Source organism: Salmo salar, chromosome 27, assembly GCF_965601325.2.
Source record: "Salmo salar chromosome 27, fSalSal1, whole genome shotgun sequence".
Classification (NCBI taxonomy): domain Eukaryota; kingdom Metazoa; phylum Chordata; class Actinopteri; order Salmoniformes; family Salmonidae; genus Salmo; species Salmo salar.
The window spans coordinates 9,652,045-9,708,868 of record NC_138317.1 but is presented as its reverse complement, the minus strand read 5'-3'; the positions used below and the strand labels follow the sequence as shown (position 1 = coordinate 9,708,868).

General features: G+C 44.0%; 1 protein-coding gene across 2 annotated transcripts; it reads right to left on the bottom strand.

The window, feature by feature from the left end:
- Window positions 1–21,985: 21,985 nt before the first annotated feature.
- On the bottom strand, window positions 21,986–55,631 carry sfpq (splicing factor proline/glutamine rich (polypyrimidine tract binding protein associated)). 2 transcript variants are annotated; one of them, XR_006762322.2, is made up of 12 exons: window positions 54,822–55,631; window positions 47,721–47,909; window positions 47,306–47,607; window positions 47,101–47,196; window positions 40,101–40,297; window positions 39,923–40,007; window positions 39,730–39,844; window positions 39,607–39,649; window positions 39,325–39,419; window positions 23,113–23,164; window positions 22,719–22,823; window positions 21,986–22,108 (listed from the first exon to the last, which is right to left on the bottom strand). XR_006762322.2 is itself a non-coding variant. In NM_001139868.1 (10 exon segments), coding segments are annotated over 10 exon segments (1,923 nt in total). In that variant the 5' UTR covers window positions 55,509–55,558; the 3' UTR covers window positions 32,520–32,860.
- Between the last annotated feature and the right edge of the window lie 1,193 nt (window positions 55,632–56,824).

The following is a 56,824-nucleotide window of genomic DNA, read 5'->3' as shown; positions in this document are numbered from 1 at the left end:
TGACACTCTTTTCAGAGTGTGGAGAGGTACTCCCCTGTCTTTCTTTCTTTTCCATGATCTAGGCATGCTGAAAGTAAAAGAAAACATGTACTAAAAACAGTTTTACTCAGTTTTACTCAGGGTTAGTAGTAACAGTTTCTCACAAGTTGTTACAACTAACCCCGACCCTTGCAACCATTGCTAGCTTCCATTTTAGCTAGATGTTAAAACTTGCATCAAATATCTCTACCTCAAAATCCGATTTCTTACTTCAAAATCCGATTTCTGTCAATAGAATCTGCAGAGTTAATCACAGGGACTTGCTTTTTCACATGAGGGTTCAGGACTAAACTGAGCATGTGCACAGTGAATCACATAATTCTACCTCACTCCTGATTGGAGGAATTGCAAGTGTTACAACTATCTCGTGTTACAACCATCCCCAGTCTCCCCTGTTGATTATTTGGCCCTGGGGAGAGCATATGCATGGAAGAAAAATAATGTTACATGTGTAACCATGGTTATGTGAGCTATATGGATCACTCCAATATATTGGTATCACTCCGCGGCGGAGGGATACATCCGAGGTGAGGATTTACAGATTTACTCCCGTGTACACCTGTGTCACGGCTGGGGTCCACTATATTGGATCACTCCAATATATTGGTATACCCGTACCAGATTAGTCGGGGCTAGAGGGACCTGGCCAGCCAGCGGCAAAGTCCCAGCGCGGGACCGAGACGTAGGGGCCGTCAATGTGGAAGGGGGGTCCCTGCACAGTCCCGGGAAGGGGAGGCGCCACCCATGACCGCTGAACCAACCGCAGAGGGAGGTGCCACATTTACCCGATAGTACCTAGCAAAGTTGCAAGAGGAAGCCCAGCTGGCCGCAGCACAGATATCAGTGAGGGGCACTCCTCTCAGTAGAGCTCAGGACGCAGCCACACCTCGTGTTGAATGTGCCACCACAGATCCCAGCACTGGTCTGCCAGCCAGGCGGTATGCTGTTGTAATCGTGTCTATGATCCAGTGAGACAAAGAGCTGGTCTGTTGTTCTCACTGATCGTGACTGCTCCCCTCACAGGGCACAGCATGCCGGAGGGAGGCCTAGACTCCCCCGCCACTGCCAGGGGGGGTTGTAAGCAGACAGGATAAAAAGGGATGTTCACATGGCTGTCTGACAGAACCTTCGGGAGGAATGAAGGGTTGGGGCGGAGAGATATACTCCTCCCCCCAGGGTTCATCCAGTAGCACTCAGAACTTACCGAAAGAGAATGGAGCTCACCCACCCTCTTCATGGAAATAATCGCTACCAAGAAAACCACCTTCATAGAGAGGTGTTTCAGGGAGGCAGACTCCGACTGTTCGAAAGGTGGCTTTGCCAAGCTGCCAAGACCACATCCAGATCCCAGCTTGCCATTGAGTGGGTCCTAGCTGGACGCAGGCGACGAACCCCCTTCATAAACCTGGAGACCAAGGGATGGCGCCCCACTGGCCTGTCCATCCACCCCGCATGGCAGGCAGATATATACTCTCACAGTGTAGAGGCTGCCAAGCCCTCATCCAAGCGAGACTGCAGGTATTGGAGGACATACTGCACCCCGCATGACTCGGGCACAACCTCAATACCAGTGCACCAAGAGCAGAACAACCGCCAGCGCAACTGGTGTGCCGCGGTTGTAACCAGCGCCCTTGCGCTCTGCATGGTGTTCATTACACCCTCCTGTAGTCCTAATGTGGACCATTGGTGCTGTTCAGAGGCCAAGCCCACAGAGTGAGGCGGTGGGCCTCGGATGACAAAGAGTTCCTCCAACCGGAGATAGCAGGTCCGGTCTCAGGGGAAATTTCCAAGGTGTCCCAGACAACAGGGACAGGAGAAGGCTGAACCAGGTTCGTCTGGGCCAGTATGGGGCCACCAGAAGCAGACGATGCTCTGCCATCCTGGTCCTGTCCAGCACAGCCCGGATCAGGGGAAAAGGGGGTAATGCTAAAGCTCCAGCCCTGGCCAATCGTGAGCCAGAGCATCCAAGCCCTGAGGCCCTGGTGGCTCTGAAATGGAGTACCACAGGGGGCAGTGTGCATTGTCCAGGGAGGCAAACAGGTCCACCTGCACCCTCCCGAACTGGTCCCACAGGTGCTGCACCACCAGGGGATGTAGGCTCCAGTCCCAAGGTGGCGGGCCCTCCTTCGAGAGCATATCCGCTGCCACATTTAGGATTCCAGGTACGTGCGCTGCGAGCAGAGACGCTAAACGTCCCTGAGCCCAGAGAAGGAGCTCCCGTGCCATAATATGGAGGCGGTGGGACCTCAGTCCACCCCGATGGTTGATGTAAGCCACCACTGTGGTGTTGTCCGTTTTCACCAGGACATGTCTTCCCTTCAGATGTGGAAGGAAAGACTGCAGGGCCAGCAGTACAGCTCGGAGCTCTAGTGTATTGATGTGCCTACCACTCCAAGGGGGTAGCCAACAGCCGCTGGCCGACCTGCCCTTGGTCACACCCCCCAGCCGATCTGGGAGCCATCTGTGCTGACCAGCTCCCGGCAGCACATCCTCAGCATCTCCACCCCATCTGAGAGAAAGGAGTGACAGCGCCACCTCAACAACACCCTGAGGCACTGTGCAGTCACCTGCAGCTGGCGGTGATGGTGGCGCTTTGGGTGCAGCTGGTGGAAGTTGAACCACCGTTGAAGAGGCCGGGGATGGAGCAGGCCCAGGGGAATCAACAACGAGGCCGCTGTCAGCAAGCCCAACAGACGTTGATAAGTTAGGGCGGATACCACCCACCCCTGCCGAAAGTGGTCGAGGCAAGATAAGTCTCTGTCTGACAGGACCTGGGTCCTGGTCGCGGCACAATCAGCCAACCGTCCAGGTAACTGAGGATCAACAATCCTTGGGATGTGAGAAGCACCAGGACAGTGTCCATGAACTTTGTGAAAGTGCAGGGTGCCAAGGAAAGGCCGAAGGGAAGAACCATGAATTCGTAAGCCCTCCCTTTGAAAGTGAATCGGAGGTACTGTCAATGAGCTGGGTGAACAGGAACATGGAAGTACGCATCCATCAGGTCCAGCATTACAAACCACTGGTCCCTGGACACGGCCTGCAACACGCCGACTTGGGATAGCATGTGGAACCTCAGTACCTTCAAGTACCTATTGAGGTTGCGGAGGTCCAGAATCGGTCGAAACCCTCCATCTCCTTTTGGGACCACAATATAAGTGGAGTAGAACCCACCTAGCCGTTCTGATTTCTCAATCCTGCGGACAACACCCTTGTCCAGGAGTGAGGAAATCTCCAGCCGCAGGGTCTTCAGGGGGTCGTCCACCGTGGTGACACGAAGGCCCTGAAGAACTGAGGCCGGCACCGGAATTGGAGTCAATACCCCTCGAGCATTGAGGACAATACCATTGAGGACTCCACACACTCCTCCCACTTTGCCCTTTGAGACCGGGAGAATATGGACAAGGAAGGGTGTGTCTTCCTCTGGCACCCCGAGCACATGGGTCCCTCAGGCACGTCCCTACGGCAGTGACGGTTGACACCATCACACCTGTCACAAAGGGAAGCCATAAGCTCAGCCAAGCCAACACGGCCACGGAGCAGGGGTGCGAAGCCCTGGGAGAGCTTATGTCATGACCTGCTCGGAGGTAAGGGATAAATTACCCAGTTCTTCTGCAAACACAATGGAAGACCCCTGTGGGAAAAACAGGCAGACAAAAAAAAAGCAACCAGGTAATGGATGTTTTTTTGTTTTTGTTGAAACGCCAACTGTGATTTTACCTAGCAGGTTTAATATCCAAACAGAAAACAAAAAACAGCACCAAATGATGGAGTAACTCCGTTAAGGAACTCCAAAGTTAATGTCTCAATGTAGAGGCAGGCAACCACAATACTCGTACATTCTGCAGGAGAAAGAACAAGAAAACCCTGTAGGGGAATTAGCAGAGAACCCGTGTAGGGGAATTAGCAGAGAACCCGCGCCTATAGCGCGGGGACAGAATATTAAAGCAATTCACAACACACACAAAACAAGGCAGTCGGCAAGTTGTGTAAGGTAATTACAGTTTGTGGCAGCAAGAGCCACCAATATATTAATAGATGCACACAGAGTCGTAGTGTAACGCTAACGAAACACAAGCACGACAAACCACGGGCAGAAGATACAGATCAACCGCACACAGTGAGTGGAGCAATGTGGCCAGCTGCTCCAGGCTGCAAACAGCAAGTTAGTATACTTCCAAGCAAGATATTACACTTACCAGTGACTTACCAAGCGAACTTCAGAAAGTTTGTACCTCAAACCATACGGACGTCCGCCGATAAAATGAAAGAGAATGTGTGTCGCGGCCATGGGGTCTATATTCAGAAAAATTGTGGTAGTGCCCAGTCCTATCAGGTCGTTGGAACAGATAGGGTTAAAGTAGTGGAATAAGGTGATGGGTTTTAATGAGTATTGGTAGGGTAATTAAAATATATGTATTGTGGCGTACAGCAGGTCAGCCACCAGGGAGAGACTCGTCGAGGCCTGATAACAGATGGAGTATACATCACGAGGCGATGGCTCCATCTGCTGGACGTGCCAGGTCTCAACAGGCTCTCCAGCCAGGACGCCCATGCTGATAACGTGGTCAGATCAGGGTTGACGTTTACACAGTATCAGCATGGACTAGTTGATAGCTCAGTTTGTCCAGGCCCAACAAGCACAACAGGCGGTTCAGGAACGAACGCTGGAGGAACAGCAACTACAAAGCGTCCGCCTCGTTGAGGAAGTCAGGAAGCTGCAAGGAGGAGCGTCTCCTGGGTCACATCCCAACCAGTTTTTAATCAAGCTAACGGAAGACGATGACGTCGAAACATACCTCTGCACATTTGAACGGACAGCTCTACGGGAAGGATGGCCAAGGCCGAAGTGGGCCAGTCCCCGTTCCTCTCGGGGAATGCCCAAAAGGCGTATTGGGACCTGAACAACGAACAGGCAGCTAATTACGACGGACTCAAACGGGAGATACTCAGCCGCTTCGGGTACAGCCTGGCCCATCGGGCTCAACGGTTCCACGACTGGAGGTTCGTAGCCGACGCATCCCCCCGAGCACAGATGAGCAACCTACTGCGCGTCACCAGGGCATGGCTCCTAACTGACGTATCCACCCTCTCCATCCTCGACAAAGTGGTCTTGGATCGCTTCTTACGGGCGCTACCCTACGACATGAAGAGGGCAGCGAGTCTATGCGCGCCCCAGACCTTGGAGGGCCTCCTGGAAGCAGTGGAGACGCATCATAACACACAGGCCCTGCTGAGTGGGAGCCGGGACGAATCGGCGACCCGTCCGAGGGGACGGAAGGACAGCCCCACCGCGGTGTACCCCAAACTGACAGTCGGCAGGACCAAAGGACCGCAAACCAGTGGAGAAACAGCTGGGGTAGGGCCGACCCGTCCCCGACGACCCCAGGTAGATGGAGACCAAAGGAGGTGTTTTCAGTGTGGCGCCCGGGGGCACATTGCCTGGAATTACCCGGCTCGAGAAGAGTCGATGCCATCAGCTAGCCCCTGCGGCGAGGTGGGTCACGCCGTGAACTATGTCACCTCCTGTTGGGCGCACCCCGAGTCAACTGCACCCATGGTCCCGGTGAAGGTGGATGGACACGACACAGAAGCGCTGTTGGACTCTGGAAGTATGGTTACGCTCGTAACCACGAGCCTGCTGAACCAGGAGACCGAAAGGGGTAGCGAGATGTCCATTTCCTGTGTCCACGGCGACACAAAGCAGTAACCCACCGTCTGGATCAACATCATGACGACACAAGGGAGCTGCCAGATGACGGTGGGTGCAGTGCCAGAGTTTCCGGTACATCTCCTAGTAGGACGGGATTGTCCGCTGTTCGCGGCCCTATGGGGACACGAGTTGAGGAAGAAGGTACGAGCCGGCCAAAGAAGAGAGCGGGGACCAATAGCCTGTGCGGCCCGGAAGCAACGGTTAACCAGCAGGTGTCTATGGCTCTGGAGTCAGAGGGGGCGCCGGAACCCGAACCCCATGGGGAACCCCTGGAGGAGGAGTCCAGCCTCCCCCTCCTCGATTTCGAGGGGCCAGTCGAGACCCCCGCTGGGGGCCAACTGAGGGGACAATTTGGGACGGCCCAGTGGGAGGATCCGAATTTGAAAGCTGCCACCGCCCAAGTGATAGCGGTGGATGGACAGCTACTTCCGGGTGTGAGTGACTGGCGATACCCCCATTTTCAAATTAAGAATAATCTTTTGTATCAGGTGTTGCGCCAACAGGAGGAACTCCGAGAGGTATTGTAGCTTCCCCGACAGTACGTAGGAACCGTTCTTCAGCTGGCCCACACCCACCTGTTGGGGGCACACCTGGGAATGGAGAAGACCCGGGAACGGATCACCACCCAGTTCCACTGGCCCGGGATGAGGAGGGCCGTGGAAAACTGTTGTCGCAGCTGCCTGGAGTGTCAACTCACTGCCCCGAAAGCACACTTCCGAAACCCTCTGGTCCCCCTGCCGATCATCGGGGTGCCCTTTGAACGCATCACCATGGATATAGTTGGACCCCTGGTAAAGACTGCACGAGGACACAGGTAGGTCTTGGTAATAGTAGACTATGCCACCCGGTATCCCGAGGCCATTCCCCTACGGCGGTATCCAAGGGAATCGCCCGGGACTTGGTCCACCTCTTTAGCCGGGTGGGCATCCCGAACGAGATCCTGACAGACCAAGGTACAGAATTTATGTCCCGCCTCATGAAAGAGTTGTGTGCCCTCCTGCAGATCAAGCAGATCCGGACCTCTGTTTTTCACCCGCAGACGGATGGGCTCGTCGAGCGCTTTAATAAAACTCTCAAACAGCTGCTGCGGAAGGTCATCGAGCAGGACAGGAAGAACTGGGACCAGCTACTACCCCACCTAATGTTCTCAATCCGAGAAGTACCCCAATCCTCCACTGGGTTTTCCCCGTTCAAACTCCTCTATGGGAGGAGGCCACGCGGCCTACTGGAGCTCGCCAAGGAGGTGTGGGAAGCCCAACCGACCCCCTTACGCAGCGTGGTAGAGCACGTGGAGACGATGCGGGAGCGGATGACAGCCATATGGCCAGTAGTGAGGGAACATATGGAGAAGGCCCAACGCGCCCAAGCCCAGGTCTACAATCGGGGAGCCCAGCCCCGAGAATTCCAGGTGGGAGACAGGGTGTTGGTATTGATCCCCACGGCCGAAAGTAAGTTCCTGGCAACATGGCACGGACCATACGAGGTGGTCGAGAAGCTGGGACCTGTCAATTACCGCGTACGACAACCGGGGAGACGGAAACCTCAACAGATTTACTACGTGAACCTGTTGAAGAAGTGGCACGAGCGGACAGCCTTGGCCGTGTTATGGTCGGGACCCAGGACGCCAACGGTACCAGTGGTGATCCCGAGCAATGATGACCTCGACCCGGCCCAGAAGCAAGAGCTCAGGGAGCTTGTCGATTGGAACACGGTGGTGTTCTCCGAGAAGCCGGGCCGCACGACCCTCATTGAACACCACATCCATACCCAGCCCGGGGAAACGGTAAGAAAGAGACCGTATCGGATTCCGGAGGCCCGACGGAAGGCCGTGAAACAAGAAGTGGAGGCTATGCTGAGGATGGGGGTCATTGAAGAGTCCCACAGCGCATGGTGCAGCCCCATCATGTTGGTGCCCAAACCGGACGGTAGCCTCCGTTTCTGTAATGATTTCCGGGGTGTGAACGACATAAGCATATTCGACGCCTACCCCATGCCGAGGGTGGACGAGCTCATCGACCAAGTACCTGGGGTATTTGATCGGACGGGGGAACGTCAAGCCCCAGGAGAGGAAGGTTCACGCGGTGCGTGACTGGCCCGTTCCACGTACCAAGACACAGGTCAAGTCCTTCCTGGGACTGGCAGGATACTATAGCCGGTTTATCCCCAACTTTGCAGCTATAGCTTCCCCCCTCACCGATCTAACCAGGGCCCGCCTCCCGAAAACAGTGAAATGGATGGATGAGAGAAGCGGCATTCAACAGTCTGAAGGAAGCGCTATGCTCCCATCCGATTCTCGTAATGCCGATTTCCAGGTGCCGATGGTGGTCCAGACGGATGCATGTGATACGGGACTAGGGGCCGTTCTGTCCCAGGTACACGAGGGGGAGGAGCACCCCATCATGTACATCAGCCGAAAGCTGATGCCGAGGGAAAATAAATATTCTATCGTTGAGAAAGAGTGTCTAGCGGTGAAGTGGGTGCTAGACACTCTCAAGTATTACCTGCTAGCTACCCACTTCACCCTGGTCACGGACCATGCTCCCCTGGTCTGGATGGCCAGGGGAAAGGACACGAACGATCGGGTCACCAAGTGGTTCTTGTCCCTTCAATGCTTCTCTTTTTCTGTTTCGCACAGGTCAGGGGCGAAGCCCTATCAGTCCCCTCCCCGACAGAGCTGGGGGGGGGGAGGGGGGTACGGCAGGTCAGCCATCGGGGGAGACTCGTCGAGGCCTGGTAACAGATGGAGTATACATCACGAGGCGATGGCTCCATCTGCTGGACGTGGCAGGTCTCGACGGGCTCTCTAGCCAGGACTAATTGGGGCTGATTGGGAGCTGGTGAGTAATCAAGGGCGGATTGCTCACCAGATGTGCAAGGCCCATAAAGCTGCCAGAAAGGCAGCACACAGTGAGAGTGGGAGAAGAAAGGACTCCCGTGTTGTTGTTAACAATTGCAGAGGAAAGAAGAGGGAGTTTTGTGCCCGACAGGACACAGACAGACCCGGAACCCAGAAGACGGTGTCCCGGAGAGGGTCCCATGGAGGAGACCTATTCTTTTCTATTTGATCTATTATTTAAATAAACACCCTTGAAACTGAGCTAATCCTTCTCTGTCCATGTCTGATATGGGTAAACGTCTTGACCAAACCCCCTGGTCTGCCACAGTATATTTTTATTTCATTTATTTTTTATTTTTTATTTTTCCCGGTTCCCCTTTCGTTTATTATATTGGATGCAGTCACTGAGCAAATTTCAGGTCTGCTGAGCGCAAACTTGAACATTGTGAAAATTCTGTGAAACTTCCAGGGGGTGTTTACTGTGAACACTGTGAACACCCACTTTAAGTTACAGTTTTAACCGTGGCCAAGTAAACTACTATGGCTACTTGATCATAATGTAGGCCTACCAGAGTGGCCTACCATCACAAACAATGGAGAAAATGCATCCCATAACATTTCAACATGGAAATAACTGTTATATCATTCAGTCTACAGTAGCCGCCAATGTGTGGTGTTCAATGTAGGCCTCAATGTAGACTTTTGAAAAAACATGCAGGGCTTGACAAGGAGGTGACTGAAAATGTTGTTTGATGCAAGAAACCACGTCACAAAATAAAATGCATCATTATAGCCATACCATTATTACAGAGAATCAGACAAATTATGCTACCCTTTGCCTTTTGGCTACTTAGCTTATTCAAGCCTGTCTCAAAATACAACACTGCCCCTTTTAAGACAAAAAAAAAGCTCTTTACCTGATTAGCTTTTCAAAGATGTCTAGAAAGGTAAACATTTTGTACTCCTGTAGGAAGCAATCACTCCCCTATTTCCAGTGCTTGACTTGGACTGAAATAGGTTCCGGTACTCATTTTGGGAGTCGGTACTGTTTATATTTAGGTGCAGGAGCTCCACATTACTTTTGGGCTAATATTCTATAAGAAGAACAGGAGTTCAAGCAGTAGAAAATTTGAGGTGCTGGTACTCCGCTCCAGGTCAAGCACTGCCTATTGCTAACTACAAATTACCTATAACTGGGCTAATAACTCAATAATTAGCAAAGAACAATGCTCCTGTGGGTCGCTCTGGATGGGAGTGTTTGCTTAATGACTGAATGTAATGTAAATGTTGAGCAGCTTCACTGGAGGTAGATTCTATGCTTTTAAAATGAAAAGCAAAGGATATTAACTGAATGTGCACACATGGCTACATGCAGCTCTCGATTTGATCTCAAAACAAGTGCATCTACTCAAGATCGCTCATGATGCAAACACAGTCCAGTTCAAAGTAAATGGGACAGATCCATATATGGCAATGGCCTATTTGCATATAGGCACATTGAAACTGATTGATTATGCCGCACCGGTCTGTGAAGAGTACGGCTGAGTCGTGCATTAAATAAAGGTGAAATAAATAAAATAAAATAAATAAAAATGTGAATGCAATAGAATCCTACTCCGATGCGTTCTGCCTACAACAAAATCTCTTGCATAGTTCATTTTGTTTTGGTATATTGCATTGAAAGTGGTTAATATTGAGTTGATTCGATCATAATTGCCACAGTAAAGGGAAACGTTGATAGTGTTAACAGGGAAAGTTGAGTGAAGTTCAATCTCGTGCTTCTCTCCGCTAATATTTATTCTACGGTGCCAGTGCAGCTTAGAGGGAACATTATTGAGCGGTAAGCACCGAATAACTTGGGAAAACCAGCAGCTTGATAACAAAATGATAGGCTTACTCAGGGGCGCAACTTTGGTTGAAGAAGTGGGGGGGACATAATTCCTTTTTTATAAAAAAATTCTGTCAGATAAACACTCCAAACAGCCTACCCGACCGCTCAGAGGCATCCACATGGTCCTAAAGCACACCGTTGCCTCGTTTTGTATCACATTCCAATGATAAAACTCGGAGGAACATATGCAATTTCAGAATGTCCCCCTCCTTGTCCCCGTCCCCAGTGAAAGTTGCACCCCTGGGTATATTATACCTTGTGTTGAGTGGAATCTTCTAGCGAAACTTAGCTAGCTTATTACTTTTTAGCCAGCTAAACGAAAAGCAGACAGTCATCTGTAGCAAACACCATAACACGAGTCCACTAATTGCAGGCAGGAGGCAATATTTAGGGTATTAAGCCTAAGGAAGGACACACACACACACACACACACACACACACACACACACACACACACACACACACACACACACACACACACACACACACACACACACACACACACACACACACAGCACATGGGGGATTTGGAATTCTATGAAGACACAAAGGAGAAATCATAGGTTTGTTTGACATACATTTTAAAGTGAAAAATCTGAGTCAGCATCACTCCTTTAACATGGAATTGTCCTGTACCAAACCACGCCACTTGTCAGTAAGCATGGCTCAGTATTCATCAGCATGCTGTCAGTTCATGCCCAACCCACCTCGTGGAGAGCTATCCTCTTATAGGTTTACTTAATACCTTACTTACACTACCCATATTGTTCATCAATGACTATCACATACATTCAGTATAGAACCAACTTTCTAACCAATAATAAACAGCTTGCTTTGGTTAAACCGCATAGCTAAACGTTAACTAGTTAGCTTCCTAGCTAGCTGACGTTCACCTAGCTTGCCTAATCAATAGCCTGCTTTAATAACAGAAGTCCAAATAACTACCTACTTCAATTTCAACATTGAAATCCTAGTTGATTAACTTGCTAATTTCTCCACTGAAAAGAGATCAAAGTTCTTTATTTTTGTCAGCCATCATTCACCTTTCACCGTCAATGTTGCCAGGTCAAGCTAAAATTTCTAGGCAAATGACCACACAAAACCCACCCAACAAGGCCTAAAAACTAACCCCAATTTTTTTGAGGCAGCAAGAGAGGAGTTCGTACATTTATTCAATAGGTGTCTCCATAATGACAATCGAAATACTTATGGTCAAAGTGCTTCTCTGCATTTCTCCCCTTTGGTATTGGTTCATCACACCAAATGATTTAATCTGAACTATACAACTGATTGATAGTGAATGGTTAAGAGTTTTCTTTTCAGATAACATTTTTGTGAAATTTATTTCACCTTTAGTTAATGGTGAAATTGTGTTAACACAAGTCACATTGCTAAAAATATAATCGTATTCCTTTAAACTGGAGTATAAAATCTAAAAGCTCCAACAGTTTGCTTTTTGGCTGAAGGAAGTGTGTGTGTGTGTGTGTGTGTGTGTGTGTGTGTGTGTGTGTGTGTGTGTGTGTGTGTGTGTGTGTGTGTGTTCTGCTCACCCCCAAAATGTTGCATTGAAGCCATTTCTTGGACTTTGGGGCCACTGCAACAGGGTTCCAGCCAGTGGGGGGCCAAAGGAAGTACATGCCGGTGATCCCCATACAAGTTGGTGCTGCTGCCATTTCCCATCACCACATAACAGAAACAGAGAACAGACAGATATAATAAGGGATGAGTTAGAGAAACAGGAGAATGACACTTTACAGACAGATGACTGAAGAAAGTGTCTGTGTGTGTAAAGACAAAAAAAATAATGCTTGTAAAAGTTACTCGCCTTGCTTTTTTCTTGTGATTTGAGTTTTTGCTGTGGTATCTTATCACCACTCACAACTGACCAAAAACCCGCAACAAATACATTTTAACCCGGCAACATCGTTTTCAAAGTAGCCCAATTTTATGAAGGATCGCGAACTTGGCAACTCTGTTCACCATCCCCTTTCATCTCCATGATCAAGAATCCGGTTAGAGAGCAGTCAAGCCGTGATTGGTCCAAAAACCTGACCAATTACGTTTCAGTAGACTGCTTCAGGCTATGCTCATTGGCTAGACGTTCCCCCTGTTCTAAAATTATAGTAAGCAGTTGCGAGAGCAAAATTTTTATTTTGGAGAGCAAATTGGAATATTGGTGTGAGGGGGAGAAAAGACACCCATGTGGGGAAGGGGTGTATTTGTGATAGTGCAGTAATTTCTGAGTCTTAACATGTAGGAAATATTTTATGGAGCCAGATACCTGCCAAAAGGTTGAAGGTACGTATCGTTAATATCGTAAGAAAATCCATACGTAAATGGTTAGGATCGTAAGAAAAGCCACGCGTGAAACATGAACGTAAGCATGAAATTTCCTCTGTGAACATACAAACACCATGTTACGATTACAGACTAACATTTTAGACTTGAGCAAATCTAGTGTTGTAATTCTGACGTCCAATAATACCGTTCAGAGTTTGAGCAGGTTCATCTCACAAGCCCCAAAAAACTTTGACCAAACGGCCTGTGAGGAGTCCTACTCGAACAAGCATAACACACTATAAAAAAAACAGAAGCCTGGGACCCAGGAAAGAGATATCCTGCACATTTTCAAGTTAAAAGTCTCCATTCTCTATTACTCCTGTTGAGTTTACCTCACATTTAGGTAGCTAATATTATGGATTTGTTTGCCAGCGCAAGTCTACATAGCACTAGCTGTATTTTATAACAGTAAAGAGGCGACTCCGGGATGCTGGACTTCTAGGCAGAGTTCCTCTGTCCAGTGTCTGTGTTATTTTGCCCATTTTAATATATATATTTTTTTGGGTGAGTCTGAGATATGGCTGTTTCTTTGCAACTCTGCCTAGAAGGCATGCATTCCGGAGTCACCTCTTCACTGTTGACGTTGAGACTGGTGTTTTTTGCGGGTACTATTTAATGAAGCCAGTTGAGGACTTGCAGGCGTCTGTTTCTCAAACTAGACACTACAATGTACTTGTCCTCTTGCTAAGTTGTGCATCGAGGCCTCCCACTCCTCTTTCTATTCTGGTTAGAGCCAGTTTGCGCTGTTCTTTGAAGGGAGTAGTACACAGCGTTGTACAAGATCGTCAGTTTCTTGGCAATTTCTCACATGGTATAGCCTTAATTTCTCAGAACAATAATAGACTGATGAGTTTCAGAAGAAATGTCTTTGTTTCTGGAATTTTGAGCCTGTAATCTAACCCATAAATGCTGATGCTCCAGATACTCAACTAGTCTAAAGAAGGCCAGTTTTATTGCTTCTTTAAATCAGCACAACCATTTTCAGCTGTGCTAACATAATTGCAAAAGTGTTTTCTAATGATCAATTAGCCTTTTAAAATGATAAACTTGGATTAGCTAACACAACGTGCCATTGGAACATAGGAGTGATGGTTGCTGATAATAGCCCTCTACGCCTATGTAGATATATCATAAAAAATCTGCCGTTTCCAGCTACATTTAAGTCATTTAGCAGACGCTCTTATCCAGAGCGACTTACAGTAGTGAACGCATACATTCATGCATTTTTTTGTATTTTTTATTTAGTCTTTTTTTTTTTTTTGTACTGGCCCCTTGTGGGAATCGAACCCACAACCCTGGCGTTGCACACACCATGCTCTACCAACTGAGCCACATTGTCATTTACAACATTAAAAATTTGTATACAGTTATTCTGATCAATTTGATGCTATTTTAATGGACAAAAAATTAGCTTTTCTTTCAAAAACAAGGATATTTCTAAGTGACCCCAAAATTTTGAACGGTAGTGTACGTGCAACCTTTTGGCAGCTATCTGGCTCCACACGTTCTTCACGTGTGTTAATGAATGCGTGCATTTTGGGATCATGGAATGCACACGTGACAATTTATTTTAATAGCAGCAGGAGGAAAAGGGTGATTCAACACATGTGAATGAAGGTGGTTAATTGAATGGGTTTGATTCTACAATCTCAGCAACTTGGATTGTTGCATTGGACAATCTTGGCAATTTGAATGGATGCTTGTGACACATTTTTGTCACTCATGCACATGCACACACACATATACACCGGTCTACCTCGTCCTCTCTAAGCTCAACATGAGACATTCACAGTGCCTATAGAAAGTCTACACCCCCTTGAACTTTTTTCACATTTTGCTGCATTAAAATTAAATCTACAGTGCATTCGGAAAGTATTCCCCCCCCCCCCCCCACATCTACACACAAAACCCCATAATCACAAAGAGAACAGGTTTTTGGAAATGTTTGTACATTTACATAAGTATTCAGACCCTTTGCTGTGAGACTCGAAATTGAGCCACCTGTGGTAAATTCAATTGAGTGGACATGATTTGGAAAGGCACACAGCTGTCTATATAAGGTCCCACAGTTAACAGTGCATGTCAGAGCAAAAACCAAGCCATGAGGTCGGAAGAATTGTCCATAGAGCTCCAAGACAGGATTGTGTCGAGGCACAGATCTGGGGAAGGGTACCAAAACATTTCTACAGTACTTAAGGTCCCCAAGAACACAGTGGCCTCCATCTTTCTTAAATGGATGAAGTTTGGAACCACCAAGACTCTTCCTAGAACTGGCCACCCGGCCAAAGTGAGCAATCGGGTTAGAAGTGCCTTGGTCAGGGAGGTGACCAAAAACCGGATGGTCACTCTGACAGAGTTCCAGAGTTCCTCTGTGGGAATGGGAGAACCTTCCAGAAGGACAACCATCTCTGCAGAATTCCACCAATCAGGCCTTTATGGTAAGGTGGCCAGACGGAAACCACTCCTCAGTAAAAGGCACATGACAGCACGCTTAGAGTATGCCAAATAATTATTTGGCCTGAATGTCAAGCGTCACGTCTGGAGGAAACCTGGCACCATCCCTACGGCGAAGCATGGTGGTGGCAGCATCATGTTGTGGGATTTTTTCTTCGGCAGGGACTGGGAGACTAGTCAGGTTTGAGGAAAAGATGAACGGCGCAAAGTACAGAAAGATCCTTGATGAAAACCTGCTCCAGAGCATTCAGGACCTCAGACTGAGGGCGAAGGTTCACCTTCCAACAGGACAATGACCCTAAGCACACAGCCAAGACAACACAGGAGTGGCTTTGGGACAAGTCTCTGAATGTCATTGAGTGGCCCAGCCAGAGCCTGGACTTGAACCCAATCGAAGTGTGTGTGTGGTGTCATACCCAAGAAGACTCAAGGCTGTAATCACTGCCAAAGGTGCTTCAACAAAGTACTGAGTAAAATTTTGTCAAAATTGCTCAAGTTCATTCAATTTAGTTGGGAATCATTGATGGACAACAACATTCAAACCTTGTCTCTGATTATCAAGCAAATTTAAGTCAGGACTGAGACTAGACCACTCAACACCTCTGGGAAAGCCATTCTGGTGTGTGTTTGGCATTGAAATTTTGCAATTGTCTCGCTGAAAAATAAAACTCTATCCCAGGGTTAGGTTTTCAGAAGACTGAGGCAGGTTTTCCTCTAACTTATTTCCTTTTCTTTTAATATTTATTTTGATCTTTAGTTTTTTTTCTACAACTTGCTTTCACTTTGAAAATGTGGAGTATGTTCAAATCAAATCTTATTTGTCACATACACATGGTTAGCAGATGTTAATGTGAGTGTAGCGAAATGCTTGTGCTTCTAGTTCTGACAATGCAGTAATATCCAACGAGTAATCTAACCTAACAATTTCACAACAACTACCTTATACACACAAGTGTAAAGGAATGAACAATATGTACATAAAAATATATGAATGAGTGATGGTATAGAACGGCATAGGCAAGATGCAGTGGATGGTATTGAGTACAGTATATACATATGAGATGAGTAATGTAGGGTATGTAAACATATAAAAGTGACATTGTTTAAAGTTGTTAGTTACACATGTATTACATCAAGATGGCAAGATGCAGTGGATGGTATTGAGTACAGTATATACATATGAGATGAGTAATGTAGGGTATGTAAACATATAAAAGTGGCATTGTTTAAAGTGGCTAGTGATACATAAATCAAGATGACAAGATGCAGTAGATGGTATAGAGTACAGTGTATACATATGAGATGAGTAATGTAGGGTATGTAAACATTATATGAAGTGGCATTGTTTAAAGTGGCTAGTGATACATTTATTACATACATTTTTCCATTATTAAAGTGGCTGGAGTTGAGTCAGTATGTTGGCAGCAGCTACTCAATGTTAGTGATGGCTGTTTAACAGTCTGATGGCCTTGAGATAGAAGCTGTTTTTCAGTCTCTCGGTCCCTGCTTTGATGCACCTGTACTGACCTCGCCTTCTGGATGATAGTGGGGTGAACAGGCAGTGGCTCGGGTGGTTGTTGTCCTTAATGATCTTTTTGGCCTTCCTGTGACATCGGGTGGTGTAGGTGTCCTGGAAGACAGGTAGTTTGCACCCGGTGATGCGTTGTGCAGACCTCACTACCCTCTGGAGAGCCTTGCGGTTATGGGCAGAGTAGCTGCCGTACCAGGCGGTGATGCAGCCCGACCGGATGCTCTCGATTGTGCATCTGTAGAAGTTTGTGAGTGTTTTTGGTGACAAGCCGAATTTCTTCAGCCTCCTGAGGTTGAAGAGGCACTGCTGCGCCTTCTTCCCCAAGCTGTCTGTGTGGGTGGACCAATTCAGTTTGTCCGTGATGTGTACGCCGAGGAACTTAAAACTCTCCACCTTCTCCACTACTGTCCCGTCGATGTGGATAGGGGGGTGCTCCCTCTGCTGTTTCCTGAAGTCCACGATCATCTCCTTTGTTTTGTTGACGTTGAGTGTGAGGTTATTTTCCTGACACCACACTCCGAGGGCCCTCACCTCCTCCCTGTAGGCCGTCTCGTCGTTGTTGGTAATCAAGCCTACCACTGTAGTGTCGTCTGCAAACTTGATGACTGAGTTGGATGCGTGCATGGCCACGCAGTCATGGGTGAACAGGGAGTACAGGAGAGGGCTGAGAAGGCACCCTTGTGGGGCCCCAGTGTTGAGGATCAGCGGGGTGGAGATGTTGCTACCTACACTCACCACCTGGGGGCGGCCCGTCAGGAAGTCCAGGACCCAGTTGCACAGGGCGGGGTCGAGACCCAGGATCTCGAGCTTGATGACGAGTTTGGAGGGTACTATGGTGTTAAATGCTGAGCCGTAGTCGATGAACAGCATTCTCACATAGGTATTCCTCTTGTCCAGATGGGTTAGGGCAGTGTGCAGTGTGCAGTGTGATTGCGTCGTCTGTGGACCTATTGAGGCGGTAAGCAAATTGGAGTGAGTCTAGGATGTCAGGTAGGGTGGAGGTGATATGGTCCTTGACTAGTCTCTCAAAGCACTTCATGATGACGGAAGTGAGTGCTATGGGGCGGTAGTCATTTAGCTCAGTTACCTTAGCTTTCATTCCTTGTTTTGCTCTGTGGGAAAAACATTGAATTAAATCCCCTTTTAGATTTAATTTTAATGCAGCAAAATGTGAAAACAAGTTCAATGGAGTGTAGACTTTATGTTATATTCTCCAAGGACAAATGCGTATATCATTTATTGAAACGGCCATTGAACAGCAGGAAATCTTACATATTGTACCTTTTAATATTCTTATAAAATAGATTCATTGAAGGAATATGCATAACTAACAAGTATTTACAGGTACTGCACATAAAAAAACGTAGAAGTGGTTGGATTTATTTATTCTTCTGTGACAAAATACCAGTGGAGGGCTTCATGCACTTTTAGAATCCCTCTATTCTGAGCCTACACATTTCACAAAAAAAGGACTAGTGTTCCCGTCACACTCATTTGGAGCCTTTTAAACCTACAGAATTTTCAGGGTAAGATTTGCAACACACCATACAAAGTGGATTGCATAACTGAGCAGTCGTCAATTAAGATCTGTTGTTCCTGAAACATGAAACCCAGTTAACTTGCTTAGTGGGTTGTGGGAAGTCACTTTATTTTTCCAGGGGCCTTATCAGGATGTGTGTGAATCTTGGACTCCCCCTGCTGGAGTTTTAGGGAAGTGATCTTACTATCCAGCTCGTCCATAAACCCTTCATCCACAGATTCACTGTCCCCCTCCTCCCTCCCTCCAATTCCTTCCATGGGCAAGAATATGTGAAGCTGTGTACGTGCTGGCATAGAAGCGGCTGGAGGCAAAGATTGGCTGGGGAGGCTCAGGCAGGGCTTTCCTCTCACTGTTAGACCCTCCCCGTGTGACGACTGGCAGTGCTGCATCACCGGAGGACGGAGCTCGCCTTGCTCCTTGGCCAGGGTCAGACTTTGTGATCTGGGCTTCCCCAGCTTTGGGTTGGGTCTGATGGGGTAGGAGAAGTGGCTGTATAGAAGTGGTCTGTTGCTCTGGTTCAGGTTCTTTCCTACTATTGTGTCACAGGACTTGCAGAGAGGCAGAGGTCGTTTCCGCAGAGGAGGGCGGCGGTTAGGGGAAAAACCCTCGAACACGGCTTGTTCTCCCGGGGTGAAGAGGGAGGGCTCGCTAATGCTGTGTGGAGAGGAATCAGACAGGTGGAGGTGGGATAGGGAAAAAGATTGACAGTGTGAAGGTGTGAAATGATAGGAAATGTTGACACACTTTAAACATCCTGTAATCATCTGTGTATCAAGGGCCTAAACAGAAACAAACCAATTGCGTTCAAGCAAGCATTTTAGTCCTACACGGTCTCTCTCAATGAGACTCGATACTGTACTTCCTCAATGAAGATAACAGATGTACAGTATGAATGTATCACTGGTCAACAGCTTCCTTTGACAGGGGGTGAATTTAATCGTTTTTTTCTTATTCAAAATCTGCATTCTGACTGCAGCGGTGTGGTATCAGGGGGAGTGTTTCCAGTCGTGAGGGCTTTTAGTGCCTCACTCAGGTTTCTCCTCCTATCCTCCAAGACACAAACTCAGCATTGTTCTTGCACTACATTGTAGTTACACAGTGTCCCAAACAGAAACATATCCTCGTACACCTGAGATTTATAGAGGAAGACTTCTGTTATCAAAGCATGCTGTGTATATATTACCTAATTTGATAACTAATTGTTGGGAACTATACAATTTGCCTACAGAAGTTAAATCGGGGCAATTAAATACAATTTCCAGACGAATCAGGAAATAATCATCTTTCCTTTCCTCATTATCTAATCAATTCACTGTATGATGATACTAGATTATGAATCAATATCAGGATATATTTCAGATACAAAGGAAACAGTTTATTACGAAGGATTCTTACACAATGTATCTTTTGAACATTGCACCAATAAGAATACAGCACAAAACTCATTTATAGAGGTCCTCCATTATATCTGGTTTGCAAACACTTACGCAATTACGTCTTCCAATAACAATAACGCATTCAGCAGCCAAGCTGCTGGTTGCATGGGCCCCAGGCTGGTCCTAGTATGAGTATCAGCTTACCTGAGTGGAGTCGTGGTGGTCTGCCTGTGCGAGGCTTTAAAGGCAGCTAGGGAAGGCAGTCGGACACTGTCCCTTTGTCGTGTTCCATTGCGCTGAGGCAGTGCGAGCACAGAGTTGGACTTGAGGTAGGTTCGGACTAGAGCTCTGCTCCTCTGCATGGCTCTCTTGTGCCATAGCCCACCACTGTCCAGGCTGAGGCCAGGACGGGCTCCGGCGGTGCTCATGTCTCCCCCAGAAACAGCAGACTGCACAAGCCCGTCTGTGTGTGCACTGGCGCACCTGGAGGTGCACGCAGCCAGGTGAGGCTGATCAATGATTCATGTCCATTAAAGATGCATCGAGGAGGCAGGCCAGGTGGACGCCACCGACTTTATACCCTCTCCCCATTTCCTTCTTCCAGAGGTCAACTTACACAGATAGCAGGGAACAGGCAGGGGCATTGGAGCTAATGTAATGTAGGTTGACTTCAATATATCCCATTATTGCTGTTGCCGATTTAGCAGTCAGGGTTTGTAATAGACTCATCAATCCCTCACCCGAACACCATTCCAAAGCTGCTTTTGTTAATATTCATAACATTAAATATAGTCTGTTGTGAAACACATCACTTGGGTACTGGGCTGCAGAAGGATCTGATGATCCACTCATAACTTTGTGTTTATTACGCAACAAAAAAGTGTGTGGAGCAATAGTGTATGTGCGCCATACTTCATCTCTATTCAAACTTGAAAGTAGTCAAATTGCAGAGCAGCGTGATAAAAATAGCTATTATTTTTCAAGTAAAATGTTTTGTTCAGATGAGAAACTTGGAAGCATTCAAGTCAGAGCAATGACTAAATCTGCTTCATGTTGAATCTGAACAAGAGTCCTATACCACTGCTTTAAGGTTCTTTAAATTAATGGTCATACAGCACATTCGGACAGTAATCACACCTCTTTTCCCACATTTTGTTACAGCCTTATTCTAAAATGTATTAAATAAAAAATGTAATCCTCAATCTACTCACAAAACCCTATGACAAAGTGAAAACAGGTTTAGACATTTTTGCAAATGTATTAAAAACAGTAGTACCTTATTTACATAATTTAAATACATTAGCCTTATTCTAAAACTTGGAAAAAGGCATCTGAATATTTTCAAAATGCCCCATGTAAGAATGATTAGCATTTCCTGCTTAGTGTACAGTTGATCTTTATGAATGCAACAACTACATCAGAACAGGAAAGCAGTCTACGCGAGATATACCAAGAACATTTCTTTGGTCATCTTGACATGTCTACTATAAATAATCATGTTCAAATATTTCTAGAGCATGAGCTTTGGGGATATTTTGGGGCAGTGTTCCTGCCCAACTAACGATAGCCTTACAGAGGAGACAAGTGCCAGGCTGCAATGCAGGCCAGACAGCTGCCCCACATTCTCCATGCCTTCTGTTCCCTCAGTTTCAGCTTCCAGCATGGTGCCCCTTTCGCTGGACCATCTCCAGTGTTGACAGCCAACCCACAGGATACAAGCGTGATCCAGCACAGGGAAACATTGTACCTTGCCCTTAATTGTAACTGGACAAGAGGCTTCCGAGACAGGTCAGAATAGGGGCGTCTCAGTGAGTTTAAAAGCTTTGACACACACACACACCTTAGAACAAGCTAAATAGGTCTACCAAAATCTACTCATGGCAGAACAATAAACATGTTAACTTTCATACTTGGTGATAATGGTAGGAGAATTTCCATGTTAAACCTACACATTTAAGTTCAATCAGTTCTATTCAATTGTTGAATAAGGCAAGGTGAATACCAGAGGCAGTACTTTATTTTACATTGACACTTAATGGCACTTTTATTATGGTAATTTAACAAGCGCCACTAGGCACAATTTAGTACCAATTGTGTTGAATTGTAAGAATATTGAATTTGTGTGGTAAACTCCAGTGGAAACAGTGCCGTAAAATAAAGTGTTAGCAGTGCTATTAGATGGCCATAACATCCCTGTGGATAGTAGTCAGATCTCTAGAGATGCACTAGAACAATTACAGGTTTAATCAAAACAACTGGACAAATCTCCAAGTTTAACCTTTTATTGCAATATTGTGTGCAGAAAAAAAAAAAAAAAAATCTCCTGTTGAACTTCTAGCTTTTCTGCTGGTTGGATGCTGGGGCGGCGTCATAATTCCCTTCCGTCCGGTTCTTATGGGAGAGAAAATATGAAAAATGTATTGAGTCGCTACAAATAATGTCATCCATTGGAAATGATCGACAAACATGAAATCAAGCAATAACAGCGCAACCACTCGGTTTTCCCAGGCTGTCTCCCGTCCCAGCACTAACCAGGCACGTCCCTGGCCACAAGCAAAAAAAAAAAATGTTTAACCCAGTTCTCTCCCCGAATTACCTCCCTTGGCTCATCTCTTTAACTTCTCAATGGGCTCGGAAGAGGCGACGGTCGAGTCATGCGTCCTCCGAGACATGACCCGCCCGGCCCCCTACTTACCACACTGCTCGCTTAACCCAGATGTCAGCCTCAATGTGTGGGAGGAAAAACTGTTAGACTGAAAACCAGAGTCAGCTTGTCACAAGGAGTCACTAGAGCATGATGAGTCAAGGAGAACCCCACCAGCCAAACCCTCCCCTACCACGGACGGCGCTGGGCCAATTGTGCGCAGTCCTATGGGGCTCCCGGTCACAGCCGGTTGTGACACAGCATGGGATCAAACCTCAGTGCTTTTGACCACTGCGCCATCCAGGAACCCGCAACCACACCATTTAAACTAACATGTTTGAGAATAGTTCAACCAACCTGCAGATCCATTTCCTTGCTTTAGAATAGACCACATCCTTGTTTTAGGATGGACCAGAGGCGCCCCTGCTCAGGTTTGAACAGACATCAGTCTCTTCAATTAACCTGCAACAAAAGAAAAACATAAGTCAACAACTTCCACTAACAATGAAGCAACATTGTCAAAAATCGGGGGGGGGGGGGGGTCTGGGTGTGCACTCTCCCCCTCCCCCTAAAAAAGAAATCTTGACAATCCCCAAAAATATTTCCATTTGTTTAATATGAGCACTTAAGAGATTAAAGGCTTCAAAAAGGTAAACAATGTCTTAGCAACATTAAATCAATTCAGACTAGTGTTTGCCCTTTGGTGCAATGACTAAAAGGCTTCCATCTAGCCCCTCTGCAGGTAGCTTACCATATGTTAAACCAGGAGCAGCTCCTCAGCCTCCTACAATCACTCGAGGCCCCTGCAGTAAGAGAGAAACAATGAGCTCGAAGCTAGGAATTTGGGAAAGTTATCCTAAGACACTACTACACAAATAACTGTAGATATGAGTGCTAAACTACAGGGATGTAGAGGACTTGAAAGTGTAAAAAAAAAAACAAAAAAAAGAGATTAGGCTTTTTGGAATTTAAAGTACAGAAACTATAGTACATGCATGCACTAGATGTAAATGACTGATTGTATAAAATGTTAAAAGAACTTGTGCCAATTAATGTCAGACATTACAAATCTTAAAAAAGTAAATTTTGACATAGTTAGGTATGTAGGCTACGTCACTTTATAGCAAAAATTTTTGTAACTCCCGAGGGAACAGGCAAACGCTTAAGAGCCATGACACCAATCATGCAAAAACATGAGGACTGAAAACAGTTACAAAGCAAGGTAAGCTTGACTTGGTTGACACTGGAAAAGTATTGTTATAGCAAACCCCCAAAACGTCAGGAGTTGCACCTATGAAGACGCTTTCACCTTATACATCATGATGGGCATTTGCGACGTCGGTCTTGCAGAACGAGTTTGGAAAAGGCATTGCCCTTCCAGTAGAGACCCTGAGGCCCTGGAGGGTAGTTCTGGCATCACACTCTGAAGGGGATACGGAGAAGCAGACTGGCCACTCAAAGAGGAGACTCCCAAGGGGAAATGGATCACAGTGCAGACAGACACACTCGACAGCCCTAGGGCTGATTTCACTGCTCATGGTAGTTCTCTACACAAGACGCTTAGTCCAAGATATCCAACACTAAGTTTGCTGCATGACACACCGTTTACATACAAACTGCTACACCAAGGAGGTTGGCACAGTCCTTGTGAACTGAACCCTTTACGATTGGCTGGCTGGTCACTGGCTTGAGAATGTCACTGATATAAGACAGGAGGTTTGATGATACTTTGAAGCATGAAATGCGCTAGGGCTGTCCCCGACAAAAAAATAGATATAAAATTGGTCGACCGAGAGTAGTCTGTTCTTTTGACTAATCAATAGGTCAAAATAAAAAATGTGTATTTTCCCATATATAGACATCCTGTGTTTTAATCAAATCAACTATATGCACTGAGCTTGTCTGATGCTTTAAGCACACTGTTGGATGAAATAATTAAGACAAATGACTAGAGGGACTCCGACCACAATTGATGTGATTGTGCCGGGCGGGGCTCCGACTCGTTGCGCTCTATAAAAAAAAAGAAAAAGTGGAAAAAAAGACCGTTTGACGAGCACCCGTTGTGTCCACCTCCCTGCTGCAGCGACCACCACAGAACAGTGTTTAGCGCACTCTCCGTGTTGCTGAAGCAGCAACATAATTACAGCTATTTCTGAATGAAAAGTTCAGTTACCCAAATGTTTAGGAAAAACATTCCCCATTCCCTCAACCCTTGCTCTCTTTACGTGACACACGTAGGCCTATGCATCGCATGCACGTGACCAATGGGGCATGACCTATAGCATATCATAATCACATCAATAAATTGGTTCGAAACTCCGAAGTCCGTAACACGTGTGACAGCAAAATGGATGCAGAGCGCGTGACAAATTAACTCAAAACATGAATGTTTACTGGTTGCTCAGGTAAAAGGGGAAGTCAGATGTGTGGAATAACTGAATAGTTGTGGAAAATCTTGGCGATCAGGAAAAGGAATGGAACGAGCAAGCGCTGGGTGCATATTATGTGTGCCAAACAGGCGCGGGTAGATTCCACATCATTTCTGACCGTTTGGAAAAATGTAAACACTAAAACCAATATGCATACCGAAAGTATTGTTTTTGTAAAGCCTTTTACAGCAAGACTAAAAACAGTCGCATGCATTTGTGAATGCAATTGCCGAAATAGAGCAGTTTATTTAATGTTTAGTCTAATTATTCAACGGTCGCTTTAAAAAAAAAAAAAAAAAACGAATTTAAAAAATACGCTTCATTGCATTTAAAATCAGAATGACTCGTATGCTGTGTGATGACATGAACAAATTAATGATTGGTACAGTAGCGTATATAACTATTGAAATATAGACCCAAGTAAATTACGGTATTAAGACGAAGCAGGATGCACTCTTAGGCTTACAGCTTGATGGTGGTTATACAAGGCTGTTATACTAAGCCGAATGATAATGACATTACTTATTATAATCATCATAATAATATCAACAAAAAGGAGGGTTATTATACATCATTTGACAATTTGGAACAATGTATACACTAAATAATACCAAAGGCTGTTCTAACAAAAAGTGTAATGCCTTTATTACAGCATAGCAAAGATTAAAAACAGCCGAATTTGTGAAATTGCTTATTCCAGGCTTGGTGCTCACAGAATCAGTAGGCTATTATTCAAACAGGCTACAGAAGCATGATCTGTCATGCACGTACGTACGTACGTACACTACCGTTCAAAAGTTTGCGGTCGCTTTGAAATGTCCTTTTGTGTGTGTGAGATATATCTATCTATCTATCTATCTATCTATCTATATAAGCTAAGACACAATTAGGCTATTGATTAAAGACCTAATTAAGTTGGGGTTTCCTCTCACTTTTCATAGACAATTATGGCAAGGGCTGTTTTGTCACCTTCCTCTGCTGCATTTTTCCTCAACACCAATATGTTTAACTTCTCTATTATGTACAAAGCAACATGGTCTAGGAAAAGGCGGCAATTCAACAATTGCACACACTGTATATGGACTTTCCTATTGTGTTTGTGTACGTTTGTTTATTCCATGTGTAACTCTGTTATTGATTGTGTCGCACTGCTTTGCTTCATCTTGGCCAGGTCGCAGTTGTAAATGAGGACTTTAACCTGGCCTACCTGGTTAAATAAATCAAATAAAAACAGAGCACTGATATTTCAAAACCGCTGACAGCGACCGCTTGCAAACGAGGGAGAAAGCTCATTTGTTAAAAAAATATTATTTTAGTGTTGCACCATTGTCCTTAACCGTATACAATTTCAGTAGCACATGTCTTAGAGTGATAACTGAGCCATCACCACGGGCCCTCCACAATGAATTAGTCCACTTAGACAGGTGTCTTGTACACCATTAACTTATTTTTCTTTGCTACCGCTCAACTAAAGAAATCTCGGTCAATATACACGGTCTATCGACCAAACTAAATCGACGACATGGGGTCAGCCCTAAAATGCACAAGGGAAGAAAAAAAAAAAAAACAGGCTGCCATTTTTGGACGGAGTCATAGGTCTTTCCAAAGCACAGGAAAGAGAAACAGTGCCTTCTTGTGTACGGTAGTTGCCACACTATAGTATCACGTAAGGTGACCAAGTGCTCTTTATGAATATCTAGGTTGTGAATGACCCAGATAGACCCCAAACCCAGTCCCCAGACTGTCCACCCGCCCAAGAATAGCTCAGTGGATTAACGCTTGAAAATGACACGTTCTAGTTGACCTTTGGTGTATTGCTAAGTTACATTCTACAAAAGTAGAGGCTGTTCCCAGCCTAGACTCAGTTGTCAAGTAGAAAATAAAAATCAACAAGCTCATGTTGGTCATTTCCATTACTATCTCATCACAGTAAATAAATGAAAACTGGCTGTCACAAAAACAGTCATAAGTCAAACTAAAACCTTCCTAAATTACCTAGGGGAGCAACTGAAAACGTGTAAGATCCCATAATGATGAACCGCACAACCAAGAAAATCTGGAAATTGGAGGTTGCCGATCACATATGCATCCCCCCAAAAAACTGGGCTAGTGGCGTGTGACAAGACAGGCAGGAAAGATGACTGAAAGAGCCCAAATACTAGTACAATTCATCACTCCCCATTATTTCTGCATTGAAAATGCAGTGGCTGTGTCCAAACACCTATACTTTCACCCTAAAACAGTAGGCCGCATGAGTATGCGGAAAAATAGAAGTTTAATAGTATGCAACATTTTGAAAATCGAGCACACTTTAAATCCAGGGTGTCATACTCATTCTGGCTTTGACATTAGCTGATCACTTAGATATGTGGATGAGCTACCAAAATCAACAAATAGCAAACGCAATCTCGCATGACGCATTCCCGGTATACAAAAATATGTGTTACAGTGTGTGAATTTCTTTAAATGCCAGGATGTTCCACTAATTTCTGCCCTTCATCTAGTAGAATTCATTGCACACTTCCACAATGCATTGAAACAGGGGGACTGAGTGATGGGCTATAGTTCTCATCCAGTAGCCAAACAAAAAACTAGGCTACTTAAATTGGGACGATTCAGCAACGTTCAAATGTAGGCAAAGTAGTTTTTGTTCTCCTTAAATTGAGTATTTTGTGCACAAATGTGTTTACATCCCTGTTAGTGAGCATTTCTCCTTTGCCAAGATAATCCATCCACCTGACAGGTGTGGCATATCAAGATGATTAAACAGCATGATCATTACACGGGTGCACCTGATATAATCTGCAGTTATATCAGATGCCGCAAGTGTTGAGAGAGTGTGCAATTGGCATGCTGACTGCAGGGATGTCCACCAGAGATTTGAATGTTCATTTCTTTACCATAAACTGCCTCCAAAGTAGTTGTAGGAAAAGTGCAGTACATCCAACCGGCCTCACAACCCCAGACCACGTGTAACCACGCCAGCCCAGGACATCCACGTCAGGCTTCTAATGCAGGAATGTTTAAGACCAGCCACCCGGAGAGCAGATAAACTCAGGAGTATTTCTCGGTCTGTAATAAAGCCCTTTTGTGGGGGGGTATTGGCTGGGCCTGGCTCCCCAGTGGGTGGGTCTATGTCCTCCCAGGGCCACCCATGGCTGCGCCCCTGCCCAGTCATGTGAAATCCATAGATTGCCTAATGAACTTATTTCAATTGACTGATTTCCTTATATGAACTGTAACTCAGTAAAATCATTTAAATTGTTGCATTTATATTTCTCACAGCCCTTTGGTTTCACTAATAAATATGCTGAAATTGAACCAAAGTTTGTTTGTCCTTTTGAAAATAGGATAAATGGCTTATGGTATAGGTCGAATGTGGTAGTCTGCCTATAACCATCCTGAGTAGGCATATTACGCCATTTCTGTTCAGAGAAATGTATCAAATATGAGCCATTGTCAGGCTGGAAAACCCCACCCGGCCCCGGCCCACCTACTCAGCCAGTCACGAGCCACTACTGTGTTGCGGCTGTGGCATACCGCATACTTTTTACTAAACGGTACGTGCTAAATAGTATGCGACGAGGAGTACATAGTATGCAGTTTAAGTATATAGTATGCTAGTATGGGTATTAGGACACAGCAAGTCTAAACCTCTGATAAAATGCGTTGACAATTACTCGTTAGGGGTCCTTAATTTCCAACTTTGCAGTGATATTGAATCGACTGGGCAAATATCACTTGCCAGTGTTGCACTGTAGACTTCCAAAAAAGCCAGTCCACTTAGAGCACACGTCAAGTCGAGATGAACAATTTGGTCACCAGGATGATTCACATTCCCAGACACACACACACAAAAAAAATAAAAAATCTAGAGCTGAATATTGCTCGAGTCAAAGCTACCGTTTCTGTATTGAAAATAACTAGTCCGACTTGAGTCAGAGTCCTGTGCTCAAGTACTACGATACACCTTAGCTGCAACATTTTAGCCTAGGTCTACATGATTTCAGCTACTGTATGAAGGTTTGCAATATAGGCAAAGTAAATTCTGTTCTAATATTAGGCAAACATTGGACAAGCTTCACGAATTGCTTCCTCTATTACTTGATGAAACAGGAGGCCAAGATCAACAGTAAAGCTCCCCCCACCAACAACCAAAAGTCCCTTCTACAGGGCCAAGGAACCAAATAATGAAATGTAAAAAAACAACTGCCAGTAAACCCCTTCCCCATTGCACTTGTCATTACAGCTTGAAATAAGTCTGCAAAAGGAGTTGTGTTGATTGAACCAACATCAAGTTGTGGGTGTACACCACCATACACTATTTGTTGAGCCAGTGACACAGCAGTCCATATACAGTTTGTTTCATACAGAGACCAGCTTCAGTCAGAAACGGAAGGAAAAATACCAGATACTGCACAGGCTAAAAACACATTGCCACACGTTCACATACGGAGGGAGGAACGAGTACTGCACTGTGATTCCATTTTTCCAGAAGTGTGATGCCAGAACCCCTGTATTGTCACATCACGTCAGGTGACAGAGGAAGGTAGAGCAGTAATGTTTGGCATTTAAACAAATCATTAACAGGAAAACTTACCTTTTTAGTGGCTCTGTAAGCATACCTCTCGCTGCACACAAGTCCAGGCTCTACTGTCCACTGACTTCTGCAGAACTACTGATCCTCAACGTAACCAACTGCCGGAGCCTTTACTTGGAGCCTCTACTGTGGAATGGGGCAGGCTGGCTGTTGGACTTTATTGCACAGCTACTGCACGCCCATGCACTCAAGACACTTGACAAAGACAAGCTTCTCGCTCCTTATAGGTACGCAGGTCTCCTCAGTCTGCTGAAGGGTGACGGGGAATAAGGGGAAGTTCTACCATAGACTTCCATCGGTTATACAAGTCTGACAACTATTTCAGAGTACTTCAATAATCCACATAAAGCCAGGACAACACAAACAAAACCAACTAAGGGGTGATCTACATTCCCACTACAGGTGCATAAACAAAGCTAGCTACATTTATTTTAACCATTAGTTTGTGTCCTGATCTGTGATTCCATCTGCGAACAGTATGATATGGCTGCGTTTAGGCAGGCAGCCCAATTCTTAAAACTTCACCACCCACTAATTAGTCTTTTGACCAATCAGATGAGCTCTGAAAAGATCTGATGCGATTGGTCGAAAGAGTAATTAGTGGGGAAAACATCAGAATTGGGCTGCCTGTAAACAAAGGCCAAAAGGCTCAAATAAAGCAACCGTGGTCATTTCCTTTGTTAACATAAGATCACCAGAGATTGAGTTGAAATTTCATTTAAAATGTCTGATCTTTCTTTCCCAGTACATTGCTACTTCTAGGCCTAGATCCCACCGAGTTGACAGTAGGTCAACATGAGTATAGCAAGTTGACCAACTTGGTGAGTAGTCCAGGAAGAGCTGACTAAAAGAGTTCACCTAGAAACATACACCCTAAGAAACACTGCCAGATCCAGCCTTCTTGTTATTCAGCCATTCTGGCAAACTGGCTTCATTCATTGTCTTCCAAATCGCCTAGACACGTTGACAACACCCAGTTAGAATATTAGATGGGGTGTCAGTTCCGATTTCAGTCACAGTGGGTTGCCATTTACTGTTCTGTTAATCAAACAACAATTTCACCAACTGGTATCCTGTTACATTACTGAAAACTGCTGAAAACTCTTCAATAAGGCAAGACTCTTCATCAGGTTGGTCTGTGTAAGACAAGTCACGGGAGTAAACTGTATTAAGTGCGACTCAGTTAGGCCTAGGACTTCTTGTTTTAGAAATGTCTCCTTACACACGGCAATCTTTAAAGTGGCCAAACCTGTCAAAAAAGAAATGTACACAAAACAAACATACAGGAACAACATTGAATGTTTTATGGTTTACATTACTTTTGTTAAGGTATCCAATCAGTATTTGTTTAGACAACTGTTTTGATAAACAACTGAATGTTTGTAGTCATTTGAGTAACATTGAGCACAACCACGATCAATCTTTGTGCTGTAATTGTTGAGTTTGAAATTGACAAAAATACTAAGAACCTATTGAGTTCAAGTACACAGTTACTAGTGCAATTTCAATACCGATGTAAAAAATATGGATGAGATTATTTTTAAACAACTCGTAGGAGCACAAGTTTGATCTTCAATAAATAAAAATGTAACTACACGGAAAATGTTCTCCATTCTCTGTAGCTTTCTTGGTAATTATCTTTTTTTTTTTGTTGTTGCTTACATCGCTGACGTATCTACCCTTTGGTGTGCTTTGTCTTAAATTTCACAGATTTAGAGACCTAATCAAGCAGTCTTAAAAATCAAGAAAATTTGTTGCAAAGGGCTGGCGTTTTCATATCTCAACATCTTCATAAATGTGTGAAAGATAACCTTGACAGTTTCTAAACAATGTGCCCTAATCCTAAAAGGGATAACTTGGGGTTTTAGCAATGAAGCCCTTTATATACTTCCCCAGTCAGACGTAAAATGGTGGTCACAAGTTCGTCTCTGCGTCCAGTAGAAGAGGTCGTTTTGGGAGCAAATGCTAACTAGCTTAGCGCAAGGACTGGAAGTCCAGGTACAGCTAGCATCCTCAAAAATTCATCTTTGCACTAAGCTAGCACTGCCTCACGAAACTACCTCTAACTTTATTCTTAATGGACGTAAAATGGTAGGCACAAATTAATCAGACTCTGGGGAAGTTGATAAAGGGCTTTATTGCTAAAACCCCAAGCTATCCCTTTAATGATGTTTCAGACCTAGTTGTCCAATCTGTTCATGTGAAACTTCAAAGTGACTATAGTCAATGGAATGAATCACTTCACATCCCTGTTGGTTTATCAGAGCTTAGGCTATGAAAGACACTAAAGAAATTCAGCGAAGGAGCCATAAATAAAATGGACAAAGCGGAAGGCTGAAAAGTTCTACGATAGCTTGAAGGCTACCACTTCTCTCACAGTTCCCGTTTCTCATAATAACATGGCCATTTGAATTATGACCTAAGAACATCGGTCAAGACAGTGGCTGAAACTGGGATTATTTTGGGTAACATTCTTAAATCGTTTTCATACATTCCCGTGTATGATACATACATTCCAATTAAACAGATTGAATGATGCAATATCAAGAGACAGTGGATGAATCAAGTGCTGCTTTGAGATGTTAAATGTGGTCAAAGAGGACTTTCAACCTCTGTTCAATAACATGTAGCTGACTTGGGAACAATACACGAGCCAAACATACTACCTTTTTGTCAACGCAAAGAAAACAACACAGTTGTCAAAAACCATAACACTTCAATTAGGGCTAGACAAAAATTATACTCTTAAAACAATTCTTAATTTAAGTCGCAAAAGTCCAAGGGCATTTAAAAAAAATAAAAAAATACCTGGAATTTTTATAAACAATTCTAGAAGCATTAATCGCGTTTGACACCAGCACTGCTCATTTCCGTTGTCAAAATTGGGCCCCAAAAGTACCATTTCTACTAGGCCTAATTGTGCTCTAAAAAGTAAACTTTCTTTATCAATACTGTCCAGTATGCATATGTTGTTCCATTTAGTTCACATGGTGATCATTTACATTATAAAGTTGCTGTTCACCCCCAGCGTCCAACATAATAAACCTCTAGGGAAAAAGGCTTGTCAACTCTTGCTGGGCTTGTTTAGGATAACGACTGAAAATTGGGTTAAAATAAACTTTAAGAAGGTTTGGAAAGAACCAAACTAGGTCTTTATTGTAAAGTTACATGGTTTTAGTTCAAATCTTAAATGGCACAAAACACAGCCATAGAAAGGTGAGAAAATTTTACATTTATCACCATTTACGACACGAGCACGATACAACTGGAAAGAAAGTTATACATAGGTGGGATAGCGCTATGTGATTACTGAGAGTGACCAATTCATCAATTTCACACTACAAATACAAAATCAAAAAGGAAAAACCTAAAGTGTAAGAACACTTTCAACTTAAATATAACAATGACTCAATGTGAAGATGTTCAGAGAATCTACACAAAAACACTGCTATGAGGGACACTGAAAAGATTTAAAAGCGGGGCTTCTTGGCAGGCCCATCAAACTCCTCACGGACCCTGCCAAACCCTTGGTTGTTAGGACCCATTGCCCCCCGGCCTCCCTGAGGGAAGTTCCGCTCGTTTCGCTACAGGGATCAACAACCATACCAAGGAAGCAGATTGAGGGGGTGAGGGGAAGGCAGTGCGATGGCACGCAGTTCAAGTCCATATTCAGGGGAGAAGTAAGGGGGGGTAGAAAGAGAGTTGGTTTTGTTTGAGAGCCATGACAAAATAAAAAATAAACAGCAGGAGGCATGTCCAAGGGAAACGTTCGTTGAAATAGTTCCAATACGCAGATCCACAGGTGCCACAGGTAACATACGGAGAAGGAAGAAAGGGTAATGTTTTCGTTAGTTATGTCCTACCGTAGTTTGCTGTGCATGCCAAAGGCTGGGCTACACTCACTCACTACTGGCATCATATGGAGCATTTAGGGGAAGCCTGACAGTTTGCTATGGCCCGAAAGCTCAAAGATTAAGTTCAATGCCAAAATGTACAGGTTGGCCAGACTGGTCAGTTGATAAATGCACTTCAGTGCTATACTTCCACTTTCTTAAACGCTTTAAAAAGGAGACTTATATCAGGCCTATTTTCCAATATAGCTGTAACCCCATTGTTGCTCGTCTTGCCTCCATTGCTTAATTACACATGTAATACTGAACAACTACAGTATTGCTGGTCTTCCAAATGGCAATAAAAATGGGAAATATATTATTTTAATCAATGAGCCTACATCAAGTCTTGCCCAGTTGTTAAACTTAACTTTCATGGCCTTAGTAAAAAAACTGAACATAAGGCGGGAATGAATTTCACATTACAAACTACAAGCTTGAGTCTACCGGCTCACCATAGACTAGGCCTAATTCAAATAGATGTTCATTGGCCTAATCCTGCCATGTTATTTGGTTGGTCAATGCTTTATAGTGCCATTTCGCCGACCAAACCTTCTACAATTTACTATGCGTCACATATGTGTTAATATGCCGTCAGTTGGGCAAATGAGGCCAACACTGGTTAAGACTCTTTTCACTGAAGTTTCACAGCGTTTGTGGCAAATCCTGATCTAAGTTCCTGGACCAAAAAGACCTTGGTTCATTTTATATATACACACACACACACACACACACACACACACATACAAAACGGTCACCCTGCTCCTGCACAACACAATGTTATGATTCTTAAGTGCTACATTTTTTATGTAAATGGCATGTTATAGGGTCTACACACTAGCGATTTGGCTTGTTTTTGAGAATAGTGCAGCAGCTGCAATTCACTTCCTCATTGCTCAGTCTCAGGGCATGCAAAATAAACAAACTAAAACAAATACCCAAATGTCCTTTTAGAAACAGACACTGCAAGTATAGGGATGTAGGTCTTTAGATGTTGTACACATGACATGGTATCATTCCCAACTTTATCCGCAACGTTACATTACATTTTCTTGGGACTCCAGACATTCTTCTACCAGCGGTGCTGCGCTGTCAATGTCCGTGCACTACAGGGACACGCTCGGCATTGCACAGCTGCATGGGGAACTAAACCAAAATGGATTAGAAGCCATGGGTTGGAACCCAAATTAATTCCCCAATCGTTTCGTTCTGAATATATCATTTTTTCTCTTCTTTGTTCCATTCCACTGCTCCAACCAGCAAAACCATAAACAACGGCAGGTTCATATAGTTCTTTTGTTCCTTTTTAAAACCTTCTAGCTGTAAAGTCCCCTGCAAGGTTCTGGTACCGACCAAAACGCTTATGCTTATTAATCAATCTGTGAACATAAAGGGTAAAATCTCACCTTTTAAAATGTGAGTATGTAGCATTACTACTTATTGTTTTAATTGGGATCACAGATTACACTTAATTGGTTAAACCCCTGAAATGTTTTAAATTTAGTGCGACAAATTACTTCAATCAGTGCGGATAGAGCAGCTTGCTATTGAACGGGTCAGCGAGTTAATCTGTATAGTAAAGTCGTTAAAAGCAAATTCGATTTTGCCGTAAACAGCATGGTTTAATCATAATTAAAGAAACACACTGTGCTACCAGTCACAGTGAAGGGTGCGAGATGCAACTTAAATGAGGAGAAACGGAGAGAGGATGAGGAAGCTTGCCTTGAAGCGCTGGGCATCTTATCACATGCATGATCTGAATTACGCCCACAGAACTATACCTACGGAGGAGTGGCTTCTATGGAGGGACTTTGAATGTCTGAACTTCTGAGTTGGTTTAACGTTGGACCAGAGCAAACGTTAGCTAGCAAGCTTCTGTGCGCAGTGCAGCGCTAGAAAATAAAAACACGTCTTACTTTACTGTAGTTAAAGACACCCTACGCTCCAATTCCTGGTTGCTAAAAGCCTAATTTCAGTTTGTGACAAAACAAGCAAGTACAGATAATCACTGTACCATCTAAACCGCTGCAACAAAAAAAAAAAATTCTAGAAGCAAAAGTATTGTATTCAAGCTGGTGAACAAACCTGAAAGTAAGACGCAAAAACAAAACTTAAGAACGAGAAGCATAGATAGAACAGATCTACCGCTTCTTAGACGTACTTTCAATGAGAATGACAAATCTCTAACACATTTCTATGTTAATTCGGTAATGTCGCCCAAAAGGTTCATTACTGCAGCTTTAATAAATACAATGTGAAACGTTATATAGTACCGAACTTAACCTGTTAGGGCTAGGGGGCAGCATTTGCACGTCTGGATAAAAAAATGTACCCGATTTAATCTGGTTACTAATCCTACCCAGTAACTAGAATATGCATATACTTATTATATATGGATAGAAAACACTCTAACGTTTCTAAAACTGTTTGAATGGTGTCTGTGAGTATAACAGAACTCATTTGGCAGGCAAAACCCTGAGACATTTTCTGACAGGAAGTGGATACCTGATGTGTTGTATTACCTTTAAACCTATCCCATTGAAAAACACAGGGGCTGAGGAATATTTTGGCACTTCCTATTGCTTCCACTAGATGTCACCAGCCTTTACAAAGTGTTTTGAGTCTTCTGGAGGGAGATCTGACCGAACAAGAGCCATGGAACGATGATGTCCCATTAGACACCTGGCGCGCGAGTTCATGTTGGGTACCCTCGTTCCAATACGTTATAAAAGAGTATGCATTCGTCCACCTTGAATATTATTCATGTTCTGGTTAAAAAAGGCCCTAATGATTTATGCTATACAACGTTTGACATGTTTGAACGAACGTAAATATATTTTTTCCCCTCGTTCATGACGAGAAGTCCGGCTGGCTTAGATCATGTGCTAACAAGACGGAGATTTTTGGACATAAATGATGAGCTTTTTTGAACAAAACTACATTCGTTATGGACCTGTGATACCTGGAAGTGACATCTGATGAAGAGAATCAAAGGTAATGGATTATTTACATAGTATTTTCGATTTTAGATCTCCCCAACATGACGTCTAGTCTGTATCGCAACGCGTATTTTTCTGGGCGCAGTGCTCAGATTATTGCAAAGTGTGATTTCCCAGTAAGGTTATTTTTAAATCTGGCAAGTTGATTGCGTTCAAGAGATGTAAATCTATAATTCTTTAAATGACAATATAATATTTTACCAATGTTTTCTAATTTTAATTATTTAATTTGTGACGCTGACTTGACTGCCGGTTATTGGAGGGAAACGATTTCCTCAACATCAATGCCATAGTAAAACGCTGTTTTTGGATATAAATATGAACTTGATAGAACTAAAAATGCATGCATTGTCTAACATAATGTCCTAGGAGTGTCATCTGATGGAGATTGTAAAAGGTTAGTGCATCATTTTAGCTGGTTTTATGGTTTTGGTGACCCTGTCTTTGACTTGACAAAACATTACACACAACTCTTGTAAATGTACTGTCCTAACATACTCTAAATTTATGCTTTCGCCGTAAAACCTTTTTGAAATCGTAAAACGTGGTTAGATTAAGGAGATGTTTATCTTTCAAAGGGTGTAAAATAGTTGTATGTTTGAAAAATTTGAATTTTGACATTTATTTGGATTCAAATTTGCCGCTCTTGAAATGCACCTGCTGTTGATGGAGTGCACCACGGGTGGCACGCTAGCGTCCCACCTAGCCCATAGAGGTTAACTAGCATTGAAAAAGCGAATCCATTCTTTTAAACATCTCCCTAATTTCCAAATCATGCTTTTGACATCATCAGTAGGCTACAGTATCTAACCTATTCTTCAGAGGAGAAGGACAACACACGCACAGATTTCCAGCTGGCAGGCAGATGCTGGAATAAGTTTCAATAAAGGCTTTGCATAGGAGCTTTGTTCTAATTATTGTGGGACGGGGGAAAAAATGCCCAGAACGTAAAATTACATTATTAACCAGTTCCCATGCTTTTAGAATAACGGTTCTGTTCCAGAACAGCATAGATCACTTCTGGTTCCAGTTTGCAGTCTGTTCCCTGAAATTCTTCAATTTTCTGGTTTTCGGTTCTGTTCCCTGAACCGATTCCAACCCTTGATTATAATGTTAAAAAAAAATCAGAATAACACAATTTCATGTGTACATCTGAAGACCTATACAACTACACTGAGAGCATGTCCATTTCTTAAAATACATGAGTACTTTTGTTACCATCTTTTCTGTGACCCGATATGGCACAACAAGCAATCAAGAAGTGTTATCGCAGCTTGGGTAAGTGTCAAAAACAAGCCAAAATGTACAAAATAAAAAAAGTTGTCTGGACCCTTCTAGAACATTCCATTTAAATCAAAAATAGAGATTGACTTTAGAAATAGGAAAATTCTCCTTTAAGGTGTTCTACAAATTTGCAGACAGAGCCCCCCCCCCCCCCCATTTTCAGAACACTTGTTTGAATTAAGCCAAGTTATACAATTTAAAATGCCCAAACTCAAAATGAGTTATCACTTACAGGTATGTTGACCTAGGCACATGGTGTAAAAAGTATGTATTAATTGTTCATTCTATTTGGACACAATTTGCCTAAAAAAGGCAGGCTTAGGTAAGGTAGGCGTAGCCGTATCAGCCCTTTTGTTCAAACGAATAAATACTTGGCCGATTAATGGTAGTTCTACTGTGAACTTGACTAAATGGATCCTGATTTGTCATAGCTTCCATGTGTGTCGCGGCAAGACCAGCTAGTCTAGCCAGTAACATGTCTAGCCAGTAACATGTCTACTAGCCATCTTACATTCTGGGTAAGAGGATCTCTGCGATCACTGCACTAAAAGTTGGGTTCATACTGCATTGCTTGCAGTGAAGAACAGAAAAAAACGGACGTGGTGCTATCATTTAGAAATACACCAGATACGTTGTCAAACTGTACAATCCAGTATTGAATACCAATAACTGCTCACCCATTGCGAAAACAGCCAACCAGCTGTGTTGTTTTTCTGTCAGATCGTTTGCCATGTCAAAATGGCTGTGTTCCATTACATTAATTGATATATCCTTGACAGTATAACAACTTATACAAAGCACAAGCTATATCCATTTTAATGGACTTGAACAGCTTTGCGTCAGACAATTTCTAAGTTACCAACCAGACATCTAACTGGTCAACTTACTAATTGTATGTAACCTATAACACAAAAGGACATTAATACACCTGCCTGCCATAGGCCTAATGTGGATGCCTTAATCACATTCTGGGCATTATTTCACCCACAGGGTACAAATAGTACAGGTATCCAGCAAGCAGTCCCAGGGCAATGCCTGTCACCATCAGTTATTCCTATTGTGTTAATCAAGTTGCACTAAAAGAGCTTACTCATTAGCTTAATGTTATGTCAAGAGACATGTTTGCTTCAAAAAGCAACCTGCACTAAAACCCCTCATTTGAATTGCTTGGACAAGGTGGTGGCTGGGAAAATGTTAAAACTGCCGCCACGCCACAAGAGAACATCGCAGGAAGTTCACTTTTCACACTGAAGCCCCGAAAAATACTTCCAGGTTACACCGAGACACCATCTACACTATTTCATGTGATCGCTTGAAGTTCAATGACAGTATGGGAAAGTGTTTCAACTAAAAAGGTTTTCCACCAAATAAAAACGCTGCCAGGTGACATCTTTCCACTTGCCAAGAAAATGTGCCTGTCTGGCTCACACAAGACAGGGCTTGCAATATGTCTATTACACAAAGTAGGAGCTTTAAGAAAGCAATTCACTGGGTTTAGTACAGGTTGATTATTTTCAGCTGAAAAACAGGCTGTAAGAGTGGAGGAACTGACGGGACATGCTGTTGCTGAAAACTGCTACGCACAAATTTAATCTCGACATGGTACAGACGCCTACATCGTCAGCACACAAGCTTCGAACCTGGGCCGACCGGAGAAAAACCATCCACTTCACTCTCCCAGATGACAACTACAGCAACCAGTGAATGAACCCACCCCCAACTGTGCCCTAATAGTCTTCTACTCCATTTGGAATACATTACCATTTCGTTGGGCATCATGGCTCCCCCAGGACTGGGTCCCCCCATGCCTTGGAGTCCCATGGGGAACTTCTGGTTGGGTGAGCCAAATTGATTGTCTAGTAGGGACAACATGTCAAACATTACAATGAGTCACGGCAGCCCTTAGGGGGCAATGTTGTCATATATGTTTATAAAGCAGTCTCAAACTTCTTACTCTAATTTCAAAACAAGCTGAAAATAACTTTTTTTTTTTTTTTTATTTTTTTTACAAAATCATTAAAAATATAAAGATTCACAACTCACCAGCCATGCCCATGGCACCACCCTGAGTCATTCTCATATCCCTCTGTGAAATCAAAACCGTAAGAACACCTCAAATGCAAATGTCAAGGTCTGAATGGTGATATGGTACTCTGCTCAGCTTACATTGTCCATGAAGTTCCCACTTCTGTAGGCCTCCTCCCGCTTGCGCCGGATTTGCTCCTCAATCTCCCTCTGGCGGAGCGTCTCCTCCTCACGTATGCGACGTTCCTCCTCCTGCCTGTAAAGCACACTGCCACGTTTTAGTAACACTCCAATAAATTGTGTGTTAAACAGTTATTCAAACAAGTTTCAATACCTGAGCTGCATCTCTTTCCTCTTCTGCATCTCTGCACTGTGCATCTCCTCCATGCGTCGTAGCTCCTCCTCACGCCTCAGCAGATCTAAAACAGTGTACGAACATACATGTAAGACACTGCAACATCTAACTAGCCTTCCATTTTGAGAAGTGGTTGTCTCTGTCCAGTTAAGCTTGCCTTGGCGGATCATGTTGGCCTGGTGCACATGGAAAGCATCGTCCATCTCGCCCTCCAGTTTCTCGCGGGCTTCGCGGATGTTCTTCTCCACTTGCTGGCGCTGCTGCTTCTCCATGTCGTCCAGGGACTTCCAACGCTTAGAGTATTCAAACTCAAACGTGCCAGGACGGGCAAACCTGGGTGGCTCCTCCCGCTCCCTGCAGGTGTTCGAATAGAAACCAACTTGTAACCAAGACATACAACAAAAAGCAGTACTTAAGAGGGGGTAATCATTTTCTGAAAAATCAACCACAATGGGTTTTTAACAACTGTGGTATCTGCTAACCCAACCCCCGACCTCTGGTAAACACCCCTCAGTGACTTTACCCCAATGAGTCCACACTGTACTGGAGGCACGTTTGGACTTTTTTGGGGTGGGTGCTTTTTATCCCTTTCCCTCCCCAATTTCGTGATATCCAATTGGCACTTACAGTCTAGTCCCGTTGCTGCAACTCCCGTACAGACTCGGGTGAGGCGAAGGTAGAGAGCCATGCGTCCTCCAAAACACAACCCTGCCAAACAGCACTGCTTCTAGACACTGCTCGCTTATTAACCTGGAAGCCAGCCGCATCAATGTGTCGGAGGAAACGCTGTGCATCTGGCAACCGTGTCAGCGTGCATGCGCCCAGCCCGCCACAGGAGTCGCTACAGCGATGGGACAAGGACATCCCGGCCGGCCAAACCCTCCCCTAACTCGGATGACGCTGGGCCAATTGTGCGCCGCCTCATGGGTCTCCCGGTCGAGAGCCGGCTGCAACACAGCCCGGCTTTGAGCCTGGATCTGTAGTGACGCCTCAAGCACTGGGATGCAGTGTTTTAGACTGCTGCGCCACTCGGGAGGCGTGTTTTGACTTCTAACCCCATTTAAACATTGTGTGTTTGAGCTACAGACTTTTGGGTTGTACCATTGGATTCGTCCATTTCTTCTGAATCCATTGATAGTGGCCATGCATGGTTAACAGGGGGGCTGAGCTAGAGAGGTGTTTGTGAAATAAGGGAGGATCCTGAAGAGGCCCGGGCCAGGTCTTTTATACAAACTTAAAAGCCATCTATGAAAGAAAAGCAGACACTCTTTTATGAGCATGTTTTGCTCTATGGCGCTCACAAACTACAAAAGAGTTAATTGAAGGTAAGGGTTTTTTTCTACACAGAAGATCATTGGAAGACGTGTCCATAATATACATTGCATTCGTAAAGTATTCAGACACCTTCACTTTTCCACTTTGTTACATTACAGCCTTATTTTAAAATGTATTAAGAAATTTTAGCAAGTAAAAAAAAATTATATCACAGTTACAGAAGTATTCAGACCCTTTACTCAGTACTTTGTTGAAGCACCCCTGGCAGCGCTTACAGCCTTGAGTCTTCGTTGGGTATGACGTTACAAGCTTGGCACACCACAGTTCTCTGCAGATCCTCTCAAGATCTGTCAGGTTGGATGGGGAGCGTCGCCGCACAGCTATCTTCAGGTCTGTCCAGAGATGTTCGATCGGGTTCAAGTCCGGGCTCTGGCTGGGCCACTCAAGGACATTCAGAGACTTGTCCCGAAGCCACTCCCGCATCATCTTGGCTGTGTGCTTACGGTCATTGTCCTGTTGGAAGACGAACCGTCACCCCAGTCGGAGGTCCTGAGTGCTCTGGAGGGGGTTTTCATCAAGGACACCTCTGTACTTTGCTCCATTCATCTTTGCCTCAATCCTGACTAGTCTCCTAGTCCCTGAAAAACATCCCCACAGCATGATGCTGCAACCACCGTGCTTCACCGTAGGGATAGTGCCAGGTTTCCTCCTGAAGTGACGCTTGTCATTTAGGCCTAAGCGTTCAATCTTGGTTTAATCATACCAGATCTTGTTTCTCATAGTCAGTCTTTTAGCTGCCTTTTGGCAAACTCCAAGCAGACAGTCATGTGCCTTTTAGTGAGGAGTGGCTTACGTCTGGCCACTACCATAAAAGCCTGATTGGTGGAATGCTGCAGAAATGCTTGTCCTTCTCGAAGGTTCTCCCATCTCCACAGAGGAACTCTGGGGCTGTGTCAGTGACCATCGGGTTCTTGGTCACCTCCCTGACGAAGGCCCTCCTCACCCAATAGCTCAGTTCGGCCGTGCAGCCAGTTCTAGGAAGAGTCTTGGTGGTTCCAAACTTCTTCCACTTAAGAATGATGGAGGCCACTGTGTTCTTGGGGACCTTCAATGCTGCAGACACAATCCTGTCTCGGAGCTCTACAGACAATTCCTTCAACCTCATGGCATGTTTTGGCTCTGACATGCACTGTCAACTGTGGGACCTTAGACAAGCGTGTGCCTTTCATTCATTCATGTCCAGTCAATTTAATTTACCACAGGTGGACTCCAATCAAGTTGTGGAAACATCAAGAAACAGGATGCACCGGAGCCCAATTTCAATTCAAATGATTGCTAACGTGCAATCATTGGAAAATAAAATTGGTGACCTACGATTAAGATTATCCTACCAACTGGACATTAAAAACGAACTTTACGTTTCACCGAGACGTGGCTGAACAAAGATATGGACAATAGAGCTAGCGGGATTTTCTATGCACCGGCACAACAGTAGAAGCTGTAAGGCCATTAGCAAAGAAGAAAATGCTGACCCAGAAGCGGTGCTCCTAGTGGCCAGGGACTTTAATGCAGGCAAAGTTAAATCAGTTTCACCAAATTTTGTGCAACCAGGGAAGAAAAAAAATATCCTAGACCACCTTTACTCAACACACAGAGATGCATACAAAGCTCTCCCCCGCGCGACATTTGGCAAATCTGACTATAATTACATCCTCCTGATTCCTGCTTACAAGCAAAAACTAAAGCAGAAAGTACCAATGACTTCCTCAATACGGAAGTGGACAGATGACGCGGATGCTACACCACAGGACTGTTTTGCTAGCACAGACTGGAATATGTTCCGGGATTCATTCAATAGCATTGAGGAGTACACCACATCAGTCACTGGCTTCATCAATAAGTGCATTGATGACGTCGTCCCCACAGTGACTGTATGTACATATCCCAACCAGAGGCCATAGATTACAGGCAACATCTGCATCGAGCTTAAGGGTAGAGCTGACGCTTTCAAGGAGCGGGAGACTAATCCGGACGCTTAAAAGTAATCCCGCTATGCCCTCAGACAAACCATAAAACAAGCAAAGCATCAATACAGGATTAAGATTGAATCATACTACACCGGCTCTGATGCTCATCGGATGTGGTAGGGCGTTAAAACTATTTCAGACTACAAAGGGAAACCCAGACGCGAGCTGCCCAGTGACTCGAGCCTACCAGACAAGGTAAATGCCTTTTATGCTCGCTTCGAGGCAAGCAACACTGAAGCATGCACGAGAGCACCAATTGTTCTGGATGATTGTGTGATGTCGGCGGTGTGAACAAAACCTTTAAACAGGTCACCATTCAAAGCAGATGGGCCAGACGGATTACTAGGACGTGTACTCAAAGCATGCGCGGACCAACTGTCAAGTGTCTTCACTGACATTTTCAACCTCTCCCTGACCGAGTCTGTAATACCTACATGTTTCAAGAAGACCACCATAGTCCCTGTGACCAAGGAAGCGAAGGTAACCTGCCTAAATGATTACCGCCCTGTGGCACTCACATTGGTAGCCATGAAGTGCTTTGAAAGGCTGGTCATGGCTCACATCAACAGCATCCTCCCAGACACCCTAGACCAACTCCAATTCACATACCGCCCCAACAGATGACGCAATCTCTATCGCATTCAACACTGCCCTTTCCCACCTGGACAAAAGGAACACCTATGTGAGAATGCTGTTCATTGACTACAGCTCAGCGTTCAACACCATAGTGATGAGCTTTGTGGGCACTAAGCTAAGGACTCTGGGATTAAACACCTCCCTCTGCAACTAGGTCCTGGACTTCCTGACAGGCAACCCCCAGGTGGTAAGAGTAGGCAAGGTCGACCGATTATGATTTTTCAACGCAGATACCGATTATTGGAGGACCCCCCCCCCCAAAAAAACGATACCGATAAATCGGCCGTTTTTTTATTTATTTATTTGTAATAATGACAATTACAACAATACTGAATGAACACTTATTTTAACTAATAATACATCAATAAAATCAATTTAGCCTCAAATAAATAATGAAACATGTTCAATTTGGTTTAAATAATGCAAAAACAAAGTGTTGGAGAAGTAAAAGTGCAATATGTGCCATGTAAGAAAGCTAACGTTTAAGTTCCTTGCTCAGAACATGAGAACATATGAAAGCTGGTGGTTCTTTTTAACATGAGTCTTAAATATTCCCAGGTAAGAAGTTTTAGGTTGAGGTTATTATAAGGATTATACGACTATTTCTCTATACCATTTGCATTTCATATACCTTTGACTATTGGATGTTCTTATAGGCACTTTAGTATTGCCAGTATAACAGTATAGCTTCCGTCCCTCTCCTCGCTCCTACCTGGGCTCGAACCAGGAACACACCGACAACAGCCACCCTCGAAGCATCGTTGCCCATCGCTCCAAAAAAGCTGCGGCCCTTGCAGAGCAAGGGGAACAACTACTCCAAGTCTCAGATTGAGTGACGTTTGAAATGCTATTAGCACGCACTCCGCTAACCATTTCACATCGGTTACACCAGCCTAATCTCGGGAGTTGATAGGCTTGAAGTCATAAACAGAGCAATGCTTGAAGCATCGCAAAGAGCTGCTGGCAAACGCACGACAGTGCTGTTTGAATGAATGCTTACGAGCCTGCTGCTGTCTACCACCGCTCAGTCAGACTGCTCTATCAAATCATAGACTTAATTATAACATAATAACACACAGAAATACGAGCCGTAGGTCATTAATATGGTCAAATCCGGAAACTACCATTTTGAAAATAAAACGTTTCTTCTTTCAGTGAAATACGGAACGGTTCCGTATTTTATCTAACGGGTGGCATCCATAAGTCTAAATATTCTTGTTACATTGCGCAACCTCCAATGTCATAATTACGTAAAATTCTGGCAAATTAGTTCGCAACGAGCCAGGCGGTCCAAACTGTTGCATATACCCCGACTCTGCGTGCAATGAACACAAGAGAAGTGACACAATTTCCCTAGTTTAATATTTCCTGGTAACATGAATTTCTTTTAACTAAATATCCAGGTTTAAAAATATATACTTGTGTATTGATTTTAAGAAAGGAGATGTTTATGGTTAGGTACACATTGGTGCAATGACAGTGCTTTTTTCACAAATGTGCTTGTTAAATCACCCGTTTGGCGAAGTAGGCTATGATTCAATGATAAATTAACAGGCACCGCATCGATTATATGCAATGCAGGACAAGCTAGATAAACTAGTAATATCAACCATGTGTAGTTAACTTGTGATTATGTTAATAAGATTGATAGTTTTTTTATAAGATACGTTTAATGCTAGCTAGCAACTTACCTTGGCTCCTTGCTGCACTCGCATAACAGGTAGTCAGCCTGCCACGCAGTCTCCTCGTGGAGTGCAATGTAATCAGCCATAATCGGTGTCCAAAAATGCTGATTACCGATTGTTATGAAAACTTGAAATAGGCCCTAATTAAATCGGCCATTCTGATTAGTCGGTCGACCTCTACCCCTCAGGGGTGTGTACTTACTACCCTCCTGTATTCCCTGTTCGCCCACGACCGCATGGCCAAACACGACTCCAACGTCATCATTAAGTTTACTGACAACACAACAGCGGTAGGCCTGATCACCGACAACGATGAGACGGCCTATAGGGAGGAGGTCAGAACTGGCAGTGTGGTGCCAGGACAGCAACCTCTCCCTCAATTTGAGCAAGACAAAGGAGCTGATCGTGGACTCCAGAAAAAGGCGGGCCGAAAAGGCCCCCCATTAAAATCGACGGGGCTGTAATGGAGCGGGTCGAGAGTTTAAAGTTCCTTGGTGTCCACATCACCAACGAACTATCATAGTCCAAACATAAAGACAGTTGTGAAGCGGGCACGACAAAACCTTTCCCCCCTGGGGAGACTGAAAGGATTTGGCATGGGTCCCCAGATCCTCAAAAGGTTCTACAGCTGCACCATCAAGAGCATCCTGACCGGTTGCATCACCGCTTGGTATGGCAACTGCTCGGCATCTGACCGTAAGGCGCTAGAGGGTAGTGTGTAAAGCCCAGTACATCACTGTGGCCAAACTTCCTGCCATCCAGGACCTATACAATAGGCTATGTCAGAGGAAAGCCCATAAAAATGTCAGAGACTCCAGTCACCCAAGTCATAGACTTTTCTCTGCTACCGCACAGCAAGCGGTACTGGAGCGCAAAGTCTAGGACAAAAAGGCACCTCAACAGCTTCTACCTCCAAGCCTTAAGACTGCTGAACAATTCATAAAATCACCACCGGACAATTTACATTGACGACCCCACCCCCCCTTTGTACACTGCTGCTTGTTTGTTACCTATGCATAGTCAGTTCACTACCACCTACATATACAGACTACCTCAACTAGCCTGTATCCCCGCACACTGACTCAATACCAGTTTGATCCGAGTCTCATAGCAAAGGGTCTGAATACTTATGTAAATAAGGCATCTTTATTTTTAATACATAAGCAAAAATGTCTAAACCCGTTTTCGCTTTGTCATTATGGGGTATTGTGTGGAGATGGAAGAGAAATTAGCCCAGTGGTTAGAGCGTTGAGCCAGTAACCGAAAGGTTGCTAGATCGAATCCCGAGGTCACAAGGTAAAAATCTGCCATTCTGCCCCTGAACAAGGCAGTTTACCCATTGTTCCATTGTAAATAAGAATTTATTCTTAACTGACTTGCTAGTGAAATAAAGGTTAAATACATTTATCTTTTTTATGTGAAAAATAAATACCTCAATATGAACGTCGCAAAGGAATGCTGTGGGTGGGGTAATAACACAAAAAGCCATATGCTATTGAGTTAAGGCTATTTAGTTATATGAGGTGAGGGTTACTTATGATAGTTGTGGTTCTTCTGTGCCAGTTTCTCTGGTAGACCATCCTCATCATCGTATTGTTCAAGGGGCTCAACAACGATTGGACGAGGTGACCTAAGACATCAAAAGTATCAATTAATTACAGCATGTGAGCATTTAGGAGAAAGCTTCATTTGCATTTCATGTTCTACTGAATGGTACCAAATTCATATAAATCACTTACGTGGTGAGCAAGAAGACTCCATCATTGCAACGATCCAGGGCCTTTCGTGCAGCAGGTTTAGAGGCAAATTCGACAATGCCCTTGCCAGTGGAGCGCCCGCGATCATCTACAATTACCACAGCCCTCTCTACCACTCCAAACTGGGAAAAGGCCTCCTCCAGTAGCTCATTGGAAACAAAAGGTGATAAGTTCTTCACAGACAGTGCAGCCGAGTGAGTCGCAAAACGCACCCGAAGCGGTCTGCCTTTCATGGGTACATCATCCAGCTCAGCTTTAGCTATCTCAGCCAATGCACGGGATTCCTGGAATGGTAGAAATGCGTCTTAATTTTAACTAGACAAGGCAAGATAAAAAATTACAATGTTTATAACCACCAAAAGGACAATGTTTATGTTAACTAGGGTAGTGCACTTACGAGGCGTATGAAGCCAAAGCCTTTGTTTTTGTTGATGAAAATCTCACTGGGCTCGCCATACTTCGCAAACAGCTTCTTGAATGTGTCATCTGAGATATCGTTGGGAAGGTTTCCAATGAAAAGGCGGCATCGTTGAGTGTATGTCTTCTCGCCAGGTCTGCGCAACGAGGACAATGTCGCTCTCAGCTCCTACAGAGAGATACAGCGTTCAGTTCAGATTCCAATACTATAATGTTTGGCCTGACAAATGCCCTTGATATTCTGTTACTAGAACATAACTATGGTTAACATTAATTACAAGTACAGTAAACAAAACAAAAAAATCAGTTTAGTCTATGCATGTTACCAACCCACCCCGTCGCATTAAATTGAGGTCCTGAAAACGTTTAATTGAATTCAAGCCCTAATTTGAGTTTGACGAACACAGTTGAAATTACATTTATTTTCTTTAAATTAATTTGGTGGTTTTTCGAACATCACTTTCCACTTTGTTATACTTCAAGCAAGTTCAGCCAAGACTAGCTAGCAAGAAATCAGCATTCGCTAGTAGCGTTAGCGGAGATAGAAGCTAGCAAAAATTGAGGGAGCCTTCGTAACCGAGGAGGATAATGTAGACCATATGGAGAATTTTGACACACCCCCATAAAAAAACAGTACCACGGTTGGATGAATTAGTCTTCAAATAACCCCTTCGAAACCCCTCAAGCTCAAGAGACTACGAGAAAGTGACGCCAGGCAAACTCAACTACCACAGCCTATCACCAATGAAACAATCATAGCGGCAATCCAGGTTTTAAACAAGAAATTTGACGCGCAAGCTATTCAGCTGAATTGCTTTGATGAGAGGATTCATAAAAATACCCTCTTGATTGCAAACGTTTTCAAATCTACAGTTTAATGCAACAGGCATTAAGGATATCACTACGGACATGAAACGGTTGAAAAATAAAGTTGATGCCCTGAAAAGAAAATGAGGAGCTGCGCACAGTCCGTGCTGAACAGGACCAATACGAGCGCCAATGGGGGCTGAGACTGAACATGAGACGAGGTGCGGAGAGCTGCGAAGCTGCCGCCGATCTGTAGGGAAAAAGGCATTCGCTTTGCAGAAGACTTAAGCAAGCGCGACAGGGATGCCCATGCAAAGATGCGGCCACAGGTCGACGAGGCAAGATACAGGGGAATAAAAGCTTTCTTTCGCGGGGGGTTTGCGGTCATTGACGGCCACAGGGTGGAGCTACGTGACTGACTGATTGATGCTCTACGAATTTATATCGTTTTGGGCCATATTGTTTGCCATGGTAAGTTCTCTCTGTAAACATGAACTACCGTAAACACTTTTTTCATATGGATTGATTAGACTTCAGTTATTTATTTTAAGTTTGAGAATTCAATTGAAGACGTAAACTGTTAATAGAACGATGTGTTATAAAACAAACTATCCATTTATATGTTCGTGACCGTTCATCAAGTTAATGTTGAAGGTCTTATGCAACTTTTATATTATTCAGGGTCCCTGTTTATTCTAGACAACTTTCTCAGATACTCTCCTCATTCAACATCTCTCTTTCCTTTTTATCCTTGAACATCAGAGGTTTACGCAACAATGTAAAACCCAAGGATATTTCTATGTTTTGTAAAGACTTCTTTACGCTTTTGCATTCCTCAGATGCTGACTTAAAATGATGGACTTCACAATGGGGTGACAAGATCATTCTTAGCCATGGCTCATCTCATTCTGCTGGTGTGGCAATACTTGGACGTTTTCAAGGTACAGTTTTAGAAAGCAAGTGTGAGGAGGGTCACTGGATAACTGTTGTTTTGGAATATAAAGGGTCACATTAAATATTGGTAAATAATTATGGTTATAATATTTTTATTTAACCTTTATTTAACCAGGTAGGCAAGTTGAGAACAAGTTCTCATTTACAATTGCGACCTGGCCAAGATAAAGCAAAGCAGTTCGACACATACAACACAGAGTTACACATGGAATAAAACAAACATACAGTCAATAATACAGTAGGAAAATAAGTGTATATACAATGTGAGCAAACGAGGTAAGATAACGGAGGTAAAGGCAAAAAAGGCCATGGTTGCAAAGTAAATACAATATAGCAAGTAAAACACTGGAATGGTAGATTTGTTGTGGAAGAAAGTGCAAAGTAGAGCAAAATAAATAAATACAGTAGGGGAAGAGGTAGTTGTTTGGGCTAAATTATAGATGGGCTATGTACAGGTGCAGTGATCTGTGAGCTGCTGAGAGCTGGTGCTTAAAGCTAGTGAGGGAGATAAGTGTTTCCAGTTTCAGGGATGTTTGTAGTTCGTTCCAGTCATTGGCAGCGGAGAACTGGAAGGAGAGGCGGCCAAAGGAGGAATTGGCTTTGGGGGTGACCAGAGAGATATACCTGCTGGAGCGCGTGCTACAGGTGGGTGCTGCTATGGTGACCAGTGAGCTGAGTTAAGGGGGGACTTTACCTAGCAGGGTCTTGTAGATGACCTGGAGCCAGTGGCTTTGGCGACAAGTACGAAGCGAGGGCCAGCCAACGAGAGCGTACAGGTCGCAGTGGTGGGTAGTATATGGGGCTTTGGTGACAAAACGGATGGCACTGTGATAGACTGCATCCAGTTTATTGCGTAAGGTATTGGAGGCTATTTTGTAAATTACATCACCGAAGTCGAGTATCGGTAGGATGGTCAGTTTTACGAGGGTATGTTTGGCAGCATGAGTGAAGAATGCTTTGTTGCGAAATAGGAAGCCAATTCTAGATTTAACTTTGGATTGGAGATGTTTGATGTAAGTCTGGAAGAAGAGCTTACAGTCTAACCAGACACCTAGGTATTTGTAGTTGTCCACATATTCTAAGTAAGAACCGTCCAGAGTAGTGATGCTGGACGGGCGGGCAGCGATCGGTTGAAGAGCATGCATTTAGTTTTAGTTTTACTTGTATTTAAGAGCAGTTGGAGGCCACGGAAGGAGAGTTGTATGGCATCGAAGCGCGTCTGGAGGGTTGTTAACCTGTTATGGCTAGGGGGCAGTATTTTCACGGCTGGATAAAAAACGTACCCGATTTAATCTGGTTACTACTCCTGCCCAGTAACTAGAATATGCATATAATTATTGGCTTGGGATAGAAAACACCCTAAAGTTTCTAAAACTGTTTGAATGGTGTCTGTGAGTATAACAGAACTCATATGGCAGGCAAAAACCTGAGAAGATTTCATGCAGGAAGTGGCCTGTCTGACAACGTGTCGTTCTTCTTGTCTCTGTTTATTGAAGAGTGTGGATCTTAGCTGTCCCGTGACACTTCCTACGGCTGCCATAGGCTCTCAGAAGGCGGCAAAATACTGAATCGTGGCTTTGCAGGCTCTGGCTGAAAAAAAGTAGCGCGTTTGGGTAGTGGCTGGTTACAGTACTGTGAGACTCAGGCTCGTGCCCGCGTCGACCGAAAGCTTTGTTTTCTTTCCTCTGTTTAGCTAAATAGACATTCCCGGTCGGAATATTATCGCTTTTTTACGAGAAAAATGGCATAAAAATGGATTTTAAACAGCGGTTGACATGCTTCGAAGTACGGTAACGGAATATTTAGATTTTTTTTGTCACGAATTGCGCCATGCGCGCGACCCTGATTTACCATGTCGGATAGTGTCTGGGACGCACGAACAAAACGCCGCTATTCGGATATAACGATGGATTATTTTGGACCAAACCAACATTTGTTATTGAAGTAGCAGTCCTGGGAGTGCATTCTGACGAAGACAACAAAAGGTAATCAAACTTTTATAATAGTAAATCTGATATTGGTGAGTGCTAAACTTGCCGGGTGTCTAAATAGCTAGCCCGTGATGGCTGGGCTATGTACTTAGAATATTGCAAAATGTGCTTTCACCAAAAAGCTATTTTAAAATCGGACATAAAGTGCATAGAGGAGTTCTGTATCTATAATTCTTAAAATAATTGTTATGCTTTTTGTGAACGTTTATCATGAGTAATTTAGTAAATTGTTAGCAAATTCCCCGGAAGTTTGCGGGGGGTATGCTAGTTCTGAACGTCACATGCTAATGTAAAAAGCCGTTTTTTGATATAAATATGAACTTGATTGAACAAAACATGCATGTATTGTATAACAATGTCCTAAGAGTGTCATCTGATGAAGATCAAAGGTTAGTGATGCATTTAGCTGTGGTTTTGGTTTTTGTGACATTATATGCTAGCTTGAAAAATGGGTGTCTGATTATTTCTGGCTGGGTACTCTCCTGACATAATGTAATGTTTTGCTTTCGTTGTAAAGCCTTTTTGAAATCGGACAATGTGGTTAGATAAAGGAAAGTCTTGTCTTTAAAATTGTGTAAAATAGTCATATGTTTGAAAAATTGAAGTTTTGGGATTTCTGAGGTGTTTGTAATTCGCGCCACGCTCTATCATTGGATATTGGCGAGGCGTTCCGCTAGCGGCACATCTAGATGTAAGAGTTTAACCTGTTGGGGCTAGGGGGCAGTATTTTCACGGCTGGATAAAAAACGTACCCGATTTAATCTGGTTACTAATCCTGCCCAGTAACTAGAATATGCATATACTTATTATATATGGATAGAAAACACCCTAAAGTTTCTAAAACTGTTTGAATGGTGTCTGTGAGTATAACAGAACTCATTTGGCAGGCTTTTGACACTTTAGAGCACAACTTTATTTAGAACTCTACTTTTGGGTTCGGGGAGAATTTCTTTAAAGTGATAAGGATGATGTAGAATGATACTAACAGTGCAGTGGCTATGAGTAATAAGACAGGGTTGTCCAATCTCCCCTCTTATTTATTTTAGCCACAGGTTTGATTTATTTTACCTTTATTTAACTTGGCAAGTCAGTTAAGAACAAATTCTTATTATCAACGACGGCCTAGTAACAGTGGGTTAACATCCTGTTCAGGGGCAGAAAGACAGATTTGTACCTTGTCAGCTCAGGGATTTTTGAACTTACAACCTTTCGGTTACTAGTCCAACGCTCTAACCACTAGCCTACACTGCCTTATTAACAACCCTGAGAATTTTAAAGGGAGCCGTATTTCTGGCAAAGATATAAACGATGACACTGGCCTTTTACTAAAGGATAAAGCGGCTATTCCATTGGCTATTGACAGAATCAATAAACTTTCTATGGCCTCTGGGTTGACTCAACCTCAACAAATGCGATCACATGTCAATTCATTGCTGTGACTGTCAACATTGCCCCCATAACAATTCCCAAATTTTTTTTTAACAGTTATCACTAAAAATATTTCTGATAATCTTTTAACATTGATAGTATTATTTGGAGGAATAAACACATTCAGAAACCTCAATTAGTGAAAGACTATGATCATACATCAATACATTTCGTGGACTTGAATTCCTATTTAAGTGTGATCTTGACCCTCGAAAATTACCTATGAAATTGTTGAAGTTTCACAAGCAAATTAATTTATTTCAGGAAGAATGATACTCAAGCACAATTTCCGCCCATGAAACAGCGATATGGAATAATGGATGTATTAAAATTAATAGAAACCCCCTTTTTAAAGGCTTGTGGTTTGACAAGGGTACTCATTTTGTATGTGATTTGTTTGACAACATTGGGGAATTTGCCGTTTGATGAGTTAATTGGTACATTTCAGGAAAATATTAATAAGAAAATATGTAAAAAGGTTTGCAAAGCAATTCCACTTCCTTTACTTGGACTCAACACGCATATTACAATGTTGTTCCCACTTTGGCAAAGTCACTAACTCTAACTACATGTACATATTACCTCAATTACCCCGACTAACCGGTGCCTGCACATTGACTGTATGGGAACCCCTGTATATTTACCTTTATTTAACTAGGCAAGTCAGTTAAGAACAAATTCTTATTTTATAGCATCACTATTGTTATTTTACTGCTGCTCTTTAATTATTTGTTAATTCTATTTCTTATTTTTTACTTTACACTTACTGTTCTTAAAACTGCATTGTTGGTTAAGGGCTTGTAAGTAAGCATTTCACTGTAAGGTCTACTACACCCATGGTATTCGGCGCATGTGACAAATACATTTTTATTGGATTTTATTTTAAAATATGACCTGAACATGTTGGATTAAAAAAAAATACAAAAATGCAACAATGTTGATACGATTGGTATATAATTAAATCATTTGAGCATAATACAATATTTTGGTATGGAAGTGACAACCCATGCTTTGGTCAAAAGTGACTACCTTCACCCTAATTGTCCGGTTTACCCAAAAGATAAAGCTGCCCTGTTAACGATTTCTAGCACAAAGGGTAAAAATATATATTCTGATTGAGAATCTATAGAGCATTTATGCCACCATTCGAGTAAACTATGGCTTGAAAGTCATGAATGGTCGTAAATATTAAAAAATATCTTCACCTTTGATGATATTAAATGGCATTATGCCCATCCTTGTAATTTACAACTAGTTTATTAACATTATCATTTTCCTGGCCAAATATATTAACGAATGAAAATGAGCTTGGAAAATAACTTGAGCGTTTTTTCCTTATTGAACTGCAACAACTATATTAATGCCTCAAACTTGTTAAACTTTAATTATTCTAAGTAATGTTTCTGAATGTCTATTCATGTCTCATTGCCTTGTTTCTTATGCCTTCGTTTTTTTCCCACCGGGTGTTTCAATGTGTAACAGCAATGGCCATGTATTGATGTGTAATTTTGTTGCAAACAAATTATTCCCCGCGACACCACAAATATGACATTTGTGTCTTCACAGTGGCTTTCCTCGAAACGTTACGTTAAGGTACGTAGTGTGGATGCATAGCTAGTAATCCGCTTTCAGTAACATTGTCGAAATGTACCCGATTCTCACAAAATGGCCGACAAGCCTCCCATGTAGCCAACTAGCTTAGCTAGTTACGTTAGCAGGCTAACTCCGCAGCGTGTGAATGGAACGCTTAACTAGCTCAATGCCACGGGCCCACTTTTATTTCACATAATACATATGCATATCTAACGTTAGATATAATAACCTGTCTTTTAGCTAAGTAAGTAGCTAACATACTAATTACGGCATGTTAGCTAGCATGGCTGGCTAACGTCGTGACTCACATTGGGAGGGTGGGCTTCCTCGGCCTCATTTGAAGTGTTCTTCTGCGTTTGAGGTTCAGTTTTTTTGTTCGCGGGTGCAGATTTATTTCCATTGGCGTTGCCGGGTCCTGGTCTTTGCTGGTTCCTATTCATCTGGTTTGGTGGGGGAGATGAGAGAGCGGGTTTTTTAATTTGGTTTGGTGGGGGAGATGAAAGTGCGGGTTTCGGAGGAACAGGCTTCGGAGGTGGGGACTGCATTTTTGGTTGAGCCGCCGGCGCTGTTGCTGCGGCCGCCGGAGGTGCGACCACCGGAGGTGCTGCTGCTGCGGCCGTCGGAGTTGCTGCTGCTGCTGCGGCGGCCGTCGGAGTTGCTGCTGCTGCCGTAGCTGCTGTGGCAGCGGCCTGCTGTTGCTGTATGGGGCCCTTCATGGTTAGCGCAGGGCCAGGAGTAGGTGGTGGCCGAATCGCTTGAGCGCCTGGCTGGGAAAGAGTTGGTGTGGGTGGCTTCTGAGGGGTTATCTGAGGTATCTGGTTGGGTGGTTTTCCAAAGTTGCCGGGATGAGGCCCTCTTTGAAAAGGGTGTTGGTTTTGTCTGAAATTATTCATGTTACCCATTCCACCTCGCATCGGACCAGCACCTCCCCGGCGTTGAAATCCAGCTCCACGATTATTTCCTCTAACGTTGAGGTTAAATCTGTCCCGAGACATTTCTGCGTTGTAGGATCACTTGATAAAATAAAAATATGTACTATAACGTTGACGCACGTAGCTGACTGACTGCTATTGTTCCGAACAGCTCTCCTTCTTTCTAAAATGGCGATGCAATAACGTCGACGTATCTCCTGATTTAGAAAGGAATAGCACTTGCGCATGCGTATCTCCGCCCAGAATTATTTACATATCAGGAATCTCCGGATGTGATTTTTTTGTAAACAAGCATTTCTTTGTGTTTTTTTTAAACTATTTTTTGATGTAAGTCATAGTCATTTCACATTAACGATCCATGTAACCCTTATCAGTCTAATAATCTCATACACTCATTCAAATTGAATATTGTTCTCCCGAGTAGCGCAGCAGTCTAAGGCACTGCATCTCGGTGCCGGACAGCGTTAGGTAGGCCGTCATTGCCTAGTTAAATTAAGGTTTAAAAAATGTGTCCATGACCAAAAGGCACCTGAACAGCTTCTACCCCCAAGCCATGAGACTGCTTACCCACTTTATTATTTATTTATCTTAATTGTTTTTGCACTGGCATCACACTCACACTCACTGGCATCACACTCACTGGTACCCAGATGTGAGGCTGGCCCTAGTGCTAGAAGACCTGCTGGAATAGTGCCTCAGCGACCTGGAGAACGGTAGGTAGACCAGAAAGAGGGATAAAATGTCAGGATTTAGAAAATCTGTCAACGACAACCATAACAGTGGTAAAACCATCAGTAGTTTTCCTGCTGGACCATGCCAGGAGATTTGGTTTGGGCACATACAGAGCAAGAGTTGACATAGTGGCGACGCCCTGCGCCAAGATGAGCCACTGGTGCTTATCGGAGAGGGATTGGATGGTGCGGGTGATACCTGGGTGTCCAGTGGCGAAGAATGTCTGCCCAGGTAAACAGCCAATCTCTTACCCCGTGGGGACGTAGATGCGTTCTGGAGGGCTGGTAGCAGGAGCAGGTTCCCTCTCCAGAGCCTGGAGGATGTCCACACCTACGTCCCAAAGCACGGGGCTAACGATACGGGGGACAGATTGATGGGCTGGAGGGCACTCACAGGACCCTCCATCTACGTGGAACCACAGAGTACGGGAAAGCAGGTCCTCTGGCACCCTGGTCTCCAGGCGGTGATTCTCATCCTCAACCAGGAGATGGTGGGGTTGTGACGTTGGAGCCACGGGAGACCGAGGATGATTTTGTGTACAGGTACGGTGATGATGAGGAAGAGAAGGCTTTCCTGGTGCATGGGTCCCACGGTGAGGTGATTGGTGCTGTGATGTGTGTAATTATGCCGGATCCCAATGGTCGCTT